Raw genomic sequence first — 70515 nt, forward strand, 5'->3', positions numbered from 1 at the left:
ATTTCCCCTCGGCAATGCTGGCTTCCTAAAGCCGAAACTGCTGTTCCCCTGGCCATCTTCAGGACTCGCAGCATTACCTGAGCCACAGAGTCTGACTGGCTTAACACATGTAACGTTTGGCCTAGTATCTCGTCAGAATGAACTTCAACAAACGCTGTGGGGCCAGCACAGAAGCCTGGCGGCTACAGTTCTCGCCTTGCACACACCAGGATCCCATATGGATGCTGGTTCATGTCCTGGCTGCCCCTCTTCCCATCCAGCTCCCTGCTTGTGGCCTGGGAAAGCAGTGGAGGACGGCCCAAAGCCTTGGGACCCTGCACCCGTGTGGGAGACCTGGAAGAAGCGCTTAGCTCCTGGCTTCTGCTTTGGATTGGCTCAGCTCTGGCTGTTGCGGCCACTAGGGGAGTGAATCAGCAGATGGAACATCTTTCTCTCTTTCCTGTATGTCTATCTGGCTTTCCAATAAAACAAATCTTTAAATAAAAGCTGTGAGGACTCCGTGCTGGACAGGGTTACTCCTCCTGGAGCTCATCTTCTGGAAGCCCCGAGTATGGGAACAAACTCCAGGATTTTCTTCTGCTGCCTTTGTTCACCTGTGCTGTGTGTACAGCCCGATTCCCTGGTCCCGATACCAAAGGTGAATACTGGCGTTGTAGGAAAAAAACAATAAAAATTGCTTTCCTCCTCATCTGCCAAACTACACCCCTGGCTGTCTTCCCTATTCATTTTATTTTTTGTTTAATTTTTAAAAAGATTTATTTATTGAAAGTCATATACACAGAGAGGAGGAGAAGAGAGGAAGATCTTCCGTCTGTTGCTTCACTCCCCAAGTAGCTGCGCTGATCCGAAGCCAGGAGCCAGGAACTCTTCTGGGTCTCCCATGTGGGTACAGGGTCCCAAAACTTTAGGCCATCCTCAACTGCTTTCCCAGGCTGCAAACAGGGAGCTGGATGGGAAGAGGGACTGCCGGGATTAGAACCAGCGCTCATAAGGGATCCCAGTGTGTTTAAAGTGAAGACTTTAGTGGCTGGGCCACGCTGCCAAGCCATGATTTATTTTTAATTCACAAGTTACATATATATCATATAAATATTGATGCTCAAATGGCTCAATTGAACTAATTAGGTATATGCATGACCTCACACACTTTTTGTGCTGGGAATACTTAAATATTAACTCTTAGTGATTTCCAAAACACAGTATCGGGGCACTGTGGTTACAACTCAAGCATCTCCTATTGGGGTTGCTGTAGTCCCAGCTTCTCTGCTTGAGGTCCAGCTCCCTGCACATTTGCCTAGGAAAGCAGCAAAAAAAAATGGCCCTGGTGCTGGGTCTTTGCCATCAGGTGTAGTGCCTGGTCCAGACCCAGATGTCGCGGTCTCCCGCTCTGTTGTTCTTTCAAATAAACAGATAAATCATTAAAAAACATATTGCTATTTATAGTTCCTTGAACTTGTTCCTCCCATGAAACAGGTTTTGTACCCCCGCTGTGAGCTCTGTCTGCTGAGCTCCCAATGCCAGGGAGAGGTGTGGTGCTCACTTTCCCTTCAGGCAGCCCCTTCCGGGCCCACTCGTGCTCTGCTGCGTCCTTTAGCAATTCCTCTCGCAACTCTTCCCCTTCTTATCATTCTGTATACCTTATTCCTGCAAGTGCTCAGTGGCTGAAGGGTGCTGTCTGATTTTCATCAGGCAGGTCTCAGCGCTGACTCCGGCGATGACAAGGACATATTTCACAGCTTTTGAAGCTTATTGCCTTAGATATCAACTGCTATGCAGCAATTATTCCAAAAATTTTTGGCTAAAATCAACAGTAATTTATCATCTCAAAGACCAAGCCCTGGTCATCCAGACGAAGTGCCAGTCAAAATGCTGGCAGGGCCCCCCCGCCCCCCGCCACCGTCAACCAACCAGGACCACATCCTGGGGATGCCTCAGGGCTGGGTCAGAAACATTCTACTAGGAATTTGTACGTTTGTACACATGATCATTTCTCAGCAAGAAAGTGATGGCGCCCTAAACTCAGTCTTCAACATGTTTTACTACCTAGGGAGGACACGTGCAAGCGACGGTCCACGCTTGGGTCCTGCCACCCACAGGCAACACCTGCATGGAGCTGCCGGTCTCTGCAGTCTGGCCCCGACCAGGCTGTTGCAAACATCTGGGGAGAGATGTTGAAAACATTGGACCTTTACAGCTACCTTAGTATAAGCAAATTCAACTCTGTCAAGACCCAAAAGCATTTCAAGGCCTGCTCTCCTTCCTGTTGTCAGGATGTGCAGGCATCCTTGGCTTCAGGTTGACCTCTGCGTGTGATCCTGTACTGGTCCACCTTGCTAGGTGTCACATTTCCTAATGAATGTGAAGGAAAACAGTAGCAGAGATTAAGAACTTATTGACCACGGTTCTTTGTGTAAACAGACACCTGCTAATTGGCATGAATAGCCGCAGAGTCATCTGGGAAATTCAGAGTGCCACAAAGCTGCCTTGGGAACCGAGAAATGATGCTGGAAAGTGCGCAAAAGCAAGATGACTCACAGACACCTTTCTTCTCACACTTAGCTGGGGGGAGGCCGTCTCAGCTGTGTGCATACAGTATTCTATTTTGGGGGCTGTAACAGACCCACCTTCCTGGCCCTGTCAATTCCCTCCTGTTTTCGCCCAGGGCTAAGATACTGGACTAAGGATTTATTAAAATGAGCATACCTGCAATTCTGGTTTTTAAACGGGAAAGTATTTAACGAACGGGTTTGGCTCTCAACTCTTCCCATCGTTTCGCCTGCGTCTGGCTGCCAGCCAGCTGCGGGGCGCAGGCGTCCCTTCCTCAAGCCCCTCGGGCCTGGCCCGGCCAACGGCACAGGAGGGGCGCCCCTCTGGACCCTGCACTGTCACCCAGCTTGGGGGCGCATGTCGGAGCGCCCTCCCGCAGGGTCACACCACTTTCGGTCCCCTTCCCCGGCTCGCCGGTCGAGGGACGCCGCGGGCAACTCCGGGGCGGCGCGAAAAGGCGCGAAGCGCAGGGGGCGGGGCCGGCGCGGGGCGGGGCCTCCTCGCGCAGGCGCAGCAATGCCCCGGAAATTTCCACTGGAGGCCCGGCGCGCCCACGTGACGTTGACTCAGCGGCGCCGCCCGGCCTCCCGCGGGCGGGGGAGGGGCGCGGAGGGGAGGCCGCCACGTGGCCGCCCGAAGGCCGCGAGGGACGCGGGCTGGCCGCGCCTGAGGGGTCGGCGGCCGGGTGCTGTGGGCATGGCCTCCGGGGCTTCTGGTGCTGCGCCCGGGTGCTCGGGGTGGGCGGTGTGTGGAGCTGCTGGCCCTGAGCTGACGGCTGTTCGAGTCCCGTCGCTGCTGCCCGCCTTTCCGAGGTGAGCACATGAAGGCGGGGAGCCCGCCAGGCCGCCAGAGAGATTGTCCGGGACGTGGTGGGATTTTCCGCCTTTGCAGGTAGCCTTCCTGCAGCTCAGCGAGATTTAGTTTGGACAGGAAGGCACACACTCGGCCCGCAGAGCCCTCCGAGGAGTCGCCGTCGCCAGCCCGTGGTACCTGCTGGTGTCATGGAAGATTACCGAGGTGATGACGGAAGACCTTCACTTTTCTCAGGAGACGCCTTGGTTTCCTGTACCTGCGGCCTCTGGCACACAGTGAACCCTGCCGGAAAAATGAGGACGGGTGCTTGGGGCGCAGGGCAAAGGCCACACAGCACAGCGTGTGGCGGGGGGCTGGGATGGGTAAGACCTCCTGGGACTGCTTGTTCCTTGTGCGTCTGAACGCTCCTGGACCAACATGGCCCTTAAGAACCTCTTCCCAGTACTGGTGGCACCACCTCGTCCGTGGCTTGGCTCCGCCTGCAGCTGGGATAGCACGGGCATGCTGTTCCGCTGACCCCGTGTTGTCCAGAGCTCAGCCAGCCTCCTGTTTGGATAAGATGCTCTGAATTGGGAGCCAGTGGAAAGTGCCCCCTTCCCTCGCTCCTCACATTTCCGGGAGGTCTCTGGGAGTGTCTTACCTTCAGATAGGAACCACCCACAACTAGGGATGTGTGTTTTGAGTCTGTGGTGGTTACTCGAGATATTTTGCATATGATAGTATTTGTTTGTTTATTAAGAATGGACTTTATAGACCCAGAGTGGTAACCTAATCACTGAAGTCCTCTCCTTGGGTGTGCCGGGATCCCATATAGGCGCCAGTTCGTGTACGATTGCCCCACTTCCCATCCAGCTCCCTGCTTGTAGCCTGGGAAAGCAGTCGAGGACAGCCCAAAGCCTTGGGACCCTGCACCCGTGTGGGAGACCCGGAAGAGTTCCCAGCTCCTGGCTTCAAGATCAGCTCAGCTTTGGCCATTGTGGCCACTAGGAGAGTCAGTGGATGGGAAGATCTTTCTCTCTCTCCTCCTCTCTGTATATCTGACTTTCCAATAAAAATAAGTATTTAAAAAAAAAAACACCTGTAATTGATTTGTTCTTTTAAAAAGCAATGAAATTTACAAGAAATTTTGTGTTTGTTTAGCTAAGTTTAACATCCAAGTAATGACTAGAGATTTAGCAACTACAGGCTTAACCCCAGCCTTGAACTTGAGGGTCTTTAGAGTGATTGAATGATAGGAATTTATTTTTTAGTTGTTGGAGGAGGATTTGGAACTGCTTTGGCAAACACAAGAGGATTTCAGAAGTTTTGTGGATGGGGTACTGGTTCAGTGGCTCATCAGGCTAATCCTCCACCTCCAAGTGCTGACATCTGCTATGGGATGGGTTCTAGTCCCAGGCACATTAACAGGGAGCTGGGTCAGAAGCAGTTAGGATTCAGCTGGTGCTCACATGGGATGGTGGCACTGCAGGTGGCAGTTTCGGCCATTGTACCACAATGCTGTGCGAGATCCAAACCTTTGTAACCTGTGGTCCATACCAGTATTAGACCCCTCCAAAGAATCAGAGTGCTTTTTTCTGCCAACTGAAGGAAAATGGGTTAAAGATAAGGAAGCCGGGTCACAACTGGAATTCAAACACCTGGAGATTTTCCATCAAAAATTGCAAAATTGACTTTGATAAGAGGAATGAGTAAGCGTCATTTTCTTAGTGGAGAACCTTTTCTGTGTGTTTTCTGCTAAGCCTTTGACTAATTTTCTTGAAACACAAATGATAGTGGTATTACCATTCTTCGGCCCTCCAGAAAGTTAATGAGCATAATACCTTGCACATTGCAAGAAACTATTCCCATAATCTTTGTTCTTGCACAATCTTTCTTTAAAAAGTACTTGAGGGGGCCTGGCGGCGTGGCCTAGCAGCTAAAGTCCTTGCCTTGAAAGCCCCGGGATCCCATATGGGTGCCGGTTCTAATCCCGGCAGCTCCACTTCCCATCCAGCTCTCTGCTTGTGGCCTGGGAAAGCAGTTGAGGATAGCCCAAGGCTTTGGGACCCTGTACCCGCGTGGGAGACCCGGAAGAGGTTCCAGGTTCCTGGCTTCAGATTGGCCCATTGTGGTTACTTGGGGAGTGAAGCAACGGACGGAAGATCTTCCTCTCTGTCTCTCCTCCTCTATGTATACCTGGCTGTAATAAAATGAATAAATCTTTAAAAAAAAAAAAAGTACTTGAGGGCCTGGCGGGATAACGTAGTGGTGAAAGTCCTCGCCTTGAATGCACACGCTAGGATCCCATGTGTTCGCCGGTTCTAATCCCAGCGGCGTTGCTTCCTATCCAGCTCACTGCTTGTGGCCTGGGAAAGTCTTGGGACCCTGCATCCACACTGGAAGAGCTCCTGGCTCCTGTCTTCAGATCGGCTCAGCTCCAGCTGTTGTGGTCACTTGGGGAGTGAATCATCGGACAGAAAATCTTCCTCTCTGTATATCCACCTTTCCAATAAAAAAAAAAAAAATAAATCTAGAAAAAAATATTTGAAAGGCAGAGTGTTGGGGCTAGCGTGTTATCCTCTGCCTGCCCCACTGGCATCCTGTATGGGCCCTGCTCTGCCTCCTAGCCAGCTCCCAGCTACGGCCTGGGGAGCAGTGGAGGACTGCCTGGGAGAGACTGCTTCCTCCTTGGTGGCCAGCGTCCTGGTTGTGCTTTGTCTTCATTTGTAAGGTCGTGCTTCTTTCTTGTTCCGCTCTTCAAAGGAACCACTTAGGATCTTTATCCTACTGGTTTGAAAGCCTGTAGCTTGTCTGCAGCTCATCTGGGCATACTGGTTTTGGCACCCATGAAGCAGAAAGTCTGCTTTGGCTTAAGTGCCAGGATTGTATAAGCTGAGCCCGTTGAGAGGCGTGCGGTGCTGGCCGATGCTGCCCTTGGTGATCGTTGGTCCTCTCCCGTGACTGCCTGAGAAGATGGACTTCTCAGAGTTGATGGGGATTATCTGCAACTGCAGAGATCAGCGTTGTGTTGTATTGTGTTGTCCCTTGAAGCCAGCTCCCTGTTTGTAAAGAGTTGGTTTCTTTGGGCATTGTCCCCATAAACTTTTTGTAAAACATAGTGATTTCACCATCCTTCCCCCATCCTGCTCCCAATTTGGATGTTTGTGCTGCAAAATTTAGCAGTATTCTTGTTGCTTTGATTCCCTAAACTTAGTGCTTCCAACTGGGTTCAGATGTGACAAGTTGCTATGAATTTATCTTGGTGGGAATTATTTGACATCCATGCACAGTGTTTTTCATAATAATGCATTTTGCACAAAATATTAAGAAATGTCTCACATGTGATGCCAGCTGTTGAAGTCCAGAACACATTAGTGACATTTGAGAGCTAGATAGCCAGTGGCTGCTCGGTAGTGATACATATTTCCCTTAGTGCGGAGAGTTCTATTAGGAAGAACTGACAAGTGGCCCCCAATCCAAAGGTGAAAGTATGGCTTGTTAACTCTCACTGTCACTAAAACCATCCCTGCCTGCGTTGCCAGGAGCATGCCTCAAAGAACAGTGTGTTCCTAGCTCAGGTGCCCACTGTTCCCACAGGCGACCATTTTCTCAGCAGTTAAGTTTAATGTGCATTTGAACATACATGTTCAGAAAAACTCATGGTTCAAAAAGATCCCTCTTTGTATTCCTTGACAGTGACTCTTTTGTGAGTTTAGTTAGTTTTTTTTCCTGTTTAGGACAGCAATCCACTTGGGCCACTGCACAAGCCTGACAGTCATTAGATTTGGCTGTGCTTTTTAAGCCTGCGTGATTGAGAAACTCAAGCACTCAGTAATGTTGGTAAAGGACAGATGCCAGATAGTTTTGGACAGACCAAATATATATTTAATGACATCATTCAGACAATACAGACAGTTCTCAGTTTACAAACCCTCTATTCAGGAGCTGCCCGAATATAAAATAGCCTGAGCAGAGACCTCCTTTAAAATCCGCCTTGGGACAGGATGGCCCAGGTGGCCGGTGTATGAACCGACACATCAGTAAATGAAAGAATGCGTAGAAGTCTGCCTTGGGTGCATCTCTAGGATTTCCAGCGTGCTCTCCGGGCAGTGTGGGTGCTGAGTTTCCACAGAAGAGCAGATTTGCCTAAGGGATAAACGTCTAGACAGAAATCCTGCATCCTGCCCCTGCCCTCCACCTTCGAATCCCTGTGTTTGGTCAGTGTTCCAGTTTCAGTTTGTTCAGATCCGGGGGCTTGGGCCAGTTTGCTGCTGTCTCTCAGCTTGTTCCAACTATAGAATAGGTTGGGTGACACGCTGAGTCCTGGGGTAAAGGACGTGTTCACATGAGGACAAAAATGACAGAGCTGCTGCTAGCCTGGGGAGCTGGTGATCGAGGCCGGAGGTCACAGTGCCACTGGGACGCATCTCCCCTGCTGAAGGGCCTGGCTCCAGCTTCCCAGTCAGCTTCCTGCTCATGCTCAATCCGGGAGGCAACAGATGCCTGGCTTGCTGCCACCCACGTGGGAGACCTGACTGGGCTTCTAGCTTTGGCCTGCCTCAGCCCTGGCGTTTAGGGAGTGAGCTAGCAGATGGAAAAATTTCATCCCCTCCATTCTGCCTGGTGCCTTTCAAGTAAAATGAAACAGTAAAAATTAGAAGAAGATCTCAACATAGAAAATAAAATGCAAATGCAGAGGGTGTGTTTATAAACATTGACAGTATCCCTCCCACAGGTTAAGTGACCCTCCACCACAGGTGTGGCAGGCGGAAGTGTGGTCCCTCCAGCAGGTGCTGGTGGGAGGGGGCTTTGGGAGGCTGATGGCTTGGGGAGAGGACAGGCCACACTGCCAGGGCCAGGGCCAGGGCCAGGGCCAGGGCTGCCTTTGCGTTTTCAGGCTTGAGTGCAGTTGCTTGCACTGTCTCTCAGCCTGCTGCTTCTGTGGCACTGATTGTCCCTGGGGCTGCAGCTTGCTGTTCACATTCCGTCTGACATAGCATGTTTTTAGAAACACAGCCTCGCTTGCTTTGATTTTCCTGTTGTTTTTTGCTGATGGGGCTTCTGTGAAGGGCAGGCTCAGAGTGCAGCTGGCATACAGGGCAGTGGCCCCAGAGGGCCAGGGAGGGAGCCCTAGGGGCTTCAGTCCCCAGAGGAGCAGCACCAACCACAGCTGTAAAGGTGACAGCTGTTAGACCAGTCTGTCTCATACCTGGCCTGGCAACAGCAAACTCACAAGAGGCAGAGGAGGATGGGCATGGCACGGGAACCATGGCGGACGGATGGCGATACTGGCTCCAGACATGGTGGCTGTGTCTGCCCTGTCAGGTGGGCACCACCATCCCCAGTGGAGGCCAAAGCGTCTGACCTGCCATCACCCACCCCCATGCCATCTCTGTGGGCCCTGTAGGAGCTCTTGATCAACATCCCAGTCTCAAGACCTCATGCACTGTGAGAGATGGTTGAGGGACACATTGAGCTTTGCTTAGGTAGCTTTTGTTGATCAGTGTTTACCATACTGGAAATTAAGACAGAAATTTAAAAATAGTTAATTCACTGAAGAGTAATTTAGAGGATGCGAGCATGTATCGCAGGTCAGGATGGAGAAAACCGTGTTTCCCAGAAGTGCTTGAGAGCAGCCTTGCTTCGGTTCTGCATGTCCAGCTGCTATGCTGCTGCCCTCCCTGTGTGGGTCAGAGGCTAGGCAGGGGAGGCGAGTGCAGGCGGCGGCACCCCTCACGCCGGGCCCCAGTTGGAGTCCCGGGCTAGGTTGTCAACTGGACAGGGATGTAGAGGTTGTGTGATCAGCCTTCCTAGGCACCGTGAACGGGTCTGAGTTGGGTGAGAGGCGACTGACAGCTCAGCTGCAGGGCTTCTCTCCACACGGCTGATGTTCCGGAAAGTGAGCATGGCATGATCACTCAACTGTTGGAGAGGTCCATCTGTGCCGTCGGCCTGGGGGGCAGTTCAGCCTGGGGCCTTTCTTGTTGCCCCGGCAGGGCTGAGGGGAGCACGGATGTGGGAAGAGGAGCTGGGGCCCTGGGCCCTGTGGACTTGCCCCTGCCAGTCTGTTCCTGAGGAGGAGTATGTGTTGGTCCCCAGGAAAGACACATTCGTGCCAACAGTGCCCCCTGGACAGGCTGCTCTGGAGTTGGCCCTTGCTGCAGTGCAGGGCAATTAAGTGCAGGACACGCGCACATGCATGTGTGTATGTGTGTGTATACGTGTGTAAACATTTCTGTGGGCGGGGAACTGCAGCTGCAGCTGGCTCTGTTAGCACCTCATTTGATAACAGTCTGGGGATTGGGACATACCAGTGGCTGTGCCTCCTGCTGATGTCATTCACACCTTAGGCTCAAATCCACCGCCTTATGGAGTCAGTCACTTGGCAACTAATGCTATTTCTTTCTTTCTTTTTTTTTTTTTAAGATTTTATTATTATTGGAAAGCCAGATATACAGAGAGGAGGAGAGACAGAGAGGAAGATCTTCCATCCGTTGTTTCACTCCCCAAGTGAGCCGCAACGGGCCGGTGCTGCACCTATCTGAAGCCGGGAACCAGGAACCTCCTCCAGGTCTCCCACGCGGGTGCAGTGTCCCAAAGCCTTGGGCCGTCCTCGACTGCTTTCCCAGGCCACAAGCAGGGAGCTGGATGGGAAGTGGAGCTGCCGGGATTAGAACCGGCACCCATATGGGATCCCGGGGCTTTCAAGGCGAGGACTTTAGCCGCTAGGCCACACCGCCAGGCCCGACTAATGCTATTTCTTGATTTAGTGTTGACTCTTGTTTGGAGTGCTTCAAGGTGAAGGATCGTGAGGAGAGCCATGCCAGTCATATGCGCCACATGCATGCCCTGGAGGCCCAGCCTGCTGTGTCACATAGAGGGTTAAGAGGGTGTGTGGGGCAACAGCTGCCCCTGCTCTGAAGGCTTCGGTAGCTCAGGACGCCTTCCCCTGTTTGTAAATCAGATCAGAAATCGCACCTTGCAAACGTGATACTAACCCTAAACTTACAGAGAAGGTGAGGGTCATCTCTGGAAGCTTGGATGGTTGTTGAGAGTGTATGGTGTTGGCATTACTTGGTGCTTGGAACTGCAGGCCAGTGTCTGCAGAAATCATGCCTCATGGTGGACACAGTCGTAACTTCCACTTGTCCTTTTTCTGCCCCAGAAGCTCTTCTGGTGAAGTATGAACTAGATAACGGAAGGTTTAGGTGTTAGCTCTGGCATACATCTGTTGAAGCCTCTGTGCTGGGTGCTGTTCTCTCAAAGGGACATTGGGAAATGCATTCCTCAGATCCACTACCACAGCAGAAAGCCTTAGTGCTCTAGCTCTGGGCCCGCGGGGCCTGGCCTGCTGCTGCCCAGTCCTGCCTAGTGCTCTCAGCCCTGAGCCCACGGGGTCTGGCCTGCTGCTGCCCGGTCCTGCCTAGTGCTCTCAGCTCTGGGCCCGCGGGGCCTGGCCTGGTGCTGCCCGGTCCTGCCCGGGCTTTTTGCTTGCTGTAGGGACTTTACAGAGCTTGTCCTTACAGAGGGTACTCAGGGTCCAGCCTGCCATGCATGGAGCAGGTGCAGGATCTCAGGGCCTGTCTCTGCCATGCCAGCAAGTGACAGCTCGAGCAGCCTGGAAGCAGTGCTGTGAAGTCCTAGGACCCATCTGGATGAGGGCGGCATAGGGGAGCACGACCCAATGCCACTAACAGGGCCATGGATGGGCCTGACTGGAACCCTGTGTTCAGGTCCCTTGCGGTCGGAGAGCAGACCCCGCCGTCACCGGCTGCAGGAGCCGGGATACATACTCATGGGGTCTTGTGTGTAGATGGTCCGGTAGCTGCAGCGTTATGGTGGGAAGGACTCTCCTTGGAGAGAATAAAGGTCAGTTTTCCCAAAGTTCCTTAGGAAGTCTTGGGTGATTTGCTGTTGGAGCCCTGAGACTGCCGGGGTCCTTCCTGACTGAGCCCACTGCCCCCCACCACCTCCGCACAGCCTCAGGGTTGGGTGCAGTGTACAAGCTGTTTCACTGCACTTCAGCCCAGTAGAGCCCTTGTGGTTTGTTTGACTCGGTCCTGGTGGATCTGGGGAAAAGGTGGCTGAGGCTTGCCTTGGAACCCCACGGTTGGCTCTGATTACTGAGAAAATCCATGCACATTTTCTAACACAGGTTTCATTGTGTCACTTAATTGAGGGCTAAGGTCTCACCACGCCTTAGGAGCCCGAGAGCAAGGTCAGAGGTGGCAGAATAATAGTCCCTTTAGCTGCGATGCCCTGCATGCTGCCTCCTCCCTTGTTTCTGAACGCTCTCAACATTTAAGATGGTGCATTCTATTTCCAGTGGTCCACGAGCTGAGCCTGACCCGGTGCTTGGAAGTCCCTGCTGACTGCGGTCAGTGTCCTGACAGAGAACCGTTAGAGCTGCAGGTTTTGGCCTTTGTGCCTCATTAAGAGATGCTTTCCCATGTCTGCAGATGCATTCCTCCCTGGATGTGCCATAGGCTTGGGTTTGTACTTCTCCAGCACAGCAGAGAGTGCGTTCTTTCTCATCTCCTCCCCAGGTTCTCTGCTACTTTGGGAGGACATGAATCTGGCAGTAGCCTGTCTGAATGTCACTTGACGCAACCTCCTGAAGGGTCATCGTTTCAGGTGAATTTGCCCGCCGTTTCACTTCTGTGGTTCTGTCCTTACCCTTTGGTTCCCACTTCTGCCTCCTGCCCTGAGAGCTCTTCACATTCCAATAGGAGCAGGAACCTTCACCAAACCTTCACTGCAGTGTGGCACAGTCTAGGGCACTCTGCAGTGTGGCACAGTCTAGGGCACTCTGCAGTGCATGGTCACACCCGTCACGATCTTCTGAGACAGCATGTAGGATTTCCTGTGCAGCTGCAAATGGGAAACTAAAGCTCAGAGACACTGCTACTGATTCAAAAAAAGAATTGGGGGTGGGTATTGTGGCACAGCGGGCTAAGCCACTGCCCTGGACTCCCACACCCTGTGGCAGGCCACTGGCCACCCTGCTTCTAATCCAGTTTCCTACCAGTGCGTTCCAAGAGGCAGCAGATGATGCTGGCATCCCTGCTGTCCACAAAGGAGACTGGCTTCCTCTGGCCCAGCCCTGGCTGTGAAGGCCATTGGGAGTGAACCAGCAGATGGAAGATCATCTTGTTTCAAGTAGATGAAAATAAGTAGCAAATAAACATTCAAAAAATATGTTCCTGCAATTTTTTCATGCAATTAACCAGCCCTAAAATATTACAACATCCTTCACTCATTTAATTGTGTTTATTGCACAGTACATGTATTGTGGCTTAAATTGTGAAATATCTTCATTAGCAATGAAATGTGAATTTGACCCCACTTAGGTAAGATAAACTTTCAAAATGATTTAAAATTCTTAGAGTTTTCAGATCAGAATAGAACACGCTTCCAAAAAAAAAAAAAAAAAAAAAAAAGATGAAGGAAATGAGCAGCTGAGATACAGCCTTGCAGAGTCTCCAGAGAGACGCAGACTTGGCTGTGGCTCTGATGGGCCTCGGCTGTTCTGATGTTCTCACTGTTTCTGACTTCTCAGGGTATGCTGACACTCAGGCTAATTTTGAACTGCTTAAAAAATACCAGTGTCTGGCATATCTTGGACATTTATTGTGTTTCACACACAATAAGCGACTGCACCATTCCCCATGCACACAGAAGGCAGTTTGCGCCAGACCCAAATATTTATTTATTTTTATTGGAAAGGCAGATTGACAGAAAAAGAGGCAGAAAGATCCTCCTCCTGCTCGTCCACTCCAGAAGTAGCTGCAATGGCCAGTGCTGAGCTGATCCGAAGCCAGGAGCCAGAAGCTGCTTCTGGGTCTCCCACACAGGTGCAGGATCCCAGGTCACAAGCAGGGAGCTGGATGGGAAGTGGAGCAGTCGGGATATGAACTGGTGCCCATGTGGGATCTTGGTGGTTGCAAGGCGAGGATTTAGGATTTAGTCACTGAGCCACCATGCTGGACTCCTTCTTCTTCTTTTTTTCAAAAGATTTACGGGCAGGCCCAGCGCTGTGGCCTAGCGGCTAAAGTCCTTGCCTTGAATCAGTACCGGGATCCCATATGGGCGCCGGTTCTAATCCCAGCAACTCCACTTCCCATCTGGCTCCCTGCTTGTGGCCTGGGAAAGCAGTGGAGGACGGTCCAAAGCCTTGGGACTCTGCGCCCGTGTGGGAGACCTGGAAGAAGTTCCTGGCTCTTGGCTTTGGATTGGCTCAGCACTGGCCGTTGCGCTCACTTGGGGAGTGAATCATCGAACAGAAGATCTTCCTCTCTGTCTCTTCTCCTCTGTATATCTGACTTTCCAATAAAAATAAAATAAATAAAAAAAAATTAAAAAAGATTTGTGTACTTATTTAAAAGGTGGAGTTATAGAAAAAGGGAGAGACAGGCACACCGATCTTCCATTTGCTGGTTCACTCCCCAGATGCCTGTAACAGCCAGAGCCAGGAGCTTCTTCTGGATCTCCCACATGGGTGCAGGGCCATGCAATTGGACCTTCATCTTCAGTTGCTTTCCCAGGCACATTAGTAGGAGCTGGATCAGAAGTGGAAAAGGCAGAACTTGAACCAGAATCTATATAGGATGCCTATGCTGTAGATGGAAGCTTAGCTCACTTTGCCACAGTGCCGACCCAACATTTTAATTTTTTTTAAGTGATAAAGGCTCATGAGATGAAGAGAAAGCTCTCGTCTCTTGGTTCACTCCCCAACTTCCCACAACAGCTGGGAGCTAGGAACCCAGTCCAGTTCTCCATGTAATTGGCAGGAACTCAGTTTCTTGAGTTCTTACCTGCTCTGCATTTGTTAGCAGGAAGTGGGAGTCAGGACATAGAGTTGGGGTCAGCCCTAGGCACTCTGGTATAGGATGCAGACACCCATCCTAACCACTGAATATCTCTCTTTCCCTCTGGGAACTTCTCGATTCCTTTATGAAAGGCAGACAGATCTGGCCAGGACTCAGGACTCAATTAAGTTGGGTTTCTTATATGTGTGACAGGAGCCCAGTGATTGAGTCATCAGCTACTAAAGCCTGCTAAAGCCTGCTCCATTAGCAAGCAGCTGGACTGGAAGCAGGGGTGGGATGCATCCCAGGCGCTCTGATGGGAGATGTGGCCTTACCCAGTGATGCTTAGCCTGCTACATCACAGCACTGGCCCTCTTTTTTCTTTTTATTCATTTGTTTTTTAAAGTAATGCATAAATGCATTAAGATCCTAGCAGACATCACCAAACAGTGCCCATCCACTCGAGTGCTCAGGCAGCTCTTGGCTGCCATGCTGGTGCTCTAGGTCTCTCAAGGAGTCTTCCACATGTTCCATGTTGGTCAGTGTTTTGAGGTATGAGTGCTGCATATTTGTTCTATACAGTGCGAGTGCAGCATAAGTGAAGTTGATGACAGACAAAAATAGTGAAACATGGGCCCGGCGCGCGTGGCCTAGTGGCTAAAGTCCTCGCCTTGAAAGCCCTGGGATCCCATATGGGCGCCGGTTCTAATCCCGGCAGCTCCACTTCCCATCCAGCTCCCTGCTTGTGGCCTGGGAAAGCAGTCGAGGATGGCCCAAGGCTTTGGGACCCTGCAGCCGCGTGGGAGACCCGGAAGAGGTTCCTGGTTCCCAGTTTCGGATCGGCGCGTACCGGCCCGTTGCGGCTCACTTGGGGTGTGAAACAACGGACGGAAGATCTTCCTCTCTGTCTCTCTTCCTCTCTGTATATCTGGCTTTCCAATAACAATAAAATCTTTAAAAAAAAAAATAGTGAAACATTGAAGCAAAGGGGAGCAGCTGTGGGTCCGTGCTGGGGCCTGGGAGAAACGTGCTGGGGCCTGGGAGAAACGTGATTCCTTCGAGTTGTGATTTTGTGATGGAGGTTTGAGCCTGAGCAGTGTCCTGCCCCTGGTCTTTCAGTGCACCGGGTGCGTCTGCTGACTTCCTGTGCTGTGATGGCCATGGAACCCAGCATGTTCTCATTTGTGTCGCTGCGGCTTTGTAGCTGGTTGATGGCGGCCTGTGTGTCGCCTCCCACAGCCCTGGCCGGCCCCGCATGCTATTGCCTACTGTATTTATCACAGGCATGGTGCTGAGAGCTGGCTTTACCTGACTGGTCACGGAAGGGTGGGTGGAGCCTTGCATGGCTGATTGCACATTAGCACAGCTTGAGGAGTCCTTGGGGGCACATTTGGGTTGTGCCAGCCTCACCCACGGACTCAGGGCCCTGATGAGGAGGCCACTGCTCTGGGCCCAGGTCCCTGCTTTTCTCTTTCCTCAGCATGCACCCATCTGCTTTGTTAATGTAGAGAGCCACACAGGATCCCATCTATCCTAACTGGTAAGGTTTCAACTTATTAAAACTGAGTTTAAGAATAATATCAATCACCCTTTAAAAATGCAGTGTTAGTACTGTCTTCAAATCTGCTTAGTGGTTAGACCCCTGGAACATTTGATCACCCTGCTGTAAGAAGCTTGATGCTTTGAGCCAGCTCCATAGCAAGCAAGCTCTCACGATGTGCAACCCCTGACAGGCTGTGGGCAGCTCAGCAAGGAACCGAGGGGCCCAGACTCCACTTCTGTGGGGGTGTTGGGGTGGGAACCTCTCCTGGCATTTCTCTTGCCAAGGGGTTTATCAGCAAAATGGTATTGGACCCAGTAGTCCAATCCCTGACCCTGGATTGGGGGGATTCCTCTGAGATGTCTGGCATGGAGTCTGGCTCCTCTCACGCTGTAGTCTGCTGTCTAGCTGTGCCCTGGTGAGGGAGATGCTGCTTAGTGCACCTGCTTCCCACACCAGAGCGCTCTGCTTGATGTCCAGCTCCACTTCTGACTGCAGCTTCCTTCTTGGCTTGCTTGCTTTCTTTTTAAAACAGATTTTATTTATCTTTATTTGAAAGGCAAATTTACAGAGAGAAGAGACAGAGAATAAGATCTGCTGGTTTACCCTACAAATGATGGCAATGGCTGGAGCTGAGCTGATCTGAAGCCAGGAACTTCTTTTGGTCTGCCATGTGGGCGCAGGGTCCCAAGGACTTGGGCTGTCCTCTGCCGCTTTCCCTGCCACAAGCAGGGAGCTGGATTGAAAGTGGAGCAGCCAGGACATGAAAGAGCATCCATATGGGGTTAGCCTGTTGAGCTGCCACGCTGGCCTGTCCAGCCTCCTTGTCATACAGACACTGGGAGGCAGTAGGTGATGGTTCGAGCAGTTGGGTCCTGGCACCCACTTAGGGAGACTTAGGTTGGGTTCTGGGCTCTGGACTTCAGCCTGGCTCATTCTTGGCATGATTGCTGGCACTGGAGGAGGGAAGCGGTAGATAGGAGCTTTGTTTCTGTCTCTTTCAGATCAAACAAATGGTACCCTGAAAGCAAACTCAACCAAGCAACTCTTGTAGGTGTTTTTTTGTTCAACAAATACCTATTTTTTAAAGTGAGTTTTGATCATTTATCAGTGCCATGATTTGTACAGTCCCCATGGATGATGTCTACCCTTTGGCTGTCCCCCTTGGCCAGCGGGCAGGAGCCCTGGCAGCCCTGGACACTCCTTCCTGTCCCTGCTCCTGTGGCTGTGCCTTTGGGGTTGTCTTCCTCTCTCATAGGCTGTGTCTTGCAAGTCTGGGTTTGGGCCCCTTTGTCTTTCCACGATCCAAGGATGCAAGTTAGGGCAGTGTCCCTTGTCCTGTCACCACGGAGCTGAGTTCTGAATCTGTATAGAAAGATGACATCCCTGTGTTCTGGCACAGTTAGGCTTGCTTTGCCTGAATTTCTGTTTTAAGTGCTTGCTTTCTGGGAGGGGAGGACATTGTTCTCAGTTATTAGTTACTTAATGAATACACATCACACATTAGAACTGACAAAATATTCTCATAGACTGTTGCTCTGGTTTTTACATTGAGACCCAAGTAAGATTTCCTTGGAAACTGAGGTTGGTTAATGGGAAAGGCAGGAAACTTCTAACTTAGCTCTCACACCTCGTGCTTGTGGACACAGCACTTACCTTAGACTGGGAGCCGGCAGGTTCCTGGCCTTCATGCTGGAGTTACTTGCAGACAGATGCTCTGTGTCCTGGGGCCATCCTGCTGTGTGCAGGCTGTTCTGATCAAGTGACCCAGGAGCCTGACTGCTTGGGTATGTGCTTCATGTGGGTTAGAAGGAAATGATTCATTAACAATGAACTCCAGAGACCTTGCCTGGAAAACGTAGCTGCTGTTGCACCATCAGTGTTTGCATACAGTGCCAAGGAAGCAACCCGGAAATCAGTCCGTGTCACTTTCCCTCAGGAGTGGAATCGTACGCTGTGTTAATGGCAGCCACCTGCATGGGTTCTGCAGTCGGCGCACTCAGTGGAACTCGCAGGTGCTGAGGGCTCATCAAGGCCCGGGAACATGCCTGCTGCAGCCAGGAATGACTAAATACGGGTTGGTCCGGAAGTGGGAGGGCCTAGGCTAGGAAGTGTAAACGCCTAGAAATGCAGTCGTCTGACCTGTGGAATGAGCGTAATACTTGTTTTACAGAATGTTATCAAAGTGGGGTGAAGTTGTATCAGTAGGCTAGTATTTTCATAGTGTGAAGAATGAGATACACTTGTTTTGTTTGCATTTCTTTTTTTTTTTTAAAGATTTATTCAGTTTATTACAAAGTCAGATATACAGAGAGGAGGAGAGACAGAGAGGAAGATCTTCCATCCGATGATTCACTCCCCAAGTGAGCCGCAACGGGCCGGTGTTGCGCCGATCCGCAACCGGGAACCTGGAACCTCTTCCGGGTCTCCCACGCGGGTGCAGTGTCCCAAAGCATTGGGCCGTCCTCTACTGCCTTCCCAGGCCACAAGCAGGGAGCTGGATGGGAAGTGGAGCTGCTGGGATTAGAACCGGCGCCCATATGGGATCCCGGGGCGTTCAGGGCGAGGACTTTAGCCACTAGGCCACGCCACCGGGCCCTGTTTGCATTTCTTTTTAAAAGATTTATTTATCTTACTTGAAAGAGTTATGAAGAAAGAGAGAGACAGAGAGAGAGAGAGATTTTCCATCTAATGGTTCACTCCCCAAATGGCTGCAACAGTCAGGGCTGCATTGGCATGAAGCTAGAAGTCAGGTGCTTTTTCTGGGTCTCCCACGTGGGTGCAGGGACCCATACACTTGGGCCATCTTCTGCCGCTTTTCCAGGTGAATTAGCAGGGAGATGGATCAGATGTGGAGCACTTGGGACTCAAATTGGTACCCATATAGGATGCTGGTGCAGCAGGTGGAGGATTAGCCTACTGTGCTGCTATGCCAGCCCGTATTTATTTATTTATTTATTTTTTAAAGATTTATTTATTTTATTACAAAGTCAGATATACAGAGAGGAGGAGAGACAGAGAGGAAGATCTTCCATCCGATGATTCACTCCCCAAGTGAGCCGCAATGGGCCGGTGCGCGCCGATCCGAAGCCAGGCACCTGGAACCTCTTCCAGGTCTCCCACACAGGTGCAGTGTCCCAATGCATTGGGCCGTCCTCGACTGCTTTCCCAGGCCACAAGCAGGGAGCTGGATGGGAAGTGGAGCTGCCGGGATTAGAACCGGCGCCCATCTGGGATCCCGGGGCGTTCAAGGCAAGGACTTTAGCTGCTAGGCCACGCCCGCCCGTATTTATTTTTAACTGTGACTCTTGAAACCATGTTAAGATAGTGCTTACAGCTGTGGTTGTCCCCTGCCCACTGGCATCACCTGTGCTCAACCCCTCACGTACCAGAGGGGCCCGTCCTGAATTGCATTCTCTACTTGTGTTGCCTCTTCCTGGGGTTTTCACTGCTCACAAACTCTTCTCCTATTTGACTCATTCCCTTCCCCCACGTCTGGGCAAAAAGCCAGGAGTATTTTGAGGGGATGGAGAGGGCTCTGCAGTCCATCGGTCAGACCACAACACAAGTGGAGTGAAGTTCTAACAATTATTTTTGCCGCAGACATATCTGAGGGGCAATAAGCAACAGGCATGAGCAAAATCATAAACCATTTGTCTGCCAACACATTTATGGGAGGGATGACGCCGCTGGTCAGGAATTTCCTGCTATATGCCTTTTTTTTCCACGGGACTTTCAATAGCTTGAAAGGGACTGTGCTTCCTGCTCAGGCACGGCTGCCGTGGAGTCTGCTGAGAGACTCCTTCCTGCTAGGAGCTGTGGGATGCTTGTGAACATGAACTCCTGTTGACAAGGGAGTCGAGTGCTGAGTTCTATCATGGTAGATGCCTTGCCTCTTGCGGCCCGCACCTGATGGCGTTACTGTTTTCCACCTCACCCCTAAGCACAGGGGCTGTGGAATTAAAATTGTGTGTGGAGTTTGTAAGAAGTGATTTTTTATGAAAACAATTTGAGGGATCTTCAACAAGGACTCAGAAATGATAAGGAAACTGAGTGCAGATTTCAAAAGTTCTTGGCACCAAGCACGGGCCAGGCCAGAGCTAGGAGCAGGAGTTGCATCTGGGTCTCCCACGTGGGCAGTGAGTATAGAGCAGCCGATGGGGTGCCAGCATTTCAGGCGACTGCTTCACCTGCTAGTGACCTCGTGTTTGAATTCCGCTGTTTCCCAAGCCTTGAAGTTCCATTATATACCAGAATATAAACTGAGGACATTTTTTGGACAAAAACCACTTGGAAAGGACCCTTCTGTATATCAGCAAAGCAGAATTTGAGCCCAGGCACCAGCACCTACTACATGGGGTAGGGCTGGCGGGAGGGGCAGGGCAGGGGCAGATTCTTGGCCTGCTTGTGTTTGTGAAGACAAACGCAGCACCCTACAAGCTCCTGATCCACAGCTGTGGCAGGCTGCCCCTGCTGCCTCATCTTCAGCTGCAACAGTGACTGTATAGGTAGTGATTGTTAAAAGTAGATCAATATTCGAAGTTTCAGGGGAGAAGCATTCTGTTTCCCCCTATAGTTTCAGATATAACTAATTCAATGAATTACCTAATGTCCTAAACATAATCCGAAGTTCAAGTGTAATTTTTTCACAAATTTTACATAAGCCCAAGAAAGAGAAAAAAAAAAAAACTTGCTTTCTCAAAATGCCTCTTGCACCAGTCGTATGCGATCAGCCCAGTGGTGTGCTGCTGGATGTTCTGACTTAGTGGGGTCAGGTATTGTGTTGCAAGGTTCAGCCCACTGCTTGGAATGCCTGCGTAGCACAGCAGAGCGCCTGTCCTTGCTCTAGTTCTGATCCAGCTCCCTGATAATATTCCTGGGAAGGCAGCAGATGATGTGTTTGGGTTCCTGCTCCCTGGGTGGGAGACCCTGATGGAGTTTCTGGCTCTTGGGTTTTGTCTGGCCCAGTCAATCCTAGCTCTGTGGGCTTTAGGGGATGAATTGGCTGATGAGAGGTCTGTTTCTGTCTCTCTCTTGCTCTGCCTTCCAAATAAACTTTAAACAAAACCATAATGTTGGGGCCAGTTGGCTGCAGAAGCAGCCCCACAGGTGAGCTGAGGTACCTGCGCTTGTTGCTGGGAGCAGGAGAGAGTGGCCGAGGGACTGTGCAACCACACAGACACGTGGTGTTCGCTGTGTGTGGACCTCTCTGGTCCTCTATGAAGAAAAGCCCGGCATGTGCAGTGAGGGTGTGGACACCTTCCACCTGGTGCGTTTCACTTCTGGCTGCACCCAGCCAGTGCCCAGGAGCTCTTCCTAAACTTGTGAGGTGACCCACAACCCTAATGCCAACCTGGTGATGCAGAAAGAGCTGGGAACATTCCAGGCACAGCATGGGGTCGTGTTACTCCCTCAACGCATCATAGGGGGTTCTACTCCACACTTAGGCTTGTTTCTGGGCACTGGGGATATGACCGTTAATCAGGCACCCTCTCCGCCTTGTCCCAGAACTTACTATCTGGTGTGGAGTTGTGGACAACAGATGCACACAAATAAAACCTATAGGGTGCCAGATGGTGCAGTGTGCTGAGAGGATGGGGTACGCCAGGTCTTGGGGCAGGGCTTGCATATGGTGCTGTGGAGGGAACTGGGAAGGTGTGTTTAGCAGGGGACAGTGCGGGGAGTGAGTCATGAGGTTATCACGGATATTAAAAGCCACAGTAATTAAAACAGTGTGGTCTTAGCTCCAGACAAGAAAATAGAACGACATTGGTTCAGAAACTGGCCCAAATACATATGAAGATGTAGCTGGTGATGAGGAAGAAAAACTAGGAGAACCTGCCAACAATATGGGGGGAAATGAGTCTCCCGTGCGGTGCAGGGCCCCAAGGCTCTGGACTGTCCTCCACTGCTTTACCAGGCCACAGGCAGGGAGCTGGGGGGAAGTGGAGCAGCTGGGACATACTGGATCCCAGAACACACAGGGTGAGGATTTTAGCCAGTAGGCCACTGCGCCGGGTCCGACTTTCAGTTTTTCTAACATTGTCTATAAAAGAATGTAGTTAGATAAGTAATAAAATATGTATACACTGACATTATTTACAGGAGTGAATAATTGGAAATGACCTTGATGCCATAAAAGGAGCATGGTTAAGTAAGCCTCAGTGTCTTGGGCCATGTGAACTGAGAGGCTGCTTCGGAGACAAAGCTAAGATGTGAGCCAGCAGTCACACCGCTCATGTTTACCCAAATGAGCCAAAGCTCATGCCTGCACAAAAACCAGACAAAAGGACAAAAGGACAAATATTGTAACGTATCCCTAATGTAAAGTGACCTTTGTGCAAAATACAAGATTAATAGATATATAAACAGGCATGTACATGTAGCCATCTAGAGGAATTGTAAAATAGGTTGTCATATCGAAATGTGAAGATACAATGCAGTGTGCATCTCTGCTTCCAAGTCAAAGATGGACTCCCAGTGAAACTGTTAAATATATGTTGATAATAGGATGCTGGGTTTTCTGTCACTTTTATACCTATAATGTCAGGATACACTTAAGTAGCAGAATGATGGACTTATGAGTATTTTTGAAGGGCTATATATTGTAATTACATTAGGGAAATCAGTGGGGAGGGAGAAATCCTGGCACCTATAGAACTGTATCATAAAATAAATACATTTTAAAAAGATTTATTTATTTTTATTGAAAAGGCAGATTAAATCTACAGACAGAAGGAGAGACAGAGATGTGTCTGCTGCTTCACTGCCCAGGTGGCTGCAATGGCCAGAGCTTGAGCTGATCTGAATTCAGGAGCCTGGAGCCTCTTCCAGGTCTCCCATGTGGGTATAGGGTCGCAAGGTTTTGGGTCGTCCTCCACTGCTTTCCCAGGCCACAAGCAAGAAGCTGGATTGGGTGTGAAGCAATCAGGACATAAACTAGCACCCATATGGGATCCTAATGCGTGCAAGGAGAAGATTAGCCACTGGGCTGAGTCCATAGAGGTGTTGTAAAATCGTAGTCCATTTGACAAAAAATAAAGATTTATTTAAAAAAATTTTTTTTATTGGAAGGGAAAATATACAGAGAGGAGATACAGAGAAAAATACCTTCCATCATCTGGATCACTCCCCCAGTGGCTGCAATGGCCAGGCCCTGCCAATCTGATGCCAGGAGCCAAGAGCTTCCTCCGAGTCTCTCATGCAGGTACAGGGTCCCAAGGCTTTGGGCTGTCCTCTCCTGTTTTTCTATGCCACAGGCAGGGAGCTGGCTGAGACGTAGAGCAACTGGAACACAAGCTGGTGGCCATATGGAATCCCAGAGGGTGTAAGACAAGGATTTAGCCAATAGACAACTGTTCTGGGCCTTCCAGTGTAGTTTCGTTCAAGCATTACAACCTCTGGAAACAACAAGGACTATGATTTTGAAAAAAATGATTTATTTTTATGTATTTTCAAGACAGAGTTAGAGAGAAGCTCTCTGTCCAGAAAAATTCCAAATTCCAGCTCTGCTCGTCTGACTTTAAATCTAGTTGTCCATCCAATGGACACTTTGCTTGGTAGAATTTGCATTCTATAGAGTTGAGTAAAGATGTGTGTGGCGGGAGGCAGTTGGGCAGCACTCCACCTCCCACATCCTGGTACCTGAGTTCCATTGCTGGCTCCTGACCCAAGCATTCTGGGAGAGAGCAGTGATGGCTCGAGTGCTTGGATTCCTGCCACCTGTGTGGGAGACCTGAGTGGATTTCCAAACCCCTGGCTTTCCTGGTCCAGCTGGGCCCTGGTGTCTCCTCTCTCTGGCACCTCATGTTTCAGGTCAATGAACAGAGCTGTCTCGGGATTGCACTGTCGGCATTGCTGACACTCAACGTTACCTGCAGCATGTCCTGCTGGTGTGGGTGCTGCCCGCTCTCTTGAAGCTCTGTGTGTGGCCAAGGTCTGGGTCGTTCTGGCTGTTTTGATCCAGGTAGGGTCTTGCAGCTGATTCATGTAGGATTTTTTTCCTCCCTGAAGTGTGGAAAATTAAACACAACAGCAGTGCTTGGATTGTTGTATGATTTCCAAACTGATTTGTTCTGCATCTCCTCATGTCTTTCTCCTGTGATGTCTTATGCCTTAGGCTGGCTGCTGTGGGAGCCGTGAGTCCGGGAGGGTGTGTGGTAGGCTGGGTGCCTGTTATCACAGGGTCTTCAGTGGCTGCTCTGGCTCAGTGAGGCCCGTCAGGAGGGTGTCTCTGCTGTGTGTATCCTAATCTGTTTCCAGAGCACATCAAGTTCTGTTTGACTAAGGACATGTCCACAGAAGCCCCAGGTCCAAGGGTGTTGCTTTTTAAAGAAATTTTATTGACCACTGTGGGTTGGGGATTAACTGAAGCCATGAGCAGAGGGGAGAGGGGGGAGGAAACACAGCATGAAGCACAGGCCAAACAGGACTGAGGTCCGGGGACACAGGACAATGGTAATGCTGAAAGGTGGCGATTAGCCCCGTGGAGCATTGGGTTACGCTGCCACCCATGACACCAACACTGGCATCCCACAGAGGTGTCGGTTGAAGTTGTGGCTGCTCCATTTCCCGTGCAGCCACCTAAGTAAAAATCAACAAAAAACCCTTTAAAAACCAATGAGGAGATTGGCACAGAGAGGTCAGGCAGATTGCCAGGACCAGACTTGGGGGGTCTGCTGTGCCACGCAGGACCTGCCCAAGGCTGAGCTGCAACAATTCCCGCCCATTCGTCTCTTGATGAACTACCCAGGGTGTTTTTACACAAGTGGCATGTGCTCTGGTTGAGGGGTCCAGGCCTTTTGCTGAGGCTAACACTCTAACGGTCCCTTGCTGTGTGCTGGGATGGACGGCTGCGGGCTTCTGGTTGCCGCTGGGCGGGACCTACTGTGTGAACACCTATTTTTGTAGTTCTCTCTGCTTCCTTGCTGTGGGGAGAGCTGCAGACTGCCCATTTGTTATCTTGAAACAACGGTGTCTGCTTCCTAACATTGTTAGATAGCTTTATGTCTCTTTTGCTTTGCTTTCCAAGATTGATTTATTAGAAAGGCATTGCTATAGAGTGAGGGGCACATACATCTTCTATCCACTGGTTCACTTCCCAAATGACCACAGCCAGACCTGTGCTGGAAGCTGAGTCTCCCCCATGGGTAGCAGGGACCAAGCATCTGAGCCATCTTGTGTTGAACCCCAGATGCACCGGCAAGGACTGGACTGGAAGCAGGGCAGCCACAGTTGCACCCGCTCCAAGCGGTGCAGGCCCTGCACGCTTCGTTTTTGTCAATGCCTCTTTCCCTCTCAGTCTGGTGCTTACAATTCAATTAGCTTCTGTGGTTCTGGCTCTGTTGCTTCTATTGTTACAGAAACAGGACATAGAACACTGATGCTGAGTTCCTCTTTGTTTCTAAGTCCCTGTCCCTATTTCCCAGAGCAGTCTCCCACGTGATTGGTCTTGAATTTTGACTCCTAAACACCGTCATTAAATGAGGAGCTTGCTGTATTAGCAGACCCTGTGTTGGTTACAAATGCATATACATTTGTATATTGTAAACTAAAACAGACATACTACCCTGGCACTGACATAGCACAGATTCAGCATAAAGGAATTAGTAAAACATCAACTTTTCTTCAAATATTAATCATGAAGGGAATGGTAGGCAAATTATCTCATAATGTCTTAATTAAATGTTAGGCACTTAAAGTGATGGGACCCAAGCAGGAACTGGTAGAACAATGAAGACAAAGGGTCAGGTGCAGCCCAAGAGCCCTCCATGCACACAGGGGAGGTTGTGCCCATGGCCACTGAGCTGCCCTTCGTCTGCGGTGGTTGGGGGCCCAGTGTCTTCTCCTTTCTGCCAGAGATGACGAAGAGCCAGTGGGAAAGACTAAGGCATAACTCTCCTGAAGACTACCTTTGGAATGTGCCCCTTGGCCTCGCGTTAGCCACGTGTGGTGCAGAGCCCCTTGGCCTCGCGTTAGCCACGTGTGGTGCAGAGCCCCTTGGCTTCGTGTTAGCTATTCGTGAGGTAAGCCCCTGGCACAACATTAGTCTGTTTTTCTAAAAGATTTATTTATTTTTATTGGAAAGTCACATTTACAGAGAGAAGGAGAGACAGAGAGAAAGATGTTCCATTTGCTGGTTCACTCCCCTAGTGGCTGCAACAGCCAGAGCTGAGCCGATCCAAAGCCAGGAGCCTGGAGCTTCTTCTGGGTCTCTCACATGGGTGCAGGGTCCCAAGGCTTTGGGCCGTGCTTGACTACTTTCCCAGGGCACAAGCAGAGAGCTGGATGGGAAGCAGAGCATCCAGGAAATGAACCAGTGCCTGTGTGGGATCCTGGCACATGCAAGGTGGAGACTTTAGGCGGTAGGCTAGCATACTGGGCTCATTAGCCTGAGTCTTAAAGTTTCTGTTCGAGGTCAGACTCTGCCAGCTCTGGCACAGGGGTCAACCCTACAGTGTGGAGAGGTCCTGCTGTGAGTTGCTTCTCACAGTCAGCGCAGCACCGTGCCCCATGCGGCTGTCTCCGTTTTCCTCCTATTTCACACTCAGCTCTCCTGCACTGTCCACCATAGGCGGCCTCCCCTCATCCTACTCTAACAGCAGCCATTGCGTGAGCCATGGCATGAAGTCAGGTGTGGATGGGCAGGGAGAGTGCTGCCCCGCGTCAGTACCTCCTGTGTCACGGGCAGCTGTTCCTCAGTTACGCGTGGCCCTGCATGGCCTGGTAGAGCTCCTCCCAGCAGGCGAGGTATGCTGTGGCCGTCCTCCTACAGAGGGACGTGAGGTTGGCAGATCCAGGACCCGGAGCTCTCACGACAAAGGCCAGCCTGAGTGGTACTGACCTGCTCAAACCGCTGACTCTGCAACTTGAATCCATTTTTAAGTTTTGTGGGGTTTTTTTTTTTTTTTTTTTTTGGAGGTTAACTGATAGTGTTGTCTTGATGGTGAGGGCATGGGTACCTCACCAGGGTGAGAATCCTGGAGAATCCCTCCTCTCCTTGGTGTGCATGGAAGCATGGGCAGAGCGTGCTGAGTGCATGCCACAGAGCAGTCGGCTGCTGAGCCACCTGGCAGTGTGTAGGTCAGAGCAGCTGTGGCCGGCCTGTGTGCAGGAAGGAGAAGCAGTGTGGTGCACAGCGGGGCAAGGCTCCAGGTGCTGAGGAAAGACATGGGAAGTGACTTGTCTCACTCACTCAGGAGTCCCCTGGGGGCCCGGTGGCGTGGCCTAGCGGCTAAAGTCCTCGCCTTGAAAGCTCCGGGATCCCCTATGGGCGCCGGTTCTAATCCCGGCAGCTCCACTTCCCATCCAGCTCCCTGCCTGTGGCCTGGGAAAGCAGTCGAGGACGGCCCAATGCATTGGGACCCTGCACCCACGTGGGAGACCTGGAGGAGGTTCCTGGTTCCCGGCTTCGGATCGGCGCGCACCGGCCCTTTGCAGCTCACTTGGGGAGTGAATCATCGGATGGCAGATCTTCCTCTCTGTCTCTCCTCCTCTCTGTATATCTGACTTTGTAACAAAATAAATAAATCTTTAAAAAAAAAAAAAAAGAGTCCCTTGGGGCCCGGCATGATGCTAAATCCTCACCTTGCAAGCACTCATATCCCATAAGGATGCTGGTTCTAGATCTGATTGTTCCACTTCCCATCCGACTCCCTGCTGATGGCCTGCAAATCAGCAGAGGATGATCCAAAACCTTGGGATCCTGCACAAGCACAGAGACCTAGAAGAAGCTCCTGGCTTCAGATCAACTCAGCTGTGGCCGCTTTGGCCATTTGGGGAGTGAACCAGTGGATGGAAGATCTTTCTGTCTCTCTTCTCTGTAAGTCTGATCTGTCTTTCCAAAAAAAAAAAAATATCTTAAAAAAATATATAAGAGTCTCCTGTTTTCTGTTTTTTTTTTTTTTTTTTTTTTTTTTTGCTAGGGTCAGATTGGGACTCAACTGTTAGGTGGCCTGAGCGCACATTCCTCCAATATGTGCTGTTAGAGCGTCACAAGGTGTGTATTTACACACGTGTGCTGTCAGATGAGCTTACCCTAACCTTCATGAACTATCCAGAGATGAATCTATGCAGACAACACTTAGAGATACACTGTATGTTTGGCTCTTACAAACAGGTTCCTCTTTAGAAAGGCCAACTTACACAGAGAAAGATCCTCCACCTGCTGGTTCACTCCCCATATGACTGCAACGGCTGGAGCTGAACTCATCTTAAGCCAGGAGCCAGGAGCTTCTTCCAGGTCTCCCACACGGGTGCAGGGTCCCAAAGGCTTTGGACCATCCTCTACTGCTTTCCAGGCCACAAGCAGGGAGCTGGATTGGAGGGGGAGCAGCCAGGATACGAACCAGCAGGCTCAGGGGATGCCGACACTTCCAGAGGGAGGATTAGCCAATTCTTAAGCTCTGGGATGAGTACTGCGTTTGAAAATGCTTTGATAGTGTGTGACAGGGTAATTGTAAAGACGTCTTCTAGCTCGGTTTATCTGGACTTTTAGTTTCAAAGCAAGATGAATATGGGGAGTGATCTAAGCCGCAGCAGTGTTGCTGGCAGGGCTGCATGACACCTTCTTTTCTGTCTCAGATGTAACATACACCTGGGCACACACAGACCCCTCACTGTGCTGTCTGCACACTTGGGCACACACAGACCCCTCACTGTGCTGTCTGCACACCTGGGCACACACAGACCCCTCACTGTGCTGTCTGCACACCTGGGCACACACAGACCCCTCACTGTGCTGTCTGCACAGGTGTGAGTTGTATCCTGGTTTCTCTGACCCTCTATGCAACTCATCAGCATGCCCCCACAGCCTGCCCATACAGGGCCTCTGTCCCCTGCTGCCTCCAGCATGGTTCTAGAGGTCTGGCCTCCAGGTGTTTTCATGAAGTCTCGCAGCGAGTCCTCTGGTGAGGACAGAAGCAGCCAGTCTGGGAATGCTCCCAACTTGCCTGCTTTAGTTTGTGGGTTCAGTCATGCCCAGTTCCCCTGAGACCTTGCCCTTCACTGAGAAGTGCTGGGTAGGGGCTGCAAACCGCACCTCTCAGGAATGTGTGCAAGTTGGGGCTGGTGGCTGACTCAGGGACTCAGGAATTCTGTGGCGTTTTGCTGAGAAAGCCTGACTCGGATGGTGGTGGGGGTGGCAACCTCAGGATGGCCGTACAGAAGCTGCTTCAGCACATGTGACTCCGGGTCAGGAGGCCCTGGGCTCTGGTGACCACGGGCATTGGAGCTGGGTCCTCCCAGCATGGGGTCAAGGACTGCATGCCAGGACCACCTCCTTGTTGGAGACATCAGAAAGGGACAGGTTGGGGAGAGGCCCCAAGTCAGCACCAGGGGCCCCATAAATGGCGAGTTGGGACCCTGAGGGCTGAATGACACCATTTCTGATATGCAGGGCTCAGGCAGGGAGTGCCACAGGGGTCTGCCCCCTGAGTGAGGCCCTCATCTTTCTGAAGTCGCCTCCTGCTCGCACGCGGAGGCTGACCTGCAGCACGGTGCTGCTGGGCCCTGTGGGTAGTGATGAGGGTCTGGCCTCCCAGCTGAACTTCCTCCCAGGGGCTTCTCACATTGGGAGGACCCTGAGGGGTGTGTGGCCTGCCTCGTGTGTGAAGGGTCTTGGCACACTCAGGCCTGCTTCCCCCACCCTGTCTCAGGCACCTGCCTTCCCGGCTGCTGTCAGCAGAGAGCTCTGGGCACAGGCCCCTCCTGCAGCTCTGTGGCCCAGAGGCCCTCATCCCCTTCAAGCTTTCCACGGCTGTCCTGGAAGCCAGCTTCACTGCGGGCACTCCACCGTCAAGGGTCATTTTTGTCCTCCAGCTCCAGCAGGTGGAATCTGCACCTGGAGGGCAACCACAGGGAGCTCCTGCTGGTGCCAGGATGTGACTAGGTCACTGCTGCAGGCCATGTCCTGCTCCAGGCTGCCATCTCCTCTCGCGGGCACAGCTTGGGCAGAGCGAGTTCCCAGCTGCACCAACAAGGAAAGCGGTCTCTGCTGTGAGATGCCTGCCATATTTCTTGGCTGTTCTGACCCAGGTGCAGGCTGCGGAGCTGCTGGCTGCTTATGCTGCTTGTTGGCCATCAGAAACCACACATGGATGGTTCTCCCAGCCTCGCTCCTTCCTCTATCTCTACCATTGGCAGGTCAGGCCAACCTGACCTGCAGATGCTTCTTGGGCTGCCAGGAGCCATGAGGAGGAGGAGGGAGCACTGAATGGGACAAGACACGTGGAGCTCAGAGGCCCTGGGCCAAATTTCCCAAGCTGGTGATGGTGAGTGTAGCTATCTGCCTTGGGCAGACGCTATCCCTTGTGTGACGGAGATAGGACCTCCGGAGCCTGTGCACACCCAAGCCTGCCAGGGCGACTCCAAGGAGAGGCCTGCCACGGATGCCCAGCCCGGATCCCCTGGGGCCACAAGGAAGTGGAGGTGCTTTTGTGCTCCCTGGGCGAGGCCCCGCCTGTTCCTCACTGGCAGGGCCTGTGAGCCTTGGCAATCTAGATTGCACAATTGTTTCTCATGAGGCTTTGCTGTAACCTGTCAGTGTAGATTCCCTGGGACAGAGCCATATCCTCTCGCTATTGATGTTTCTAAACATTTAAATATTTTGACCTGAATGCTAAAGAACAAAGTCAATTGTTGAACTGAAAGGGCAGAATGTAAATATTTAGCCTAGGTATTCAGCACCTGTTTTCACAATCACAATGCAGGTTTGCAGCAGGGCTTTGAAATGCGTGGGAACTGAGGATGACATGAACCCTTGGTTGGGGGTTTCCTTCCTGGAACCTGAAAGGGATCTCAGTGAGGATCTTGACTTGATTAGGTCTTCGTGCTGGTTATGTCTGGAACATATTAACTGCATTTTCATGTACCGAATTAAGTGAGGTACAGTTATTGGAAAATATACAAAAATGCGTTTTAAGGATCCCTTCTGGGTTCCTTTGTTTCAGATTCTGCAGGTCAGCTTGCCCTGGGTGCTTTTGTTTATTGGGTGGTCACCCTCTCATGTAAGCATTGAAGCCCTGACTTTGGACACCCACTCACAGATCTGGCTCAATGACCTAACAGCCTGTGCCAGTCACCGTGGTAGGTGCTTTATAAGGTAAGGAGTCTCAAGTGGGCGTGTTTCTTCTATGGTTGCCTGGCCCATTTATTTATTTATTTATTTATTTTTAAAGAGTTATTTGTTTGAAAGGCACAGTGATAGGAAGATATGGAAATGGACACACACACACACACACACACACACACATCTTCCTTTAGCTGGTTCACTCCCCACATGGTTGTAATGGCCATTGTCAAACCCAGGAACCACACTATCCCTGCACACAGTTGCTGAGATGGCGAGAGCAAAACGTTAAATTATGATGACCTCTTACAGAGACAGCCAGCAACTTGAACCTGGAATAATGGGCATTTCCTGCAATGTAAAGTGCAAGGTACTGGGGTGCCCAGAGTGTTTGGTGCCAAGAAGCAACTGGCTGAGGAGGATAGGTGTCCAGGTTTGAGGAGCACCTGGCAGAGGGGATGTGACTCCTGGTCAGGAACCCAGGTCGGGTGCCCTAAAGGGGTGTGTGGTTGTGGGGGTCAGGCACTGGATTCAGAGAAAGCCCAGGAACCCACCCAGGCCAGAGGCCATCGTGCAGAGCCTACACAGGATGGGGTGGTCATACTATGGGGAGGTGAGACATCATCTCAGGGCAAGCCAGCCACAGTGGCTCAGATGTGGGCGGTTGAGGACACAGGAGGCAGAGTCAATGCCTTGTCGTCTTTGTGGCCAGACCTGGAGCTGGGCGGGCTGGGAGTGGCCAGGCCCTTGCTCTGTGACCTTGGCTGGGGAGGAGTCAGGCCCACAAGGTTGCTCTGAGTGCTGTGCAGCATCGAGCCCTGCTCCTCAGGTCATGCTGGAGCTGCAGGGGCCCCCCAGCAGCTCCTCTTTCCAGGGCCTAGGGCCCTGGAGGACCCACCTAGACAGCCGGTGCAGAAATCCTCTCCCCTGCTGAGTTTTTCCATGAACACTCTGGGTTCCTGGGAGCTCTGACCACTTCCTTCTGCTGCACTTGAACTGGCTGTTGGGGTGATCTTCGCCAGCTCCCTGGAGAACAGGGTCTCTCTGGGCTCTCCCTTGGGCCACCCCGTGCTCATGGTCCCCAGGAACACTTGTGCTGAGGCGTCTCACGGCACCAGGCTCCCAGCAGTGGAATCAGCTCTCCTGACACTTCATCTGCTGTGGACTCCAGTTGCTGAGCTGTCAGCTTCCTGCACCTGATTCCCCAGTGGCCCCAGGAAGGCCGAGCCCACTCCCTAGAGTTGCCTTTTACCACCTCTCTGCTCTGTGCCTTTCTACCCTTGAAAAGTCCACGGCCATGGCTTTCGTGACATGTTCAGTGTTTCCACGTGGCTGCCCTGTGTTGGAAAGCCAGGTGATGGTGAGTGTTTAGCTGTCGCTTCCATTTCTACTGTCCCTCTGAGCCTTCCTATAGCACTAGCATCCTATGTGGGTGCTGGTCCAAGTCCTAGCTGCTCCCCTTCTGACCCAGCTCCCTGCTTATGACGTGAGAAAGCAGCAGAGGATGGCCCAGCTCCTTGGGCCCCTGCACTCTCGTGGAAGCTCAGAAGCTCCTGGCTCCTGACTTGGGATCAGCATTGAAGTCGTTTGGTTGTGTACTGGCAGAAGATTCTCTCTGTAATTTTTCCTTTCAGATAAAAATAAATCTTTAAAAATTACTTTACTGCAAAATAGGTGTATCTTTTCTTAAAAATATATTTATTTTAATTTTATTGGAAAGGCAGTTTTAACAAACAGAAGGAGAGACAGAGAAAGATATTCTGTCAACTGGTTCACTGCCCACAATGGCCGGGGTCAAACCGATCCAAAGCCGGGCCAGGAACTCTTCCGGGTCTCCCACGTGAGTGCAGGGTGCCAAGACTTCGGACTGTCCTTGACTGCTTTCCCAGGCCACAAGCAAGGAGCTGGATGGGAAGTGAAGCAGCTGGGACATGAACTGATGCCCGTATGGGATCCTAGAGCATGCAAGGTGAGGATTTAGACACTAGGCTATTGCACCGACTCCAAAATAATTGTATCTTTTACTTTTACTTTCTATAACTGTTTGGGAGTAACTGTGTGTGTGTTTGGCACCTTTTTAAAACTCAAAAGAGGACCCGGCATGGTGGTTCAGTTGCCAAAGCCTTGCCTTATACTTGCCAGGAACCCATATGGGCATTGGTTTGTGTCCTGTCCAGCTCCCTGCTTGTGGCCTGGAAAAGCAGTTGAGGATGGGCCAAAGCCTTGGGACCCTGCACCCATGGAAGAAACCCAGAGGAAGCTCCTGGCTTTGGACTGACTCTGGCCATTGCAGCTACTTTGGGAGTGAACCAGCAAATGGAAAATGTTTCTGTCTTTCCTTCTCTCTGTAAACCTGGCTTTCAAATAATAATAAAAAAAATCTTTAAAGAAAAAAAAATTCAAACAAATAAACACCTCTAAGAATCAAAGCTGTCCTAATGTCATTTCGTTACTTAACAGGTCCTGCCTGTCCGCCGCGCTCGTGTGTCTTCATCTGGGAGGTAGGAGTGACAGCACGGCTTACTCTGGAGCATCCTGTGCCAGAAGCTTCTCCTGAGGGTCGAGTTCCCAGTTCCATCTCTGCCACAGGGCACATGTTGGGAGGGGAATGCAGGCAGAGGCCTGCTGAGGCAGCTCTGTCTGGTGCAGTGGAGGGCGCGGGCATGAGAGGAGCAGTGCTCACACAGGGACAGGCTGCTGGGCGTCTGTTGCTAGGGGCCTGGCAGTCGTGTGTGTTTACGGCTGGCAGGTCTCAGAGTGCTCATCACCTGTGGTGTGTGCAGACCTGACTCTGAGTCATGTTGTGTGTGAATGGCAGGGAAGGTGACGTCACCTCTTATTTCCAGCTGTGGAGGAAGTGGGTGTTGTGTAAGGCTATCTCTGAACTTGGCCAGAGTGACCCCATGGTTACCTGGAGCCTGGATGCTGCTCAGGTGCAGTAAGCTGCCATGCCGTGGGATCAGGGGGCTCTGCATGCTTCCTGTGGACCCCAGGTCCCTCGGGAGAGCCCATGTTTGGGGTACCTGCTCGAGCCATCCGCTGACTTCCGATGGCTGTTGGTAGCCTGAGTCACGGCTTCTGCGAAGGCAGATGGCACACCTGATGTGCCCTATGCCCTGCTTTTCAGCCTGTGGCACCTGACGTCAGCGCAGGGTGTTGCCAAGCTGCAGACAGGCAGCCGGTCAGTTCCCGTCTTCTGTGTCCCCGGGTGGCCACTGGCATTGCAGGTAAAAGGTCAGCTGCATTCCAGCTCTCTTAGTCGTCAGGATTTTCTGTGTAGGCTAAAAATTTCTCCGGAGAAGGTGGCTGGGCTTGGCGGCAGGGCAGTGCCTTCGTCGGCTCCACCGGCTCCGAGCTCAGCATAGGAGTGGGCCAAGAGTCTCTGCACAACCCTCCCAGCATGTGGCCCGTTGGAGACACAGCCCCTGCATGTGGCATCCAGTGTCGTGCCTGGTGCCCTTTTCTGCCTGGGAAGTGACAGTTTGCAGCCTCAGCCTCTCCCGAGCGCAGAGGCAACATGCATAGCTCGGGATCTGTTTCAATCGTTTGGTTCCAAAGATGGAGTGAGTGTTTAACCAGTTTTGCTGACAACAGATCCTGTGTGGGGTGGTCTCCCGGGTCAGTGTTTTGCAGGGCCCAAGCCTGCCGAGGTCCCCTGACGCTGCCAGGTCTGGGAAAGTGCCACCTGGGCAGAGCCGAGCAAGGGCCAGGCACCGCGACTCACTCGTTTCTTCTTAACTTTGTGACACGTGGAACAGTTTCCTCTTCCTGAGTCACTCTGTGTTCATGTAGCTGTGACACAGGTAGAACACTGCTCTCCGTGTGATTGTGGCACATGTACAGATTCCTCGGGAAACTCTGGAACAGTGGGACCATATCCCACAGTTTTACTGACTTCCTAAAAAAGGTTCACGTTTAAGTAGGATTCTTGAAGAGAACAAGCGAGAGACAGCTTTTAGTTTGTTAATAATTAATAGTTTATTGAAATCTTAGGGAATCTAGTTCCGCCTTGACAGTCACGGAAGGTGGAAGGAGGCAGGAAGATGGCGGCGTCTGCTCCGGAGGCGCCTCTGCAGGGTGTTGGAGGGCAGGCAGCACTCTGCTCTGGGCTGGAGTTCCACGGGAGACTTGGCACATGCATCCCCGTGATGCTCACGCGGGTGACGGACCCCTTCCGTGTGCTGCTTGAATTTCACACCTTGACAGAGAGCACCAGCGGGCGGCAGCCAGTCCCACGGTGTCGTAGTGCTGCTCTGCATGGCAGTGGCTCTTCTTCTTTTAACTACTTACTTATTTATTGTATTGGAAAGACAAATTTGAGAAGGAGCTACAAAGGGAAAGATCTTCTGTCCACTGATCCACTCCACAAATATCCACAATGATTGGAGCTGAGCTGATCGGAAACCAGGAGCTTCTTCTGGGTCTCCCACAGGGGTGCAGGGTCCCAAGGCCTTGGGCCGTCCTCAGTTGCTTTCCCAGGCTGAAGCTGGGAGCCAGGAGCTTCTTCTGGTCTCCCACATGATTGTAGGAGCTGAAGAACTTGAGCCATCTTCTGCTGCATTCCTGGGTCATCAACAGGGAGCTGGATCAGAAGTGGAACAGCTGGGACCGAACCGTCACTCCTATGGGATGGCTGCAGAGCCTTAGAACCAGCCCCAGTGATCTTTATATTTTATATATAAGATCACCTTTTGTCCTTTAACATTTGAAAATGTTCTTTCTATTCTTAGAATGCTGAGTCTTGGGGCCGGTGTTTTGTCATAGTGGGTTAAGCCACTGGCTTTCAACACTTGCTTCCCGTATTGCATCTTGAGTCCTGGGGCTCTGCTTCCTATTTAGCTCCCTGCTAATGGCCTGGGAAAGCAGGAAGGATGGTTCAAGTGACTGGGCCCCTGCCACCTGCATAGGAGACCTGGAAGAAACTCCTGGCTTTGGCTTTTGGCTGGCTCAGCCCTGACCGTTACGGCCGTCTGTGGGAGTGAACCAGCAAGTGGAAGATCTCTCTGTCACTCTGTCTGTGAATCTTCCTTTCAGTAAGTTAAATGAATATTAACAAGGTAAAAAGCCAGGCTAGTTCTGGGAGTCACGGCGTGTCTGTACTCGTGTGCAGGCACGTTCCAGGCTGGGCATGTGTGGGCTAGCGGGGTGGGAAGTGCCTGGGCAGAGTGGACGTTCGGTGCACAGCCGTGTCAGGGAGGGATTCAGACTGATGCGGATCTCAGAGATGTCCCTCACTTGGACGTGGAGAGGCAGACTGACCTGGACAGCAGGTGCAGCTATGGGGATAGCAAGGGCAGAGCTGGTGATGCTGGGACAAAGTTGGGGCAGGGACTGTGTGGAAATAGTGCTCTCAAGGGGCTGCTAATACAGAGTTGGAACTTGGGAAGGGTGTGAGAGCTGGTGCGGTCCACCTGAGAGCTGGCAGGAATGTACAATGCGGGTGTGCTGTGGGTGAAGGGCTTTGTTGTGTGTGGTCACAGGGGCATGAGCTTTGGCAGCAACTGTGGGTCCAAGAGGAAGATGACTTTGACCCTTTGACCCTACTGGTGGTAGTCAGCAGGGAGCCAAGGGACCCAGGCAGCCAGGAGACTGCCTGACTCCGTCCTTGTGGGAGTGGGGTCCCAAAAGTCCTGTGGACCCTGGAGTCCACATGTTCACACATCCACACAAATACTTTACCTGTTGGTTCACTTCCACAGATGCCTGAACCAGGGCTGGGCAAGGCTGGCATCAGGAACCATGCACTGCATCCGGGCCTCACGTAGGGGTGGCAGGGCTGTCACCTCCTGCCTCCCCGTGTGTATGTCAGCAGGGAGCTGGATGGGAAGTGAAGCCGGGACTTGAACTAGGTACTCGCTCTGAATGTGGGCAGCACACATCTGCCCCTGACCCTGGATGTGACAGGAAGCCAGGACCTGAGCATGCTGTCAGTTGTAAGTTTCAACAACAAGAAGAATGACTTATTGCAAGGATTTAAAGCTATGTGCGTGGACAGATGCTAATAGAGTGAATTATAGCAGGCATGTATTTTAGTAGAAGTAAATTGTATGTGTTTTTACAGTCCAGATTTTACTATCACTCATGAAATTTCACTTGTTGGATATGAGATGAATTCCTCATAAGAGGAGAGCAGTTTTGGTAGGCTCTGGCTAGCGGTCCGCACTGGGTCATGCCCAGTGACCGGCTCAGACCCACTTTGACTCCATCATTGAGCAAACAGCTCCATGCAAAGTGTGCTCAACTAACGGGGAGGTGCCATCTCAAACATTCTGACGTGTTTATATTCTAGGACTTGTACTTTTCTCTGAGCACCTGTTTATGGGTGGTGGAGAGAGTTCCCTGTGTCCCTGGGAAAGGCGAGAGTGCCCACAGGTTCCCTGGCATTGGGTCCCTAAGCACGGGCATACGCATGTGCAAGAAGGCACTTCAGAGGGTTCGTGGAAAGCAAATTGAGAAGACAGGTTTACTGTGGTGCCGAAAAACTAAAACCTAAGAACCGTAACCTACAGAAGGGGGAGGAAAAATGTACAGTATGAAAAACTATGGATTTCAAATCTTTTTCACCCAAATAAATGTTTAGGTTCTGCTTCCATGCAGTGTGAAATACTGTGTGCATTTTCCATGCTGACAGCAGCATACTGGCCTGCACCTAGGCACAGCCTGGGCACCCCTGCCTCTTCCTCGCTGCCAAGTGCACCGCTCTTCCCGTCTTAGTCCTTACAAGCCAGGGTCAGCAGCAGGCTCCAACCGTGTGTGTGCTGGAACTCTTAGCAGTTGAGAGGTTCCGCTAATTTACACTCCCACCAGCAGTTCAAGAACACGCCTGCTTGCCAGAGGCATGTTCCTACATGCTTTCCTCTCTGCTGGTCTGTCTGCCGGACTTCTGATCTCTGGCTGTCATCTGACTTCTCACCTTCTGGCAGGGAGCCCATGGGAGCCTCTTCAGCAGCAGCTTCTCTTCTTCTGGCCCCTGTCACAGTTCTTTGCTCCTTGAGCCTTTTGCTGTTTAGTTGTGAGGTGTCCATGTCACAGAGGAGTTAGCCCTTGTTCTGTGACATGTGGTTGGTTGAGTTTCTTTGAATCATGCCTGTGGTGATTTGAGACTTAGAGAAATTTGGGAGTTTTAGTACAATAGCTGAATCCATCATGTTTGCATTCCCAGCTCTGGGTTTCTTGGTACCACTTAGAGGCCGTCTCCATTTCTGGAGTGTTACCCCTTCTCCAGACTTTGTCTTTCCTGCTGGTTGGTACATTTGTGTTTTCATGTTCTCCTTCAAATCTGGATTTATCTGGAGCTTTGGGACATGTGCCGCGAATAGGAGCCCAGCATGCCATGCTGCCCTTCCCACTCCCCTTGGGGTCCCCTGCTGGGTCCCCTGCTGTGGATGGCCCTGCCTTGTGGAACTGCACTGGTTAAAGGCAATCCAGAGGTGTACACACATTGTCAGTGTGCCCGAGGAGTGTGGACCATCATCAGCGTGCACATGACAGCATGTGCCTTGTCAGTGTGTACCCAGGGAGTGTGCACCGTCGTGTGTGTGTGACATGAGGGAACTTCTAATGTGGGCCTCCAGGCAACTCTGAACAGGGTGGAGGGTTCGTGATTTTCTGACTTGAGCGTCCTGTGAATGCTTACCTCCTTGCCCACTGCTGACCTGCAGCCCCGGGCGCTTGATTCCAAAGGCACGCAGCTTCCTTGGGGTTAATGGGCTTCTCCGATCCCCACATTGCTGGCTTGTCTGGTAGGCTGTCTTTCTGGGCTTGCTGGGTCCTTGTTTCTTTGATTCTTGGGTGTTCACAGGAGGGATGAGGGCAGGTTCTCCCGCCATGGTTTTGTGAGTGACACAGCTGAGGTGGAGCTGTGCTGGATGCCGCTCCCAGAGGCACAGGCAGCAGTTCAGCACTGGCTGGCCTGTCACTGTGTCTCCCGCATGCCCCTGTGGTTGCCACTGGTGAGTGAGGCAGGAGGTTCTGCCTTGGTCTGTGCTTCTGGAAGTGGAGGAAGCCTTGTTGGTCATTTTGTTCCAGGATACAGGGTGGGCCCCCTGCTGTCCCTCTGTTCTCAGCAGGAGATCCCAGGTCTGTCTAGAGCCTTCCTGCTCTCCCCTGCTCTTCCCAGGCTCCATGGGAGGGGCCACCTGCTCTGTTCTGAGGTGCCCTCCTCGGCTGGCTTGCTTTGCCTGCATCTGTCCAGGAGTCCTCCTCTCGTGTCAGCCCAGTAGTGGGTCTGTAACCAGCATCACCCTGTCCCTCTGCACACACCAAACTCTCCAAGTGCTGTCTCTGTCCTCAGGAGCCACCTTCGGCGCCAACTGTGGTGTCATATCACCTAAGCCCATGTCTTCCCCAGCCTCCGCCATGCTTATGTCATTCAGGTTCTGTACTTGTCTCCCAAGGCTCAGCACTTTCCTGTCCCCTGCTCCTCCCTGCCTAGTTCCCTCCCAGCTGTTCTGCTGCCTCCTGTGTCTGGGGAGCTGCCCTCCTGGGGTGGGCTTCTTGCTTCCTGCCCTGCTTACCCTGTGGCAGCAGGCCCTGCCCCATTCCAGCTCAGTTCTGGAGAAAGCTGGGCGCAAATGGCCCTCCTAGTTTGGCCATTTGGCCTCACCCCACAGAGGAGTCCTTGAGCTGTTGTCCCAGGAAGGCATCTGGTTTATCAGATAAAGAGACTTAGCAAGATGATTTTATTGTATCTTTTCCCATTAAAGATAATACAGCATGTGGGCCTGCTGTCCGTGGTCCCTGGGGAAGTAAACAAAGCCCACGGCTGTGTGCTTTCACGAGCTCTGCGGGGGTGCAGTGCTGTGCCCTGGTTCACTGTGCAGGGAAGCCCAGCCTTTCCCATGTGCAGGGCACTTGCCCACGTCTCCCCTATGGGAGAGCTGTGGATTGGCACAGTGCTGCGAACACAGGGAGTATGCTTCACTGACCACTACATGCTACGACCACAGCCATTAAAAGGCAGAATAACATAGAAAGAGAGAGACACAGAGAGAGAGAGAGGCAGAGAGAGGTCTTCCAGCTGGGCCAGCCCAAAGCCGAGGCCCAGGAATTTCTTCTGGGTCTCCCACATTGGTACAGGGGCCCGAGGACTTGGGCCGTTGTTCACTGCTTTCCCAGGCACGTTTGTAGGAATCTGGATTAGAAGTGGAGCAGATGGGATGTTGGCACTGCAAGCCATGGTGTCACCTGCTCTGGTGCTGACCCTAGGATACTGGCTTCCAGGGCCTTTCTAAGCTGGTGTTGGTGCGGCCACCATGTAGCAGCACGACCAGGTTCCCAGCCCAGGGGGCCAGTGAGTCAGTGATGTAGGGTGCAGGCTGATGTCAGAAGCTGAGTTTGTGCTGTTGTTTGTCACTCCCCTGCCAGCTGATAGAGAGGCTCCTCCCGGTGGCTGGCAGATGCCTGGGACCTGGGAGGACATGATTCCTGACTGCCACCTCCACTGCCTTTCCCTAAAGCCAGTGATGGCCACAATCCCAGGATGCACAAGCAGTGCTGCTAACTGTGGACAGCTGCTCACAGATGCTGAGGAGGACAGGATGGGGCTGTGGGCACAGGAGGCAGCTCCTTGTGGCTGCTGTGGAGGGTAGACACAGCTGTGGGCATGAGAGGCAGGTCCTACTGGCCCGTTGGCTCTAGCTGGGATTTCAAGTCTATGTAAGCCCTGCAAAGGAGCCGGACCACCTCGGCTCCATAGCAGGTCCCACACTGTGACACGTGATTCGAATATCAGTCATGGAGACTGAGACCATGCCATCGTGGACCCTGTGCCATTTCTTGCTCCCCCTTCCCCACAGTTCATGGTTCCCCAATCCAGCTCATGCGCACCTTCCGGTTATCCACCAATCAAATGTAACCTGGCGCCTTACCTGAGAATCCCACTCCCCAATCTCTCCGGCCCTTGCCCCTGGTTTCCACCCGCCTACCTGTGGCTCAGATCATCTCAGTCACCAGTCCAGGGGCCAGCACACAGCGCGCACAGTCACATCACCTCAAATCACAACACAGAACCCAGAGAATGGGTGGGCTCCATGCCGTCCACCCAAACACAAGACTACCTCGAAAGGACTCCTTTCTCCTTCCCCCTCTCTCTTCCCTTCCCTTCCCTTCTTACCTGGCTCTTGCCTGTTCTCCTCCATCTTGTCCCTTCCCCTGCCCTGGCAGCCCCATCCTGCCACCAAGGCAGGAGACATGTCCCTTCCAGGTTTCTTCCCCTCCATTCCTGCTCCCGTTCCTGCCCTGCTGGAATAAAGGACCTACTAAGCACCTTGCTGCATCTGGGATTTTGGCCTGCAGTAAACTAATCAGGAAAAAAGGACTTGGCTGTGGGAATTAGCTGAGCGTAACAACATAAGGACTTTAAGAACTTGAAGTGCTGGTCCTTACTTAGTTCCAACTTTGGATCCCCACCCTCGCTTGCAATGACCATCAGGATTGCTCCAGAGGCCCCTCCCCCCGCAAAAAAAAAAATAGAATAGATAGTCGGAGAAATACAAGGAAAGCTTAGAACCAAACAGGAAACAATCAGCGTGGATCCACATCTACCTTACTAGGTAGGACACAAAGATTAGTTACTCCTCACTAGGGGATGGAGGATTTCTCTGCACACCCCTCCTAAAACTGTTCTGCACCTCAGCTGTTGACAAAGGCCTTGTTAGGTTTATAAGCCCGTTTAGATTATCCTAAAATCTACCAAGTTCAGCAAAATTATGCATCAACACAATAAACTGCTAAATACTAAAATGAAAACAGACACGAGACAGCTGAGTAGTACCCTATAGCCACTTTAAGATGTATAGCAGCCGGTTCTGAGTACAAACAAAAACTGAAGGGTCAATGAAGTCGTCACAGGATGTGGTTAAGAACTTGCACTGTTATAACCTATTGATTACTCAATACCATGTCAATTAATTCCATAATGTTGTAAATTGTTGTTGATGTTGTGCTGGGGCTTCTAATTGAGCGGGACGAGATTCTGCCAGCTCTGCCTCAGACCAGAGATGGTCTCCCCAAGAAACTGTTGAATTTATCTGGACAATAAGATGCTGGACTCTATGCTTAGTATATGTTTGCAACAAATGAATCTCGACTTAATTTGAACTATAATACTGCAACAAGGTGGAGGAATCCACCATGGGGGGAGGGCACAGGGAGGGGATGGGGGAATCCCAGAGCCTATGAAACTGTGTCACACAATCCAATGTAATAAATAATTTAAAAAAAAAAGAATAACACTTATCACATAGAAACTTAAGGAAAAAAAAAAGAACTTGAAGTGCATTTAAAGCCTAACACACACAGTGGACAGGGACCTTATGAGCCTGTGGCCACAGCACTGTGGCCTTTCCTAGTGTGAGCAGCAGGCAGCCCAGGGATGCTGGAATAATCAGACTTGGCCCCCACTTCATGCAGTGGAGCATGCTCAGTGGCACGCTCAGGGTATATAGGGCCACGGTGGGCATGGAGTGCAAGTCTTCCCATGAACATGATGGTGTGGTGATGTGAGAATCTAACCCAAAGCCTCTGGACTTGCTGTGAGACTCTTCCATCAGAAATTCCCTCAGGCATGCATGGCTTGGGATGGGAGTCAGCTGGGAGATGTCAGGAGTGCTCAGTGGGAGCCCAGGGCAAATGAGGAGAGAATGCAGGGCGTGAACCCTAAGTGCCAGGCCCAGTCAGTCCCTGCTCTTTTGAATACACGTGTTTCACAAACACGATTCACGTATTCCATCTCCATGCCAGCACGGGCCTTGGGGGCACGCCCAGGTGACCCTCCCCTACACCCAGCAGAGACGTGCCTCTGATTGTTATGCGGTGGACCCATCAAGTGTGTGCACATGGTTGTCGTGCAGTATGTAACGGGGGCGGGGCTTCCTGGGCGGCTGTTCCCACCATGTCAGGTCCCACAAAACCCCAAGTAGGCGAAGCTGGGCCCCAAGAGAGAGATTGACAAGTTCAGTGCTGGAGTCCTTGGTGTGGTGTGGTGTGGTGTGGTGTGGTGTGGTGTGGTGTGGTGTGGAAGAGGAAGGTGGCTGCAGGCGCGAGCCGGTTCTGCCTTGGGGGTCCTGGGCTATTGCATCACCGGCTCAGGCCTGTCCACTCTTCATCAGTAAAACTGCCCTCAGGTGAGCAGGAGGGTGCGCGCTCCCAGCAGCAGTGGTCGCAGCTGACGGAGGCGAGCTCGTCTGCTTCCAGTTCTGCTCCCAGCGCCTAGCCCAGGAAGCCGATGCTGTTCCTGCCGCCATGTCACAGGGAAGCCCAGCTGGCAGATGGTGGTGAGTGGTGTGCACACATTTCTTGCCTAGTTCACTGCACGCATGATGCTTGTCTTCAATCAGTGACCTGTGGGGCCGGCTCTCGGCCTCCGGACAAGGACCCTCCCCTCCTAGCATCAGCCTTCCACACCACCAGTGGCTGGTCTGCTGGCCCCGGCAGGAGAGCCACGGCTGTGCCTTCTGCACCTCTGCCTTTGTGGCTGGACTTAGCTCCACACAGGGCCCTTCCTGCTTTCGAGGCTGCTGGCCAGGTTCTCCAGGAAGAGTGTGAAGTCCGCTCTACGCCGACGGAGCTGGGAGACTCAGTGGGAGCTGCTGGGAAGGGAGGGATGTGGACAAAAGGGGTCCGGAAGTGAGTTGTGTGCAGTGTGTGATGCCGTGTTTAGGGCCAGCCTCAGCTGCTGCAAGACCACCGCTGCCTCTTCCTGAAGTGGGGTGCCCCACAGACTGCCCATGTGCTGCCTTAGACAGGCCCCTCACCACAGGGGGTTCTGCAGTGCGTGAAGCCAGTCGTTCAGAGTCAGGGAGCTGTCGCCTAACTGGAGGTGGTGAAATGTGCTATGGAGAGGCCTGTGGTCCTGGGCCTGGAAGCTGACCCAGGTGTACAGGAAAAGGAGCGGAGGGCACTCTCCCACCCACCGGGTTGGTTCCAGGGCACCTGGCCAGCAGACAGCTTCCCTCCCCCATTTTCTGACTCCAAACCTCGATGGTAGCGTATGAAGAGACTGCAATTGTAGCCTAATGAGATGGTTCTGATGTGTGTGCAGGAGGCACACCTGGGGCTGGGGGTGGTGGTGCAGGGAGCCAGCCTGAGTCTCCGTGGTGGTGCAGGAGCACACCTGAGTCCTTTCGAGGTAGTCTTGTGTTTGGGTGGACGGCATGGAGCCCACCCATTCTCTGGGTTCTGTGTTGTGATTTGAGGTGATGTGACTGCTGAGGTCTTACTGCTAAGAAGAAGGAATTTTGTATAACTTGGGGCCTATGGCTGCTTCTCTCTGCTGGTCTGAATGTTCCTGGAGTTTCACAGGGGCCAGTACTGACCAGGGTCCCCAGCGTTTCACAGAGGCGGTAGTGGCCAGTGTCCCTGGCATTTCACAGGGGGCGGTACTGACCAGTGTCCTGCAGGGAAGGACGGATGGCCTGTGATGCCCTGAGCACACCTCTCTGTGAGGAGGGAGGGCTCTCCTTGTGTCCTCCTTTGCTCAGGGGCGGTGTGTGCAGGACTGGGGGTCGCACTGTGTGGCACCTGCTCCTCCAGGCGAGCCTGGGGCGTCGCACTGAGGGAGGAGTGTGCTGGCCTAGCCCTAGGTGCTTGGTGGCACAGGCAGTGGCTGTAGGTGAAGTGGACACTGTGACCTGCACAGGTTCCGTGGAGGTCAGTGCTGGCTGGGACAGCATAGCCGAATTCACAAGTGGACAGAGGCGTCACGTTTGTCACGTGGCCGGGCGAGGCTGTGTAGGGATGGGAAGAGCCAGGCTCACATTTGCTGGTTGAGCAGGCGCTCTGCACTGATTCAGAGCTTGGCTGGGAACCGGGTGGGGAGAGGGCAGCTTGGAATAGCTTTTAGGAAAAACGAAATTGCTTTTTTACTGGATTCTTTCAGATGAAGCCAAGCAGATGAATAATGTGTGCATTTTGTGGCAGTTAAGCAAAGCCCTGTGATTGGTGTGATCCAGGCAGCAAGGACTTCGGAGGAGGAGATATAGGTTGGAAAATTCCACTACTCACCCAGCAGGCTCCCTCAGGACAAGATGGTTCCTGGGAAGGCTGCTGGGATTCCTGGCATTCTTGCATTATCTCACTCTGCAGGGGCTTGCTGGCTACGCCCGCCTCCCTGCCTGTGTGACCACAGTCAAGGTTCCTGGAGCCTGGGGCACCTCTGGGCTCGCTTCTTTTCTTGGGTGTCCTCTCACTGCACGGGTCTCGTTGGATACTCTGGGGACTGGCAGGCTGCTGTGAGGATGGTGGGTGCTGTTTAGCATGAGAGTGGGCCTGAGAGGAGACCCCCCCATGAAGGCTGGAAGGAGAGGTGCCCTTGCCCTGAGTTAGTGCTGGTGATCCCCGGGGGTGACCTGGTCTGGCTGCGGTGTAAAGGGCAGCGTTAGCGTCCGGGGCTGGGACCTGGAAGTGTCCTCTCCTTTGTATCCTGTGCCCAGTTAGTTCAGGAGCAAGAGGCTCGGGGTCCCAGAGCACAATCTGGAATGTTCCCCTCTTTGGAGGAGTTCCTGGATCCTTGGCTTTGCAGGCATTTAGGTGACGGATTGGTGCATGGGACATCTCTCTCTCTCAACTATGCCTTCAAATAACTAAATGCACAGAAGGTGGAATATGAAGTTAATGCGCTTGTGTCGGCTAAACATGACAATCCTACACCCAAATAACTATTTCATTCCTGTACATTGTTTGTAATTTGTCTTACCTGTGATGTATTAGGGAAAACACATTTGTGTTTTTGAGACTGGCTTATTTCACTAAACTTAATGATTTCCAGTTGCATCCATTTTATTACAGGAGACAGGACTTTATTCTTTTTATGGCTGAATAGTATTTCATAGTGTGCGTGATCACATTTTCTTCATCTACTCATTAGTTGATGGGCGTCTAGGTTGACGCCATATCTTAGCTATTGGGAATTGAATTGCCATAAACACGAGGGTATAACTAGTTAGTCCTGTTCTGATTTCATGATCTGTGGGTGAATTCCCAGGTAGATCTGTTTCCAGATCTCTGAGTAAGCTCCATGCTGTCTTTCACCATTATTGCTAGCAGTAGATTAGGGTAGCTTTTCCCCTACGTCCTCACCAGAATTTTAATTTTAATTTTATTTCGACTTTTGGATAATAGCCATTCTAACTGGCACGAGGTGACACCTCGTTGTGGTTTCTATCTGCATTTCCCTGATGTCTGGTGAACCTGAGCGTTTTATTCACATGTCTCTTGGTTATTTGTATTTCATCCTTTGAAAATTCCCTGTTCATGTGCTTTGCCCACTGCTTAATTGGACTGTTTGTTAAGTTTCTTTATTAATCCTTTATAATTATGTTTGTTACCTCTTCACTTCGTTATTGGTTGCCTTTTGTAGTGCAGAAGTGTCTTAGCTTGATATAATCACATTTGTCTGCTTTTGTCTTTCTTGCCTGTGCTTCTGAGGTCTTTTACAAGAAGTTTGCCCATGCCAGTGTCTTAGAGTTTCCCCAATGTAATTTGAGGACATTGGGTAACAGATTGGATCCTTGGTCCTAGGTAGGTGTCTTGGTCGAAGGTAGCTGTTTCCTACTGTGCTCAGGTGAGGGCGGAGTTGACCCTGGTGCCCCTCCCCCTGCATCTGAGGGGAGTTGACCCTGGTGCCCCTCCCCCTGCAGCTGAGGGGAGTTGACCCTGGTGCCCCTCCCCCTGCAGCTGAGGGGAGTTGACCTTTTGTAATACCATCCCCACTGTACCATGTCTGAGGGGTGGAGTTGGTTCTGTTTTTCTGCATCACAGCCCACATGTGCAGGTCGGAGGGGGCTGGGGACTTGTCATACCTGCCTGTCATTGTGGAGTCCCGGGTGTGGCCCGTCAGGTGGCCTTGCACCCACCCCTCATATCTGTAAGGTGCTGGCGTCTTTACCTATGTCTCCTCCCCATGGTAACATTTGGTTTGTGGTCCTGAGGGCTGTTATGGGTCTGCAGTCAGAACCTGGAGACACAGCTCTCAGCTCTATGGCTGTAGCACCCTGGCACCTGGTTAGCGACAGGCACCTTTGTGAGAGCTGCTACCAGGGCCAGTACTGTTCCTCTGCACAGGTGCCGGTGGTGCCGGGCAGGACTGAGGGGGAATGTAGGGTTGTGGGAGTGTGGAAGAAGGTCACCTTCATCTGTTCACTCAGGAAGTGGGGATCGGGACTCCTGTGAGTGAAGACCTGTGTGAGGCAGCGCTGGCACTGAGCGAGAAGTATAGGGGCAGGCAGCGAGCCAGGGACCCCTGAGGAAGGACTTAGGGCCAACTCAGAGGAGGCTGTTGGAGCTTGTGTGAGTGAGGAGTAGGAATACCTGTCACAGGGCTGGGGGTGGCCAGGGTGCTGAGTGCTTGCAGCAAAGCTCCGGCTGGAGGTTGCGCTGGGGTAAGATGTCCCAGAGCCTGGAAGCAGCTGCTGCTGCAACCAGTCCTGTCCTCCTTGCTCTCCCCGTTGCCCTCCCAGGCTGGGACTGGATTCTGTAGGCAGAGGAGAGGCTCTGAGAGCCAGGAACCCAGTGCCTGCCCAGGCTGTGTCTCCCAGAGTGACCCTGGCCCAATGGGGGTGCAGGTATAGCGTCTCAGGCGTGTGGCCCTGCAGCCTGGAGTGCATACACACCTCACTTGGACAGCCTGCGTCTGAATCACAGCTTGTTTCTCTGGCTGTTGCTCCAACTTCCAGCCCGGGAAGAGCCAGGAGCACAAGGGAAGGCTCTGTCTGAATCTCAGACTGTGGCCCAGCTGGCCATGCAGTTTCCCGTCACGTATTTGTGCTAAAGGTACCCAGGTTACCGCGTACCCACCCGAGTTGATCAGCACAAGACTGGCAAGTGAAACGTTTGACCTTGTTAGAGGCAGGCACTGACCCAGTGTGGGGAGCTGGTACTGGTGTTTATGGAGTACATGCCAGCTCTGCCCTCAGAGATGTATGTGTGGACACTCAGTGTGTGTCCAAAGCCCTCCCACAGAGCAAACTTACATACAGATTCAGAAAACACACCGACTGTGACCCCTTGTCCTGGAAGGGCAGGTCGGTCCAGGGAAGCCAGCCTCATTTGGGCGCTCTTGGCCATCCCAGCCTGCCAAGGGCATGAAGCCAGGAGCAACTTTGGGAACATGAGGAGACAGAGGCCAGCCTGGCACTCTGACTGTGAGATGGACAGGTGCTGGGGCTTAGTCCTTGGTTATTAATAGGCTGAAAATTCTGGTGAGGTTGTGGGGTTCAGCGCCAGCAGTGTTGTAGGCAGCTGTATGTGCTCCCTGGGGCCCAGGGCCTCCCCAGCCATACTGTCCCCTCCCACTCTTGTCTCCCTCACCTGCTTCACCTAGCGTCCCCTGACAGCCATCCCACACAAGTCATCCTTCTTGTGGATACCGTGAGGAGAGCCCTGAAGATGGGCATGTGCCTGCCAGGGCTGGTCTGTGCCGAGCAGCTGAGGGCACTTGGCTCCCACTCTGCTGCTCCGAAGCCTCGGTCCTCGGGAGCTCCAGTTCCTCCATGAGATGCAACGATGTTTTTAGCCCCTGTCCTAGCACACCTGATGAGCTCTATCCACTGTGTAGCTGTCCCCTTCTAGTGTTACAGTTGTCCCTGGCTTCCAGATGGCCCTACTGACAACTGTTATGTGTCAACACATCTGTAAGCGTAGTCTGTGCGCGGGAGGGTGAAGAGTCACGGATACACAGTCTATAGACATGGTGGGAGAAGAGAAGTTCCTGAAGCCACCAGGGACCTCCCAGCTGCAGTGTGTTGGTGCTCGGACCCTGGGGCAGCTTCTTGTACCTGTTGGCTGCTCTCCTTGACAGGCCGCTGCAGGTAAACATTCCTGGTTAGTGGGTCTGTAATGCAGGTGGTGGCCAGTTACTGGCCAACAGTCTGGTACCAAGCCCCTCAGTCAACCTTGGGTGGGCCTGAACCTGCAAGTGGCTGCAGACCTTGCCCCAGAGTTGAGCTTGCTGTCCTTGCTAGATGTAGCTCTTCTAAAGGAGACTCTGCATAGAGCTGTATCGAAGTGCCATATTCATCGGCAGGGTCTCTATGGGTGGACTTGTCCATGTGGGCAGGGTCCCTATGGGAGGCCCATCCCCATGGGCAGAGTCAACCTGGTAGACAGGGCTGTGCCCATAAGCAGGGTTGTTTTCATGGGCAGGGTTGTCCCATAGTCAGGATCAGTTCCATGAGCACTGAGTTGTTGTGGGCAGGGTCTCTGTGGCCAGGGTAGCTCCAACGGGCAGGGTCCCTATGGGCAGGGTGGTCCTGTGGGTAGGGTCTCTGTGGCCAGAGTGGTCCCCGTGGGCAGGGTCTCTGTGGCCAGAGGGTCCCCATGGACAGGGTCTCTGTGGCCAGGGTAGCTTCCATGGGCAGGGTCCCTGTGGGGCAGGGTGGTCCCTGTGGGCAGCCTTTGGCCAGAGTTTGGGGTAGAGCATAGGAGATCAGCCATACTGGGGGTGGCTGTTGGGTCAAGGTGCAGGTCTGTGCGGGTTGCTGAGGAAGTGACGTTGGACGGGAACACATTAGTGCATCTGAGGCAGATGGAGCATCTGGGTCCAGGGTTTGGTCCCACGGGGAATTCTGTGGTGATGTCCCTGTCCTGTAGAGGTGGATGTCAGTACACCCCTAGTCCCTGGCTGTCTCACCCATGGGTACTGCTCGTGTGGTAGGAGGTGAGGTGCTAGGTTGTGAGGTGCTAGGTTGTGGGCTCTGGAACTTGAGCTCACTGCCTGTGAGGAAGGTGCCTGTGCAACAGAGGACCAGGGCACGGGGAGGGCCAAGTCCTCTGCCCGCATCACCCCCAAGTCTGCCCCTGCAAAGGGCCAGGGTCTGTGCGTCAGTGGGCATGTTCGCTGCTTCCCCAGCCAGCCCTGGCAGCTTGCTCTTCCTCCAGCCTGGATCTGCTGCTGCTGTTCTCAGGAACAAAGCGTGTTGTTTGTTTTATTGTGTTTCCCAGGAACACCACTGCCTGACCTCGGCCACATCTGTGACTTCCCTATCTAAATTTGTTATGAACTGGGAAAAATGTTTACACTCTGGCTGGCATGTGCTCCATTAGCTGTCCCATGGCAGAGTGTTAGCAAGCAGCCAACAGCCAGAAGCCAGGATTTCTGCTCAGAGCTCACCGAGAACTCTGCTGGCCCCTGTTCTCACAGCAGGACTGATTTAGAAATCGTCATGGCAGGGGCATTGGGGTGCAAATGTGGCTCTGGGCTGTGGTGAGTGTTTCTGGGCTGGCAGGTACACATGAGTGATGTGTCAGCTACACCTGAAGGGGTCAGCTCGACCTCAGCGCTGCCACATCACCAAGGTCCCTGTGTGGTGTGTCCTGTGACGGGTCCTCTGCCTGAGCCGGGGGCCCTGGCAACCCTGCCGCAAGTGGGCCGTGCCCTCCGAGGGGGGAACAGAGACCCCTGCTGCTGCACATTCAGGCCTGAGTGGAGGATGGCATCAGCCGTTAAGTGCTTCAGGTGCAGAGGGTGTGTCGTGTCATCGTGTTTCTGGGGTGGACCCACACCTCCTTCCCACTGTGTCTGTGTCCCCCACCCAGTCCTGCCTGTCGCTCCTTGTCCTCCTTCGTCCTGGCTCTCTGAAGTCCTTCCTGAACCAGGCCTGAACCAACCCGTGCTCCCCCCGGCCTTCGGGAGAGCCTGCAGTCTCAGTGCCCTCCGGGGGTCTCTGCTGGTGCACACGTCCTCCACATTGATAGCCTTCCGTCCTTTCCCCCGCTGTCCCCGCGCCCAGCACAGCCTGAATATCCCTGTCATGCTGAAGTCGAGTCTCCATGTGACCTCATGCTGAATCTGTTTTCCCTGACTGTCAGGCTGGCTCTGTGTGTCTGTGGGAGACCTGAGAAGACAGGCTGTAGGATTTGGGGCTGACCGCTGTGACCTCGGGCCAGGCACATGAGCTCTTGGGGCTCTGCTTTGTCTACCTGTGAAGTGGGAACCAGCATGCTATATGCTGCCTGGCAGTGGACAGCCAGCTGTGTTGGATCTGTTGTCCAGTTTTGTGCGCATGGTTCCTAGATGTCTGTTAAGGAACTCGCCTCTGTTTTGTGTTGACAATCAGCAGTCACGGGGCTCGGTGCCGACTTCGCTGTTGTAGGACCCTGGCGCCAGGTGTGTGGGATCTGAGGACCCCCACCCAGCTTGTGAGCATTCATGCCGGGAATGGCCGTCGGGCCCAAACCTTTCTCAACTTGCCACCGCTCCCTGCCCTCCTGCTCAGCCCCCACTCAGCCACCCTTCACACGCCGCCCACCCAGCAGCTGGCACCTGAAGCTGCAGGCTGTGGCAGCAGGAGGATGTCCGCTCGGGGCGTGGACAGTGGCCATGAAGTCCCTGCAGCCAGCAGTTGTGACTGTGAGCCACTGCAGCAGGTTCTGTGTCCTGTGGTCTGTGCTTGTCATCTTAGAGCTAAGCCTCTTCCTGCATCTAGAAAACGGGGGACAATTGCTGTGCCCCCTGTTTTCAGGGACCCAGGAAAAAGCCTCTGTAGAGAGGAAAACTGAGAGTTCAAGCTGTGGGAGTGATCATTCAGCTTAGCAGTCGAGCCTGTGGCCTCCTGCATTGGACGGCCTGAGATTGGCTCCTGACCCCAGTTCCCGGCTGCCGTGGGCTGCAGGAGGCATCTGAGATGCCTCAAGTCATTGGATTGCTGACGCCCATGTGAGAAACCTCAATTCAGTTCTTGGCTCCCAGCTTCAGCATGGCCCAGCCCTGGCGTCTGTGGGCATGTAGGAAGCGAACCAATGGGAGGGAGGTCTCTCCCTCTCAAATAAGCAAAGAGGACTCTAGCTGTGGCTCTGAGAGCTGTTGGCAGCTGCTCTAGTTGCCTGCCTGGCAGTCGGCAGTATTTGCAGTGATTCTTAACCTTGGCATTGGCTGCTGACGTTTGAAGTGCGTGACGCGAGCTCTGCCTGATTCCCATGTGGAGCAATGAGGCTTCATCTCCCCAGAGAGGGTTTTCCACATGAAACCTCAAATGTGGCCCCACCCCACCTGCCTGCACATGTCTTGTGTTGCCCTTTCTCTTCAAGGGTGGTGCCATCTCGTAAGGCCTGGTGGTCATTGCCACCAGTTCTGGGTAGGTCTCTGGCCAGAGGATGATATCATATGGGACAGTCTGGCACCTCCCTTGCTCTCTAGCCCAGGGTTCAGATGAGCAGTCCTGCGTGTTTTCCCTGCTGGGCCTCAGGCGGCTGTTTCTATTGGGTCCTGGATCCTCCAGTCTTTGAAGCTACTGGGAAATCTCTTGTTTTGTTATATTCTGGGAGGGACACATTTCTAATGGGAAAGGAATTGGATTTTGTTTTGTTTTTGTTTTGCTCCATTTTGACCGTGATGTCTTTGGGAGTGACCAGCTGAGCTTACTATCCAGCCAGGAAGGCCACACAAGTTGGAGCGTGTTAAGGGGCAGGGATCTGTGGTGAGTATAGCTCCACACTTGGCCAACCACTTGTGTACATGATCCTGGAGTGGGTCTGGCTCTGCTGTGGCTGTGGAGTCCCTTGCCAAGGTGTCCTGCTCCATAGGAGTGGGTCTGGCTCTGCTGTGGCTGTGGAGTCCCTTGCCAAGGTGTCCTGCTCTGTGGAGTCTCTTGCCAAGGTGTCCTCCGCGGGAGTGGGTCTGGCTCTGCTGTGTCTGTGGAGTCTCTTGCCAAGGTGTCCTGCTCCATGGGAGTGGGTCTGGCTCTGCTGTGGCTGTGGAGTCTCTTGCCAAGGTGTCCTGCTCTGTGGAGTCTCTTGCCAAGGTGTCCTCCGCGGGAGTGGGTCTGGCTCTGCTGTGTCTGCGGAGTCCCTTGCTAAGGTGTCCTGCTCCGTGGAATAGGGCCGGCAGCACCAGTGCCTGCTGCAGAGGTTTTAGGAATTGTAGCATGATGAACTTGGTGGAGTCCCAGGGTGTACTGTGGTATGAAATGCTTCCTGCTGCCATCCCTGAAGACTGGTGTATCACTACTGGGTAAAAATTGCTTGCAAACATAGCTTTGCTTAGGAGTACCATACGAAGTTTTGAAATATGTGCTCATAGAGACATGAGGCTAGTTAGCGTGTATTACACTCAAATGTCTTGTGTATGATGTGAAAACACTTAAAATCTACGAAAAGAAACATTGTGTTCTTTATAAAACAGTCACCTCCTTCAGGTTCCAGTACAGAGATGTAAATGCAGTGTTGTAACTACAACCAGTTCAATTTGTAACTACAATTACCCCCTACGTTATACCACCATCTCCACCTTCAGTACACCATGCGGTGTTGTAACCACTTCTCTGCCTTCTTGTGTGAGTCAGACCATTATAGATGCTCACCAACATAGCTGTTTGTGTCCTGAGCTGTCTTGCTGAGCACATGGTTTTGGGTTGGACAAGGGGTTTTGCTTCCTGGAGCCTGTAGGTGGCCTCTCTGAAAGTTCTTGGCTTTCGGTGGTGTGTCATGTCTTTCCATCTTCCAGCGTCAAGTTGTTTTGTGTCTCTTAGATTGCAGGAGTAGGGGCTCAGCTGCACCTGGCTATCTCAGTTTCTAGGTTTTATCTAAAATACTTCCATATTCAATGATAGGCTGTGCTAGCAAAGTAGTTTAAAAGAAGTACCCAGTCATTGAAAGGCACAGACGGAGAGCAAGCAGGGTGTCCAGCGTGAAGACACATTGTCTGAGTTACGGTGGTTATCTGAGTAATCTTTGTCTTCATCATTAGACTTGGTATGTTTATTTTTTAGAACCATTTTATTATTTTTATTTGAAAGAGAGCAAGCAAACAAGCTTGCTTCCATCTGCTGGCTCACTCCAAACATGCCTGCAGCAGTCAGGGCTCTGCCAGGCCAAGTCAGAAGCCAGGAGCTCCACCATGGTCACCCGCCCACACGAGTGGCAGTATTTAAGCCAATCCCTGCTGCCTCTCAGCGTGTGCATTAGCAGGAAGCTGGATTTGAAGGCAGAACTTGCAGTGTAATACAGGGAGGCAGGTGTCCCACTCAGTGTCCTTAGTGCTCCACCAAACGCCTGCTCTTGTCATAGTCTCTAGATTCCCTGAGGGGGAGGATGCTTGTCTACATCACATTCCAGGAGCCAGCATCCGATAGTGCATGTGCGGACCTGGGATCCCAGCGAGCCTGTGGGTACATGCATGGTCACACAGTACATGTTCAAACAAGGGATTCCTGAGGGCCTGCGCACGCATGGTTGCACAGTAGATGTTCACACAGGATTCTAGCGAGCCTGTACAGTAATAAAAACCATCCTTTGACTGTTACTAGTTTGTATACATATGTAGTTTAAATTTCATTCAGTGATCCTTTTAAGAGGGGAATTTTAGAAGGAAGGAGGGAGAGAGTAAAAAAAAGATTGAGAGGGAGCAAGGTTGGTCTCCAATCCGCTGATTCTCTCCCCAGATGCCCACAGTAGCTCTCTGGGTTGGGCTGAATCTAGGAGCCAGGAGTCCTGTCCATGTCTCCGAGTCCTTCAATCCCAGAACCCCGTTCTCTTGAGTTGTTATTGCTGCTTCCTCAGAGCTGCGTTAGCAGGGACATGGTGTCTGTCACTGCCACAGAGTGTGGGCAGTGGCTGGCAAGCAGCTCCTGTGCAGTTAGTGGGACTGGCACACATTTTCTGATGGGGAGAAGGCTGCTGTGGAGGTTCCAGCCCAAGCCCATCACCCCAGACCTTGAGGCCCCGGTGAGGGGGAGGAGGAGGGGTGTGTGCTGAAGGGAACTGAGGAAAGGCTGTTCTGCGTGGTAAGAATGTGGCTAGCCTGAGAGGGCATCTGTTGACCTCTGGGAGCGTTTCAGCTGCAGGTCAGGGTAAATCTCCCAGCGATGCCAGTTGTCCCCTTGGGAGCCCATGTCCATGGTTGGGAAGCACACATCTATAGGCAGGCCTGTCCATGGACCAAGGAGCAGGGGACTACTGTGCAGCAGAGCAGAGACTGTCCAGCACCGAGGAGAGGCTGACCTGGTGGCCTCGACCCCTGCATGGGAGTGAAGTGGGAAAGAGGACGGAGTCTCAGGGAGAGGCCCCAGGGGCACAGCATGCATGGATCAGTTCCAGGGATCCTTGTGCCCTGCAGCGGTGCTTGCTCTCTGGCCCCACTGCAGGGCGCAGCCTGCACACAGTGGGACAGTGGGCATCTGCATGGATGTGAAGGAATTGACAGGCAAGAGGGCAGCTGGAGCAAGACTGCCATGGCACAGGCCAGCAGCTACTTCTACCACTTGCCTGGCATAGGGGCCAATGCAGGCTGAACTGCCATGGGTGTTTATGCTCTGTCTGCTGGAGTCAGCCCTATGCCAGCTCGGAACATGTGCCGTACTGTTGGTCCAGGCTGTCTGCTGGCCTCTGAGCCCAGCTTGCATTCCCATGCAACGTCCTTGGCCACTTTCATAGAAGGTCAGTGACATTACCTCTGTGGAATGCCCTGGCCTCAGAGCTGGTGTCTGTGGTGGAAAAAACCAGCGTGGCTACCCTCCTCGGTTGCCTCATGTGTCTGATTTCAGACTTATCTTCGCATCATGTTGGCAAAGCGCTGCTTATAAAATTGCTCCTGTGCATGCTGCCCTGATGAGAGGTGCTCTTGGCTAATTAGGTAGAAGTGAATCAACCACAAAAGGGGCTCAGAACTGGAGCGTTCCTGAAGTCTGTGAGTGAACGTATGCTTAGTGGCTATTAATGTATTTAAACCCTGCGTTCAGAGACTCGGAACAAGACATACGTTATTTGCTACTGCTGACTTGTGGGGAGTAAACCAAATGTTCTAAGTCACGAGTTAAATTCTGGCCTCTCTTTCCCATTTGAAATGACCTGCTGGACTCCTGTTCACGCAGAAGGAACTCGCTGTGTTTCCGAGCAGGATGAATCCTGGCCCCCACCTCTGACTGTGTTCTGTTCCGTGGTGCTCTGATGTGACTTTGGGTCCCTGGGCCCACAGCATTCACGCCCTCAGTTCGCTGCTGGGGCCTCTCTGAGCCCCAAGAATGAGGCGAGGGGTAGACCCCCGTGGCTGGAGATTGGCCTTGCCCGCCTGGAAGAGGGGCAGACCTGGAAACTCTTTGCCTCAGAGTACCTTCACCCCTTTGGGTGCCAAGGGAACAGCAGCCTCTCTGTGACCCCTGTGCATGAGATCATGTGGAGACCCTGCTGCACAGAGCTGCATGCTGCTGCCTGGCCAACCTGAGAGAAAGTTAGGGCCTTTACTTGGATGATTCTGCAGAAGGCTGCGTTCCTTGTGGGGACGGGGAGCAGCAGTCCTCTTTGAAGACAGCAGCTGACGTCTGCTGCCACTTGTGGATGGGTGTGTACGTCAGGGAGGAGACAGAGCCACTGAGGCCTGCGTCATTTGGGTGCAGTGACCACGCAGTGACCCCTGCGTGAGGGGCAGTGGACAGCACTGGTGTTTTCTCTTACAGACACTTCTGGCCTTCAGCATTTATTTTGATTTTTTTTTTTTTTGGGTCAAGTCTGAGCTAGTCAGTCATGTGTTTCGCTGAGAGCCATGGCAAAGTTTTGAAACCATCCTGTACATTTTCATTTTCATTTGTTGGAAGTGTCACTGCAGGCTGCCTGTTTCCAAAGTCCACCCCGTGGCACACAGGTGAACTCTTCACGGGAAGTGGATTGCTCACTGGGAGCTGCAGGCTCGGCCAGGCCCACTCACTCTGGCTGTGGGAATCAGAGACCAGATGGGAGCGATCTGCTGCCTGAGCAGCTGTTTGAGAGCGAAGTATGGACTAAGCGTGAACCTGGGTGGAATTTGTTCACTCACTAGAGTTGTGTGCATGCATTGTGCTGCATTGGGCTTGGCTAAATGTGCATGGAAGGGGGAAAGAGAAGCAGTTGGAGGCACAGAGAGAGAGAAGATGGAGGCACACAAAGAGACAGACTGATGGAGGCACGCGCACACACAGAGGCGAGGCAGATGGGGACAGAGAGAGAGAGAGAGAGAGAGAGAGATGAGGCAGACGGAGGCACACCGAGATGCTCACAGATGTATGACTGGACACGACAAAGGCCACCAGGACACTGTCCATGGCCAGCAGCCCTGCCTGCTGCACTCCCACTCACATGCCCTGTGGCAGACCCTGGGCTGTGCAAACATGAAAGGCCCAGTTGCTCACCCACACTGAGCTGCAGTGTTGCCAGCCTCATAGCTACAGAAACGCCCGGCAGCCAAGTTCTTGTCTGGTTTTGAATCCAGGAGAGTCCTTGTGTGTGTACACAAAGGTGCGGGCAAAGTTGGTCTTCCCAACTCACAGTGCAGATTGTTCAGTGGCATAAAACTGTATTCATATTCACGCTCGAAAGGGATGACACAGATGGAGTGGCCTCATGGAGATTTAAAATGGCAGCAGTCAAATATTAGGCAGTTTTACTCCAAACAAAACCTCCCCGCGACACCTTAACTGTGGCTGTTCCCTTGGGAGGCAGCTTACCTTTAGTTGCTTTTCAAGGTGAGCCTGGGGCCGCTGAGCTCACAGCAAGTCATCTGTCCCAGGGTTTGGAGGCCATCTCTGTGGCTTTCCCAGGTTCGTTCTCAAAGATCTATCCTGGTTCTGTGTCCACGGCATTTTGTCTGCACTGAGCTACGTGTGTGCATGTACATATCTATGTGTGTGCGTACTGAAGCTGATCCTAGCAGGTCAGTCTGTTTTCCCAGGTGGGAGGCAGATGCCGTGGGCCCATGTGTCTGCCCGAAGTTACCAGACGTGTCTCATTGTTTTAGATAAGTTCCAGCAACAACTGGCTGCAATATCACAACAGTGCTCTTGGGATGCTGGTTGTGCTCACGTTTGGCCTGTAACCCTTTGGGCTCAGCATCCTTAATTGGAGCTGTGATCTGTCTTGGACTCATGTGTTGCTTTATAGAGCAGTGTTTAGGGCACCTTGCTCTCTGTCTCTGTGGAGTACAGGTCCCCCTTGTGTTCCTCCACTCATCCTTGTGCCATCTGGAAGGGCTAATGTGGTGGTCCTGAGGCACGTGTCCCTGTGGGCAGCTGCTGACTGCAGGGCCTTCCTTCCTTCCAAGCCTCTGTGTGGCTCTGAGTTCTCTGCATGTCAGGCCTGTTGGGGACTTGGGGTGGCACTTGGGCATCTGTCATAGCATATGGTCATGGCCACTGAGTGGCAACCTGTGATGTCACAGGTGGTGGCATGGATGCTGCTGTCAGCTTAGTGTGGGATCTGGGCTGGTAAGAAACATGAGTGGAAAATTAAACGTTGACATTAATTATGGGAATGGGCAAGCAAAAATGGAAGAAGTCTTCCATGATAAAGGGTTCAGTCAAGAATCCTCATCAGAGTTCTGTGTGGAGGTCACCAGCTTGCAGGGTTTGGACCAGCAGTATGTGGAAGTCTGCAGTGTGGTATGATGTGGGCCAGCAGTGTATGGTGGTCAGCAGTGTGGTGTGGGGTGGTGTGGACCAGCAGTGTGGTGTGATGTGTGGTGTGGAGCTACAGTGTGTGGTGGTCAGTGGTGTGGTGTGGTGTGTGGTGTGGTGTGGTGTGATGTGGAGCTACAGTGTGTGGTCAGCAGTGTGGTGTGGTGTGGTGTGGTGCTGCAGTGTGTGGTGGTCAGCAGTGTGGTGTGTGGTGCTGCAGTGTGTGGTGGTCAGCGGTGTGGTGTGGTGCTGCAGTGTGTGGTGGTCAGCAGTGTGGTGTGGTATGGTGTGGTGCTGCAGTGTGTGGTGGTCAGGTGCCTCAACCAAGGGTCTGACAACCCTGCTGTCGCAGCCCAGTCCCAGGAATCTCTGTGTGTTTCTGTTTCATCCACAGCTATGCCTGTTTCTGAGCTTGGTTAACCGCTCTAGAAACTAGTCTCAGACTTCTTGTTTTGCTTGTAAAAATACCAGATAAATACACACAAATGACTGTGTTTTTCTTTTTCCATTGTCAGGGTCTGTTTGCTGCGAAACTCAGGACAGACGCACACATACACACTAGCCTACAGCCTGGGGGCTCCGCCATGTGCCCCACAGATGTGCCTGGCCTGGGATTGTCTGACCCTCCTTAGGACTGCACAACAAAGGTGAGAAAGAGTGCTGCCTTTCTGTTTTGTGACATTTTTGTGATGGCATGGATATATTTATGAAATCTAGCCCTGAGGTTCCCCCTTTTCTGGAAAGATAACACATGAAGAATTGTTTTTGGAATAGTAAATTGTCCAATTCCCTATCCCATGTGCTTCAAATGTGCTTGAGGTGACTGTGATGGGCTGACTTGGGAGCAGTGAATGATTCTCAGATTTCTGAGGGAACCACACCACTCTGACATGCCTGGTCAGAGGCACACAGAGTGATGTCGCCGGGCACCACCACGTTGCAAGTGTCCTCGGGGCCGTCTCCTCTCTCCTTCACAGTCTGGCCTGTGGTTGGTGCAGTGCTGGCAGAGTGCTCCTCTGAGCTCAGCGCTGTGGGAAGTGCTGCTCAGGATGGGAGAAAGGGGCTCTGCGGCTTGTGGCTTGTCCATTGGCCGAGCGGCTCTCGCACATCCTGCAGTTCTGACGCAGGGCCAGTGCTCCTTGGACGTGTGGGCTCGTTTACCATCCAGGGGACGAGGTCAGCCTTCGTCAGCTGGCAGCAGATAGCTCAGCTTTTCAGTCTGTGCCTTGCGTGAATACGCTGGGGCTTTCTGGACACCTGCCTTGTTGTCGCCCCTTCCGTGGTACTTGCCTAGGACAGTCCCCCTCTCAAGTGCTGTTGTCATCTGCAGAGAGCCAATAGTCCAGTCCAGCAGCATTTACCACACGTGGCGGCCTCGTGTGTGGGTCTCAGCTCATCCTACCTGAGGTGTGCCCTGTGAGCATAACACGTGGATCTCAGCAGTTATCAAGATGTGGCATAGAGTGTCTCAGTGACTCTCGAGTATCAGTTCCACATTGAAATGACATTGTTTTGGATGCTTAGATTGAATAGGTCAGGGTGGCTTCTCACTCGGTTCCTCTCCCTTTGCTGACCCGTGGCCACTGGCCATTCTGGATCACCTCTGTGGCACCCACCAGCCTCTCTCAGTTGGCCCTTCTCTTGGGCATGGCCTCTGAGGGTACTGCGGACACTCTGGGCTGCAGAACTCAGCAGTGGGCTTGTCCCATACCCCATGTGACACCGACCTCCTTGGCTATGTCCCTGCAAGGCATGGCCCCTCAGCTGGGACAACCAAGGCTGTCCCCTGACTCTGCCCAGTCACTCTGGTGGAGAACCACCCTTGGGTGTGCAGGACAGCGGCTGAAGGAGTGCTAGCAGGAAGGTGGCAGCTGAGAGAAGACCCCACCTGGGGGTTCATGTGCCACCTAGGGAACGTGTTTTTCACTCCAGTGTGGTGCGTTCTTGGTGCCCTGTGGGAGCTCATCCTGCTCTTCACTTCTTGAGTGTCCTTAGTGTCCGCTGGCAGCACTGGGCAGCTAGTCTATGGGACAGAACGGCCATGCTCCCAGCTCCCCAGGGACAGCTAGTCTATGGGACGGAACAGCCATTCTCCCAGCTCTCCAGGGACAACTAGTCTGTGGGATGGAGTGGCCGTGCTCCCAGCTCTCCAGGGACAGCTAGTCTGTGGGATGGAGTGGCCGTGCTCCCAGCTCTCCAGGGACAGCTAGTCTGTGGGATGGAGTGGCCGTGCTCCCAGCTCTCCAGGGACAACTAGTCTGTGGGATGGAGTGGCCGTGCTCCCAGCTCTCCAGGGACAGCTAGTCTGTGGGACAGAACAACCGTGCTCCCAGCTCGGTTCTCCAGGGGTTGGCTCTCAGGAACCGCTGCCCAGAACATTGGCCCCGTTGCACCTATAGGGCTGGAGGCCTCCTGATCCTGGCAGACTGCATCTGAGTATTGACTGTGGGAGAGGGAGAACAACTCGGACCCCAGCCTGCCTTGAGTCCAAAGGTCCTGGAATAGAAGCTCTCTTTGGCAGAAGAGCCCATTTTCATCCCAGCTGCAGCTGTTGGCATTCCAGGGCACCCTCGTCCTGGCTGATGACGTGAAGACCTGCTGCTCTGGGTTCAATTAGAGGACTTGGTGTGCGTTACAGAAATAAGGACAAGACTGGCACGGCGAGCCAGTCACCCAGGGTGTGGCTCCTTGTAGGGGAGGGGCAGAGCTGCAGAGGGGTCTCATGTCTGAGCACCGCCGTGATATGGTCATGACTCTTGGGAGTTCACGTGCCCCGAATGCTCCTCTTGTGGTTGCACCTGCAGATGAGTTGGAGGCCACTGTAGCATGGGGAAGCTGTGGCCACTGCCTGCTGGCCTGCCAGCGTGCCGTCTGGGTAACTGACAGCTTAGGTACACCCGGCCAGGACTTGAAAAGATCTGTGCTCTACTCCTGTGCGGCCACATCTTCCGGCCTGTTGAACCGTACGCTGATCACCTGTGGCCAAGGCTCATGGCCAGGGCCATTCCTGTAGCTGCCTCCCTCACAGTCCGTGGGGTCCCTTAAGCATCTCTGCAGGAAGGCGTTTGGGGGAGCCACTGGAGTCCAGTCATTTTGGCTCTGGACTCGGGGACGCAGGAGTTCCAGATGTAGCCCCCTGAAGTGGCGTTCTTCAGTGACTGGTACGCTGTGTCTGCCAGCCCACTGGGGTGTGTGAAGGGAGGGAGTGTGTGCCAGGAAGCCAGGGATCTATCTGAGTGCATCAAGTAGGAGATTCTCTCGGCACTGGGAGCCAAGACCAAACATGGATCCAACATCCCTGGGTTGCTAGTCCGTTATAGCAGAGAGACCCTGCCCACTTGCTCCTGGAATTCAGAGCCTAGCTTTGTATCTTTCTGTCTTCAAACACTGAACCTTGAAAACAATAGTGTGGCTTTAAGTAGGACATAGACACCCATGCACACCTACCTCCATGAACAGAATGGGTAAAAAGCAGCACTGAGGCATGGTGAGGCTGGGACTGCAGCAAGCCTGTGCCAGGTGAAGTGCAGAGCCACCACGGACTGGCTTGCCCCTGAGTGTGGCTTGTGTGCGTCTGAGTAGTGGGGCTTCCCTAGAGCTTCGGAAGCCAAAGTACGTGACACCACTGCAGTCCTGGTACGTTAACATGTGAGCAAATGAGTGAGATTGGCCTTCTCTGGCAAGGTGGACCCCGCATGCTACACCAGTGGTCATAGGTCAGAGCTGCCCGCCAGTGCAGGGGCCATTCGGCTTTCGCTGACTCCCCAGGCCACCTGTTGTGGCCTTGCCATGTGTTACATGCTACAGTGAGTCAGTTGAGGTTATAGAGCCCAGGGTGTTAATGTGCTGGGGTGAGTTTGTCACAGCCGCTCCCCTGAAGGTTCCAGCCCGGACATACAACCCGCCAAGGGATTTGAACCACCGATGGGATTTCCTACCGTGTTACCTCTTGGATGTCCATTATGATATGGGCACATGATGCGTTGCTCAGTAACTTTTTTAAATGAATGAAAGGGGTGGGGCCAGCACATAGGCTCACCTGTCCTCCAAGCATGGCGTCCCATACGGGTGTCGGTTCTTGTCCCAGCTGCTCCACTTCCCATCCAGCTCCCTGCTTGTGGCCTGGGAAAGCAGTTGAGGATGGCCCAGAGCCTTGGGACCCCACACCTGTGTAGGAGACCTGGAAGAGGCTCCTGGCTCTGGCTTTGGATCAGCTCAGCTCCAGCTGTTGCAGCCATTTGGGGATTGAACCAGCAAATCAAAGAGCTTTCTCTCTGTGACTCCTCTCTGTAAATCTGCCTTTCCAATAAAAATTAATAAATCTTTAAGAAAATGAATGAGTGAGTTAACTCACACAGTGATCATTTATATCACTCAGATCTCACTTTCTGGATTTACTCTTCGGGAGTTTCTTTTGAATGCCATTGTAAATGGAATTGTTCTGTTAACTTCCTGCTAGAGTAATTATTGCTAATGTATACAAGCAGACCTTTTCTGTGCTGATCTTGTTGGGACCCTGTAACGGATGAATTTGTGTTCTCTAGAGATTTCTGTTTGTGTATGTTTGCGTATAGAAACAAGAAGTAGTTGCGTTTCTTCCCTTTATTTGTTGTCTTTGCCTACCTGTCCAGGTGAGGACAGTGCTGCACAGCTGTGCGGGAGCTTCTGTCTGACATTGCTGTTGGTGCTGCACGGGTTTGAAGCTTGTTCACATTTGCTATGCATTCTTCCTGTATCTGTGTCGTTCTCGTTGCGTGAAGCCCCTCCCCGTGTTCCTCAGCTAGACCTTGTTGGGCCACAGGTGGGACTCCTCCGAGGTCCTGCGGGCTGGGCTTGCTGGTGTTGTCATTGGAGGATGTTGCCACCCATGCTCACAGGTTTCAATTAGTCTTCTTTCCTCCTGGCACCTTTGTTATGCGGAAGAATTCTTTCCTAAAGCTTATATCATCCTGTTTTTATTTTTGCCTTTATAACCAGAGCTTTGGGGATCATTCCAAAAACAATAGTACCTGTACAGATGAAATGGAGGCTTTCTCTGAGGGAGGTTTTCACTGCTGTCTTAGTCTCTTTACCTGTTATAGGTCTGTTGAAATTTGTTACTTATTTTTGAGGAAGCTTGGGTAATTTATATTGGCTCATTTCATTTAGATGATCTATTTTACTGATATATCTTTTCCACAAAGTTCTGATATAACCTTTTCAATTTTTTTCAGGGGATATGCCCTTGGTTTATTTTCTAATCTTAATTTGTGAATATTTTATCTTTTTCCAAATCTGTCTAAAAACTTATTAATTTCATTTAATTATCTTATTAAAGAGTAAACTCTGATTTTGTTAATTTTCTTCATTTTTTTCTCTTTGGACATAGTTTGCTTTTTTCCTACATCAGTCATTTTTGATTTGTGATCTTCTCTTATGAAATTTCCTTTCACTGCTCTACATTTTCTTCTAAATACCACCTTGGCAGAATCCCACAGGTTTGGTATTTTTTTTTTATTCATCTCATAGTATTGTATAATTTTCCTTGTGACTTCTTCTTTGGTCCATTCATTTAGGAGAATGATGTTTAATTTCCACATTTTTAAAAACTTTTCTTCTGTGCCTGGTGTGGTAGCCTAGTGGCTAAAGTCCTCACCTTGCATGTGCCAGGATCCCATGTGGACACAGGTTTGTGTCCCGGCTGCTCAGCTTCCCATCCAGCTCCCTGCTTGTGGCCTGGGAAAGCAGTCGAGGACGGCCCAAAGCTTTGGGACCCTGCACCCATGTGGGAGACCTGGAAGAGGTTCCTGGCTTCTGGCTTCAGTTTGGGGTAGTTCTGGGCTTTGTGAGCACTTATGGAGTGAGCCAGTGAATTGAAGATCTTTCTCTCTGTAAATTTGCCTTTACAATAAAAATCTTTTTCTTTGTTAAGGCAAAAAGCATTTCTTATGTTGGTAACTTCTGTCTTCATTCTGTTTTGGCCAGAGAACATTCTTTGTATGATGTCAATATTTAACTTTTTACAAGAGTTGTTTTGCGGCACACTGCACTGTTCTCTGGAGAACAGTCTGCATTTTTGAAGGTATCCATCCTTCCCTTGTTGGGCAGAGTTACATGTATGGCTGTTGAGTCAGTGGGCCTATGTGTTACTCGGCTGCTCTGCTCTCTTACTGGTCTTCCAACTGGGATCTCTTCATCATTGAAAGAAGGGCATTGGGATCTTCATTGTCACTGTAGAATTTCTCCTTCAGTTCTGTCAGAATAAACCTCGTATATCTTGGGGGATTCTGTTTGGTGTTTATATGCTGTAAATGCTGTATCTTCTTCATGAAATGACCTTTAAAATCTTTTATTTCAAAAATTTCTTTGGGAGGCAGTGAGACATCAAGAGACTTTTATTTGCTGGTTTGCGTCCCAGATTCCTGCAACGGCCGGAGCTGGGCCGGAGCTGGGCCGGAGCTGGGCCGGCCCAATGCTGGAGCAGGGCAGCAGGCATTCATTTGCGTGTGACAGCGCCTCCGGCCTGCCAGGGAGTCTGAGGTAGCAGCTGGGCCAGGAATCGTACTTGGGCACCCTGATACAGTACGTGAGTCTTAGTCTTGACTTGCTTCTAAGTTCTGTCATGAGTGTTCTGTTCTATGTTGAAGGTTTTTTCTAGTGCAGTTTTTTTTTTAAGATTTATTTACTTTTATAGGAGAGGCAGGTTTACTGAGAGAAGGAGACACAGGAAGATTTTCCATCTGTTGATTTACTCCCCAAATGTCTGCAGTAGCTGGAGCTGAACTGCTCTGAATCCAGGAACCTGGAACTTCTAGGTCTCCCATGTGTGTGCGGGGTCCCAAGGCTCTGGGTCATCCTCTGATGCTTTCCCAGGCCACAAGCAGGGAGCTGGATGGGAAGTGGGGAAGCCAGAATGTGAACGAGCACCTGTATCAGATCCTGATACTTACAAGGAGAATATTTAGCCACTGAGCCATCATGCCAGGGCCAATGTACAGCCATTTTTATATGCACTTTTGTTCATAGGAGACTATAAACCAAAATTTATATAGCAGATTTTTATTTTCCTACACAATTACTTTTTAACATTGGTGTTTATTCTTTGCATGGCTTTAAGATACTGTGTAGTATTCTTTCATTTCTGCACCCCAAAAATTCTGTGTTTGTTTTTTTTTTGGGGGGGGTTGGGATGGATTTACAAGAGTTAATAAAAGAAACTCAAGCTTTTTCCCTGGAAGAAGAATGCATGAGGTAATGGCTGCTGCTGTGGAGGGCGTGTCCTCTGGGGTGTGCTCACAGTGGGGCGTGTCCTCTGGGGTGTGCTCACAGGAGGGCATGTCCTCTGGGGTGTGCTCACAGGAGGGCGTGTCCTCTGGGGTGTGCTCACAGTGGGGCGTGTCCTGGGGTGTGCTCACGGGGGTGTGTCCTCTGGGGTGTGCTCACAGGAGGGCGTGTCCTCTGGGGTGTGCTCACAGGAGGGCGTGTCCTCTGGGGTGTGCTCACAGTGGGGCGTGTCCTGGGGTGTGCTCACAGGAGGGCGTGTCCTCTGGGGTGTGCTCACAGGAGGGCGTGTCCTCTGGGGTGTGCTCACAGTGGGGCGTGTCCTGGGGTGTGCTCACGGGGGTGTGTCCTCTGGGGTGTGCTCACAGGAGGGCGTGTCCTCTGGGGTGTGCTCACAGTGGGGCGTGTCCTCTGGGGTGTGCTCACAGGAGGGCATGTCCTCTGGGGTGTGCTCACAGGAGGGCGTGTCCTCTGGGGTGTGCTCACAGTGGGGCGTGTCCTGGGGTGTGCTCACGGGGGTGTGTCCTCTGGGGTGTGCTCACAGGAGGGCGTGTCCTCTGGGGTGTGCTCACAGGAGGGCGTGTCCTCTGGGGTGTGCTCACAGTGGGGCGTGTCCTGGGGTGTGCTCACAGGAGGGCGTGTCCTCTGGGGTGTGCTCACAGTGGTGGTCTCTCTCAGGAACACCTTCGAACCAAGTCTAGAAAATGCAGAGTTCTTGATGACATCTGCTCTGCAGTAGCCAGCACTGTTGACCTGGTTTCTATGTTCATGTCTCGTGTAGCTGTGCCCTTCACTCGTGGCCCTACCAACATCCACTTCATTGCAGGTAGATGCCCAACAAAAAGGGAGGTCCTGGACCCAGAGCCATGAGGCTGGCTACCTTAGTGAGAGCTTTGGATTCACAGTGCAAAGTCAAACGCTTACACATCACCTGGACCTGGTTTCAAAAGTCCTTTTGGATGGTTGCTTTTCAAACATTGGGGCCTCAAGTACAGATGGCTTCTTTCTTTCTCTCTTTTCTCTTCCTCCCTTCCTCCCTTCCTCCCTCCCCTCATCCCTCCTTCCCTCCTTCCCTCCCTTTCTCCCTCTCTCCCTCCTTCCCTCCTTCCCTCCCTCCCTCCCTGTTTCTCTCCCTCCCTGCTTCCCTGTCTCCCTCACTCCCTTCCCTTCCCTCCCTCCCCTCATCCCTCCTTCCCTCCTTCCCTCCCTGCCTCCCTCTCTCCCTCCTTCCCTCCTTCCCTCCCTGCCTCCCTCTCTCCCTCCTTCCCTCCTTCCCTCCCTGCCTCCCTCTCTCCCTCCTTCCCTCCTTTCCTCCCTGCCTCCCTCTCTCCCTCTCTTCCTCCATGTCTCCCTCCCTGCCCCCCTTCTTGTCTCCCTTCTCTTTCTTTTCTTTCTGCGGAAGGCAGAATTACAGACAAAAGGAGAGAGACAGCTTCCATCCTCTGGTTCCCTTCCTAAATGGCCACACTGGCCAGAGTTCAGACAGGAGTTTCTTTCATGTTTCCCAAGTGCATGCAGGGGCCCAAGGGCTTGAGACATTCTGTGCTGCTTTCCCAGGCCGTAACTGGAAGCTGGATTGGAAGTAGAGCAGGTGGGACATGAACTGGCATCTGTAGAAGCTGCAGGTGCTGTAGGTGGAGTAGCAGCCTGATGCCAGCCCCTTCTTTTATTTTGTAGAGGAGATATAACTTCACGTTTGCTTAGGTTTTATTCGTCAGAAATGTTTAAGTTTTACCTTTATTTTTGAAGCATGGTTAGGGTTAAGGTTAGGTTTTGCCATTCATAGAATTCTTAGTTGATTTGCTTTCCCTTAGCATTGCAAATGCCTTCTTCTGGTCTCTGATGGGAAGCCTATTGTAAGCCGGCATGAGGATTCCTTGTCCATGTCCTTGTCCAGTTCCTTCTTACTGCCGCCCCTTTGTCTTCCCCAGTGTGATTACACTTGGTCTCCATGTGGATCTGTGGAGCTCAGCCTGCTTGGACTTTACCAGCTTCTGGAAAGTACAGATCCGTGATCTCCCTCAAATCTGGGCAGTCCTCTGTCACTTGCTTCTCAGATATGTGGGTTAGTTCCCCAGTGCCCCCACTGATTCCCCCGCTCTTACGCCTTGCTACTTCTAGTTAGGAAATTCCTGGAGCCTGTGGACCCCAATTCTTCCCTCTCCAAAGAACTGGAGGGAGAACACTGGGTCCACAGACTCCAGGAATTTCCTGTCAGAATGAGCGGGTCACAGAGATGAGGTTACCAAGAGCCCAGCAGCCACACATGATAAGGAATATGGTTTTCAAAAACAGATTGGAAAAGTCTCAGGCACTGCTCCACATCCTGTCCAGCTCCCTACTAATGCATGTAATAGCTCAAGCACTTGTTACCCTATACCCACATACTGGGACCCTGATGGAATTCCAACTATCTTGACCATTTTAGGAATGAAACAGCAAGTAGAGATTTTCTCTCTCTCTCTCTCTCTTTCTGTCTTTGAAACACTGCCTTTCAAATAAATAAATAAATCTTTAAAAAAATAATAAAAACATGTGGGAGAGAGTGGTGAAAGAGGCCTCTTGCCTTCTCCAGCCCAGTGGGCTGTTCTCAGCTCTTACTGGAGGCTTCTTACCTGCTGGCTCTCAGAGCATTGGCCAGGACCTTCTAGACACAGAGGGGCCTGAGCAGTGTGAGTGGCCAGCTCCTGGCCTGCCCTTCTCTCTTGCGAGTCCTGGCCTGCCCATGACGGAGGGTGGCTCACACCCCTGTCTGGTGGGTCCTGTCCTGCCCTTGACAGAGGGTGGTTCACACCCCTCCCTCTGGTGATTTCCAGCCTGCCCATGTGATGGAGGGTGGTTCATACCCCTCTGGTGGGTCCCGGCTGCCCATAACGGAGAGTGGTTCATACCCTTCTCGGTGGTGAATCCTGGCCTGCCCATGTGATGGAGGGTGGTTCATACCCCTCTCTCTGGTGGATTCCGGCCTGCCTGTGACAGAGGGTAGGTCACACTCCTCTCTCTGGTGGGTTCATCTGCTTCTCAGAGGGGCTCTTGTCAATGGATGGCTGCACTTGTGCTGGAGTGATCCTTGAGCTTGTAAAATAAACAAGGCTGATCAAAGCCACAACAGAGGAAACAGACCCTTGGGAAAGCTGTTCTGTTATCACATAACCCTGTGGTTGGTTAAGTTTGTCTTCTGAACAAGTCACTGGTTTTCCAGAATTGTCATCTGTGTGTTGACAGGGAAAGCCGCTGCTGTTCATCTTCAGAGAAGCCCATCTCCCTGCTCCTTCTGGGCCATGAGGTTTTCTCCTGGGTCTGGTGGAAGCACAGGGTGGGAGGCCTGGACGGGGCTGCTTGGGCCCATCGCTCTTCACTGGTTCCTGCCCTCTCCCTGTGGCTGCCAGAGTGGCAGGGCTTGCTGTGGGTGGCTCAGGGTTCCGTAAGGAGGGCCTGCAGGCGTGAGGTAGGGACTGGTGGCAGGAACTCGGCTTTTCTTGCTTGTTTCAGGCAGGGTGCTTAATAGTTGTGGTTGGAGAGTTAGATGAGCCAGGGCAGCATGCGCCTACCGCATACCCTTTTGTACCTTCAGAGGTGGTGGACGCTCCGGTCACAGCAGAATTGCCTGATGCCTGTGCTGAGGGCAGGAACCTGGCTGGTGCTGATGCTGCGTCTGGGGTCTGCATGCAGTGTGCCACATCCCTGAGGCTGAGTTAGCACCCTGACCTTCCCCCAGATCCAGCTCTAGGGCGGGGGGACCTGGAGTTCTCACAGGTCAGTTTGGCATGCTCTGTACTTCCCGGCTCTTCTCAGTTTTGAGGCTCACAGGGGGCTGCTTTGGGTTGTAGCCTTCTGCCCAGGAAGCAGTCACTCCTCCATGCCCTGGCGATGGACATTGTTTTCTCTGGGGCTGCCAGCATCAGGGACTGCAGGGAAAGGAGGCGGCAGCCTGGGAGCTCTTGCATGCTTCTTGGCAGAGAGGAGATACACCATGTCCAGCTTCTACTTGGTGTTGGCTGGTGGCACTGGGCTTCAAGTGGACACTTTATCTGTGGGTGGTCAGGGTACCAGGTGGTTGCGATGAGTGTGGGCGACATGTGGTACAGGGGCAGCGCCTACAGCTACGGTCACTGTCAGACAGAGGCGATTCATGTGTGGCCACACTTGGCGGTCAGCAAGGGACCCTGCACTGTTCAGGCCACATGCAGACCTGGCTCTCCACCATTGCTGAGCCTTGGCAGGCTGCATGACCTCCCCAAGCCTGGTTTCCTGGCCTGGGAGAGAAAGAGAAGTGAGGACGTGATTAGCGTCCAGCCTGTATCTCCCCTGCTTTTTCCGTGTCCCTGCCTGGGGCCCCACTGTGCCCTGGAGCTGTAGGTTAGAGGGGACTGGCAGTGCCTTTGGTGGCCTCTGGTGCCCAGTATGGGGGTGGAGGTGCCACTGCTGTGCTGATCCCTGCTGGGGCAAGAGATTCAGGATGGTTCTGGACTGTTCTTGTGGGCCTGTGAGCTGAGCTGGGACACCTACAGAAATGCCCAGGGGCTCTGCCTCTTGCTGAGCGAAGCTGGACATGCGCGGCAGGTGTCCTACAGTGTAGGGCTTAGCGTGAGCAGAATCCGCCAGTGGGGTCCTGAGCATTGCTGAGGTGATCCAGCTGAGCTTGGGCCTTCTGTCCATAGTGACAAGCCTGGAGACCTGATGGACACCTCTGGCTGCCAGTGGATGTGTGGGTGCTTTGGGACACGGAGGCTGTGGGGTGAAGAGTGGCATCAGCATGGATGTGGGAGGACAGCTGAGCCGGGGGATGAGGCCTCCCTGCAGGACGGTGGTCACCTGGGCTCAGGTGGGTGAGAGAAGGGTCTGGGGAGGACTAGGCTGAGCTGAGCTGGAAAACACTTTCTGTGGGCATTCTTGTCTTTACCAGGGTGTGGAGGGAGTGGTGGGGAGTTGATGAGACACCATGGAGTTAAAGTGTGAGGGTGATGAAATTACGGTGTTTTCAGATCTGCTCTGTGGATGCTGAGTGGCCACTCTGTCCCTGTGCTTGGTTCCCCTGGGCATCGCCATCAGCCAGGGCATCAGGGAAGTGTGGTCATGGTGTGTTCACGTGAGGCACAGTCACATGCCAGCCTCCAAGATGAGGAGGCTCAGGTTAAAGGCTGCCCA

The 70515-nt window shown here is 52.4% G+C and overlaps 1 long non-coding RNA gene across 1 annotated transcript; it reads left to right on the forward strand.

Moving 5' to 3' along the window:
- The first annotated feature begins 3213 nt into the window (after positions 1 to 3213).
- Positions 3214 to 58868, forward strand: LOC131478138 (uncharacterized). Its single transcript, XR_009244324.1, has 4 exons — positions 3214 to 3359; positions 29830 to 29957; positions 30636 to 30787; positions 58623 to 58868. It is a non-coding gene; the product is annotated as an uncharacterized LOC131478138 (long non-coding RNA).
- Positions 58869 to 70515: the final 11647 nt, after the last annotated feature.

Source organism: Ochotona princeps, chromosome 27, assembly GCF_030435755.1.
Source record: "Ochotona princeps isolate mOchPri1 chromosome 27, mOchPri1.hap1, whole genome shotgun sequence".
NCBI lineage: Eukaryota > Metazoa > Chordata > Mammalia > Lagomorpha > Ochotonidae > Ochotona > Ochotona princeps.